This window comes from Uloborus diversus, chromosome 5 (assembly GCF_026930045.1).
Source record: "Uloborus diversus isolate 005 chromosome 5, Udiv.v.3.1, whole genome shotgun sequence".
Taxonomy (NCBI): domain Eukaryota; kingdom Metazoa; phylum Arthropoda; class Arachnida; order Araneae; family Uloboridae; genus Uloborus; species Uloborus diversus.
The window spans coordinates 178430006-178490953 of record NC_072735.1 but is presented as its reverse complement, the minus strand read 5'-3'; the positions used below and the strand labels follow the sequence as shown (position 1 = coordinate 178490953).

The 60948-nt window shown below is 36.5% G+C and overlaps 2 protein-coding genes across 2 annotated transcripts in view; both read left to right on the top strand.

Moving 5' to 3' along the window:
• Positions 1-2616: 2616 nt before the first annotated feature.
• LOC129223303 (WAG22 antigen-like) lies at positions 2617-56274 on the top strand. Its single transcript, XM_054857868.1, has 2 exons — positions 2617-3023; positions 52572-56274. The coding sequence occupies exons 1-2, from the start codon at positions 2617-2619 to the stop codon at positions 56272-56274; spliced, it is 4110 nt and encodes a 1369-aa protein (XP_054713843.1).
• Positions 56275-59414: 3140 nt separating this feature from the next.
• Positions 59415-60948, top strand: part of LOC129223301 (uncharacterized) — an 84902-nt gene continuing 83368 nt past the window's right edge. Inside the window, exon 1 of the mRNA XM_054857867.1 lies at positions 59415-59506. Coding sequence (XP_054713842.1) covers positions 59415-59506 — 92 coding nt within the window. The remainder of the gene's footprint in view (positions 59507-60948) is intronic.

Sequence of the window (60948 nt, the reverse complement as noted above, 5' to 3'; positions counted from 1 at the left end):
GAACTGGTCTACAAACCTCCCCAGTGCCAAAACGAACAAACGGTGAAAGTTTCAGCCAAATCTGCCGGGCAGTTTCTGAGATCTTAGGGAACAAATTTACCAAACTCCATTTTTATATATATAGATATAGCAAAAATACCCGGCGATGCCTGGGTCAGTAATAATTATGAGAAACAACCATTACTTGCCCTTGTTTTCTGTTTTAAGTAAAAGAATTTAAAACAAACTTTTTTGACTTGATTAAAAATCGAGCTTCTTTACTTACTCATTAAACTAAAATAGCAATAAGTATAAAGAACAAAATAGTATTCAATTAGAAAAGAAAGCACAACATTTAAGCATATACAAAATTTGAAGAATTTCCGAAACATGAAATTAAACTTTACATGTTGATAAAGATTTATCTGTTAGTACTTTTTTTTTTAAATCTAAAACCTTCTGTGTATGGCTATTGATGTACGAACTGTTTTAACAAATGTAGCCGCCCGTATTCCCTTTACACTTGCTTTAGTTATTTTGGAAAATTTCAATTTTTGTGAGCACTTGGTGCGGTTTAAAATCTTATCAAATTTGCGAGAATCATTTCGGGACACTTCCGATAATACTCCCCCTCCTTACCAATTTTTATTATAGAAATATTGTTGCCACATGCTGAGATACTTTTGGTCAAAAAAAAAAAAAAAAATGGCGCTAAAACGGTTTCATCCGAAATGTTTCCAAAATAAGTAGTAAAATTTGGCGATTGTTTGAAATCGTGCATCAGATACTGAAATCTCTCTGAAAAAATTCTGGCGATATTTCTGCTGGTTGGTTGGATATAGTGAGCAAGTGTCCAATCAGCATAAATAATAATAATAAACCATTGATTACATAAGTTCCGTTTAAAAGTAAAATGATCAGCCAAATCCATTTATTTTTGGCCAATCTTGTGGGAAAACGTAACTTTAAGATTTGACTTGAGAAATGCCTCAAAAAGTCAGATGAAACGCAAAAATATTCAACAGTACAACAATTCTTGGGAGTTGAGATGACACACGAAATAATGACTTGGGTTGATGAAAGCCTTCGAACAGGGAGCAAAAAAGCTCATAACTCGTTTTTTATACAACTTAGAAACTTCGAACAGATGCTATCTTCAGCAGAAAAATTGGCGCTTTTAATGGACATATAATGTTAATATGTGCACGTTTTTTTCCCACCCCCATATTGGGGCATTTGCGAAAATTGGGACTGAAATTGGAATAAAAAGGGAACTATCAATCGGATTTTTTTCGAACTCGTCTATAAACCTTCCCAGTACCAAACTGAACAAACGGTGAAAGTTTCAGCCAAATCTGCCGGGTAGTTTCTGAGATCTTAGGGAACAAATTTACCAAACTCCATTTTTATATATATAGATTGTGCATTTTCTTCATTCAATTTTAATAATTGTCTAAGCAATTAAAGATGCAAGCGACCAAAAAGAATCGGCAAACGGTAAGATTTTTACCTACAATTTCAATTTAAGATACCGATTAGTACATTTTTGCGTTAACGCAAAACGTTTACGCCATTACGTTTACGCCAACGCTGATGTAGTAGTTCCGAATGAAATTAAAGTTACTGAAAACTGCGATCAAAAACTAATTACTGATGTCAAAATAATGCATAACTAAAAGAAAAACAGTTCAATCATCTCTGCACCTGGGAAAAAATTATAATAAAAACACATTGTCTTAAAATACACGCCGAGTGCCAAACTATAGATAATCCTGCTAGCTGGCAACCATGCCGCCAAAGTTTTCGCCGAGCCTTCCACCAGTCACATGATGTATCCATGAACCAATTTTTTCATCAGCAAGTCTGGGGAAGCTCGGTCTACTCTTATTATTAGTCTATGCGCTATGTACTCGAGTTTAGTCTTCATCCATTGCAGTTAGGGTTAAAATTTCAAGCATCAAAATATCATCCAAAAAGTTATTGCTTTGTTCAAACGAAGAAGCAACTTTCCCCGTCATACCTAGACGGGCGATTTTCTAGTTCACAATAAATGGGTTTTTAATCCGTACCTCATTTAGATGTTTCTTTTGCTATTGAAACTGATTAAAAGCTTCACTCAAACCTTATTTGTTATCGGTTTTCGAAGATACTAATCTGAATTTAAAAAAAAAGAGCACATTTCGTGAAACCCTTGAGTGATCTCCGTGGAGCCCCGTGGTTCCGCGGAACACAATTTAAGAAACGCTGCTCCAACACTTACAGATATTGCACTCCAAAAAGACGCTCCGAGCTTTAAAGTGATGGATTTATTTTTTAATTGAGGATTCCAAAACTTGGAGGAAAAGGAAGTCTGTCCGAAAATGAAAGTTTGACTATGATAAGTTGAGCTATGACCTTGACGCCCAATGTTTACTTTTTTCTGAGGAGTTCAGTAAAAAAAGGGTATCTAAGTTTGAATACTTTTGCAAAACTATTGGAAAAGTGTCCCAATTCAACACAGCGCCAATTAAGCTTTCCTAATTAGTCCAAAGAGAGGTAAACATTGCCAAGGTCATGAAGGTCATGTCTCAAAATACTAAAGCCATCCAACATCGCCTCAAATGATAGTTTATTTGTTTTCCAGGTGGCCTGGTGGATATGGCCAGGGCGGCTTCGGCGGACCTGGTGGATATGGCCCGGGTGGTGGCGGTGGACCTGGTGGATATGGCCCGGGTGGTGGCGGTGGACCTGGTGGATATGGTCAGTTCGGTAATGGTGAATATGGCCAAGGTGGTGGCGGTGGGCCTGGTGGATATGGCCAGGGCGGCTTCGGCGGACCTGGTGGATATGGCCCGGGTGGTGGCGGTGGACCTGGTGGATATGGTCAGTTCGGTAATGGTGAATATGGCCAAGGTGGTGGCGGTGGGCCTGGTGGATATGGTCCAGGTGGTGGCGGTGGTCCTGGAGGCTATGGCCAGGGTGGTGGACAGGGAGGCTACATACAACCAGGATATGGTGAACCTGGAAGCTATGGTCCATACCGCTGGAAATATTTTGGCTAAGTGGTGACGTTTTCAGACAGAGGTCGAAACTTTAATATGGAAGAAAGGTAAGGCAAAAGCTTGTTTTTGAGCATATTGGCTTTGTTACCCAGATTGAACGGGCCAGATTCTACACAATTATCTGAAGAAGGCGTTGGCAGACTCCAAAAACCAGTCCCCAAAATTACACAAGAAACAAATTGTTTTAGTTAATTTCACCTGTAAATTAGTTATAATATACAGCAAGTGTGCAAAGTTTTGGAAAAAAAAAAAACAAAAAAATATCATCCATCACCGTATTGTCCATAATTTTGACCCTTTACAGTCAATTCGCGATAGCTCGAAGTTCAATAACTCGGATATTACTGTAACTCGAAGTTTTAATCAAGTCCCGATCCCTTTGTCTTTTATTCCATTCTAATTATTCTCAATATCTCGAAGTTAACTTCCTTTAACTCGAAGGTTTTTTTGTCTGTTATATGTACACATTAATTAAAATATTTGATGTTTTTTAATATTAAAATGTCGAAAACCGAAACTAGCGGTAAGTGGAACTTTCGTTAAGTCCCTTTGGATTCGAGTTATCGCGACTTCGTTATTTCTTTCATAAATGCAATTCACGAGTAAACAAAAAATCCCAGTCATCAGGAGCATATATTCCATTTAGTTATCAATCCAGTCGCAAACAAAGTCATTCTTTGTTTAGAGGAGCAGCAGCTGATGCGTAAAAAATCGCTATGATGCGTAAAAAATTGCTAAGTCGGAACTCTTTTCTGGCAGAAACTTTTCTGCGGCACAAAGGTATAGTGACTAAGGTAAGGTAAATCTTCCTTTTTTGTTGAAACTAGCATTATTGTTCCGATTCGCTGCGTTATATTTTTCCACAAGGTCCGGAGAAAAGCAATTTAATTCTATTTTATGCCTCTTGAAATAAAATATTGCTGCGTAAAAGGGATACTTTTTTTTAATCACAAGTATCACTAGCAACTTTACAACAGTTAAACGTTTGCAGAGCTGGTATTAGCTTAAATTGTCCAGTTCGTGAACACACTGCCAACCATTTCATAGTTTTTCAAATGAAACTTCAAACAGAAGTTACGTAAAGCCCTGGTTTCCTAGAAGCAAAATCACCGAGCTTTGGCGTCACTACTCGGCGTGACGCTGAAATCAAAGTCAAGTGATTCCGACGTGGCCACTCACGACGTCGATTTGGCTCGGGCGCACATGCGCAGAAGAATCAAGTTTTCCTCTAGGCGAGAAGCGATACCGAAGGTCGGCGATTCGCTCTTAGGAAACCAATGCTTAAGCTCTCCACGTGTTGATGCACGTCAAACTTGCCATTTGTGTGGGTGTTGGTGTGTGTGTTTGGGGGGGGGGAGTGCGGCTGTCTACACTGTAAAAAAAAACTAAATTTTGAAGAAGTTATCCGTATTTTTTACAGAAAAAAACTGTTCGTAATAAAATACAGGATTTCTCTGTTTTTTTGAATCTGTAACCGGTTATAAGCGTTAACTGTTACCATCGCCTCACCGCGTACTTTGTTTTTCTTCGAAATTTCGCCCGCCTGTTTGGATTTTGGTTCTCGTGCTCGAGTTTTTTGATCTCATATTTATTTAAAGCGAGTAAGTCTTAAATCGTTTGCAACTTCCATTTCATTGCATCCTAATCAATATTTTATTATTATGTTTTTTTGTCATCTGTTACAGAGGCATATTAGGAAATTTACCTTTGTATACATGTATTTCGTAGTAGTATAGTAAATATTGAAATGTATTTATAAAAGTATAGTTTCATTTTTTAATCTTCATAAAATAATAAATCAGCTTGAATAAATAATAAAAATACGGAAGATTTCTGTAAAATAAACGGAAGAAAACTGGCGTCCTGGCTGACAGTTTTTTTCCGTAAATTTTACACATTTTTTTACAGTGTAGCAGCACGGCTGTAAAACAATAACCAACAATGACACGAATAGAATCGTCTACATACGTGCTATCCTAACTAAGAGCAAAATAATAATCGAAATTTAATTCAATATTTTAAGAACTAGAAAATCATCTTCCAAGGTATGACGGGAGAGAATTGCTTCCACATTTGAACGAAGCACTGCAATCTCTTCATAGCATTTTGAGCTCAAAATAACGGCTTTGGAATAGCTACTCTGCCATGAATGAGCGCAGCATGCAACTCCCGTTGAATAGTTCTCATTAATGCGGGGCTCTGAAAGTGGGTATTCATTTCGGACTTAGTCTGCTGCAGAGTAGTCTTGCGTTTTTGAAAAAAAAAAAAAAAACCTCTTTAACACTCGTCTATCAATATCCTTTAACTTCGGCTTTCCTCCACTGTTGCCATGGTTACCAGATTTAAACACAGTAAGTACGGGACAGGTTTCTAGGAGTGAAATGGGGGGGGGGGGTATTTTTTGGTTGAGGGCATTTACTGGATTTGGTGTATTTTTAAGGGGTGCTTTCCGACGTAGAACGTCTCTTCATGATAAATCTGAAAAATTAAATCGTAACAAAGAATTAAACCATACAAAATGTCGCTGATCAAAGTGTAAAAATAGTTTTCATTGCGATTGAAGACGTATGCGCAGAGATATATTTCCAACATTTGTTAATGAGCAAAAAGAGGAAGCAATCATTCGGCTCCTCATAGTCTGCCGCTAAAATAAAAACCAAATTGAAACGAAAATAATTTTAAGGGGAGTTTGATTTTTTGATTTTTATATATTTTGAAACTCCATTTCAATACCTTTTTAATGATACAAATTTCTTGATCGTGCTGATATTAGAAGCAAGTTAAAAAGTGCTTCAAAAAAAGGTAAACATGTGTTGATAAGGTATGATTTTCCCCTTTAAATTGCAATATCTCGAAATGGTATTTTTGAAACTAAATGTTCCTTTTTCTCAGAAACTAAATTGTGTTAGGCTTTGAAATTTTTATCACCTATTCCATATATCTAGTTGCATATACTGAAGTAAAATTTTTCTCATATTCCAAAAATATTTTTTTATAGAGCTGATTTCGTGTTGCAAAATGGCATTTTTTGAACAAAATACAGTGTCTTACGCATTAGAATTTTTTAAATAAAAACTGAGCTTCCTTTCTGTAAAATTTTACTTTAGTATAGAGAAAAGAGTCTACTTAAGATACAGAAAAAATTTCATCATTGTATCTTCAATAGATTTTCAAAACTAGTATGTTGTGGCCATCACGAAACTTTCTTCTATATTTTTCTTTTTTTTTTCTGATCCCTCCCCATGCTTGACGAGGAAGCAATATTCCCAACAAAAACAAAATGACACATGCAAAAACTTGACGACCATTCCAATGTATGAATTATTGCAAAAGCAAAGCAAAGAGCGAAAATTGAAAGTTATTTTAAAAGCCTTGCTTGAATTAATTACAAATATTTTATTTGTTAACAAACATAAGATGGCAACAGTTAAAAATTTTAAATCATTGAGATAATATTTCCGATCATTTCCATACAATTAAAATCACGAGAAATACGCAGACGACAATCTATTACGATTTATCTTTCTTATTGTTGCATTAATAAAAATATTTTTATTCGCAAAAAAAAAAAAAAAAAAAAATCAACACCTCTTGGAGCGATCGGCGTCAAAATAGAACCAAAGCCTGTTTACATATGGATTCACATATATTCCAAATTTCAACCAGAACGTAGCATTACTTCTTGAGATAGGGCACTCAAAATGGAAAAAAAGAACGGGTGATTGCGCTACCCCCTTTTTAGCTGTTGACACAAAAATAAAATCAGTTCTTATACCCACTAAGGGCTACTTGCCGATAAATTTTTCTTTCATTCCGTTCATTATTTCTTGAGATACAGCAGTCACAATTGACGACAAAAAACGTTCTATAGCTCAACCCCCGTTTGAGTTATTGACACCAAAATTGAATCAGCACCTGTTCCTGTTAATACCAACATATGGACCAAATTTTGTTTGATTCCGCCAGTAACTTCCTGAGGAATAGCAAGCACGCGTAACTCGAAAAACGTCCCATTGCTCCACCCCCCTTGGAGGAATTCGCGCCAAAAACTAATGGGCACAAGTTCACATAGGGGCACATATGTGTACTAAATTTCGTTCGATTTCATGCGGTAGTTTTTGTTGTAGAGCGGCCACAAAAAACTGGTCACACACAGACGTGACACACATACATACACACACACACACATACATACACACACACACACAGACAGACAGACATTTTCCAAAAATGGTCGAAATGGACTCAGCACACCTCAAAACGTTCGAATCCGTCAAAATTCGAAATTCGAAAATTTGCACGAATCCAATACTTTCTTCTATATATTAGATATAGAAGAAAGTAAAAAGGTACATGAACCTTTGCAAATTAACATTAATGGTATAGGGGGTACTGACTCCCCTTAAGTTTGCTGTCACATGATTTTCTTATTGCTCTTTGTTTCACATTTTTTGTTTTACTCTATTTCTCCCCCTTAAAATAGTGTCTGGTATTGTAAAATATTGTTATTAGCTAGAATACGGGACTTTAGCCGTCCCTTATGGAAGTACCCCGGGACGCGGGACAATTTTTCAAAATACGGGACTATCCCTTGAAATCCGGGACGTCTGGCAACCCTGACTGTTGCGCTTCGCAGGTAAGATATCACCCAGATTTGTATAGGCTGCCATAACCCTTGACACAACGGTCCCTGAAACACGAGCTGATGTGTGCATCACATGACTTCCTTTTACACCAATTTAATGCTATTTCCCTATTATTGCAATTTTAATGGGATTCTCTCTCTAACTCTTTAAATATCACTAGCAATGGCCACATTGAAAGCAGATTTAAAAAAAAAAAAAAAAAATCGCCAAATTTTTCGCCAAGTTGGCGACAAAACTTGGCAACCAAAAGACTGGCGATATATCGCCAAGTGACCGCCAAATTATAACACCACTTGACTTTGCATCGAAATTAACAATGATTTCCCCCCAAAAAGGTGCAAAAGACCCCTTTAGAAACACCCGAATGCAACCAAAAGGGGAGGTGCACAACTAGACCCCACTACGAGTCTATGTACCAAATTTCAACTTTCTAGGACATACCATTTTTGAGTTATGCGAGATACATACGCACATACATACAGACGTCACGAGAAAAGTCGTTGTAATTACCTCGGTGATGGTCAAAATGGATATTTCGCGTGTCTATACATTCTTAGGCACTTTTCCGCATGTGGTCGAATCGAAAAAAAAACTCAACATTCATTTGGGGGTGAGCAAAATGGAAATTAAGGGCAATTTTTGAGTGAAAATTTTTTCGCGAATACAATACTTCCTTTTTTGTAAAAGGAAGTAACAAGATTGGCTGTTCTGGTCACTGATGCTCCAGCAAGACGAGCTTCAATAAACATGCCCTTTTCCACGTCGGAGAGATCGGACATAATCACGCTTTGCTACATACAAAATTTTTACTCACAACTCTCATGCTGCCAAATGCTTGATTGATACCTTCTCTACCACCGCCACTTGGTGGCAATCATTTTATTTTCCGAACAGTTTTTTTTTTATGGGGAGATAACATTTCCGGGCTTATTGGCAGTGGTCTAATTGGAGCAGAAATTCCAGACGTTTCGGCTTGCTTTGCTGCAGCCATCATCAGTGGTTTGAGTTTGGTGAGACTGATTCCTGGCTTCGGTGGCTCCGGTATTTAAGCAAACTGCTGCTGGGCTGCTAGTCCTGATTGGGAGGCGTTCTCAAGCCGCTGGTGGAATAAAGTTCCTAATTGGATGCGATTCAAGCCGCTGGGTGATCCCGGTACCTGATTGGATGGGATTCACAAGTCGTGGTGGCTACCGGTTTCTGATTGGATGGGACCACAGCATGTGTTCGGCTACGGCTGATTTATCATTACATACAGCCAACAAGATACAGCCAATAAGAAGGAGTTCACAACATCAAATTTAAAGACACAGAAATCTTGGCTACATCTCATTACTTTGCCCGTCTTCATCACGAAGCTATAGAAATTTTCAAACACCCCTTTAAGTTCAACAGAAAAGAGGAGAATTTCAATTTACCAAAAACATTGCACCCTACCCTTAGATCCGCTCGCCACAACAGTTTAAAACATACTATGGTCCCATCCAATCAGAAACCGGTAGCCACCACGGCTTGTGAATCCCATCCAATCAGGTACCGGGATCGCCCAGCGGCTTGAATCTCATCCAATTAGGAACTTTATTCCACCAGCGGCTTGAGAACGCCTCCCAATCAGGACCAGCAGCCCAGCATCAGTTTGCTTAAATACCGGAGCCACCGAAGACAGGAATCAGTCTCACCAAACTCAAACCACTGATGATGGCTGCAGCAAAGCAAGTCGAAACGCCTGGAATTTCTACTCCAATTAGACCACGGCCAATAAGCCCGGAAATGTTATCTCTCCATATTGACGCCGGCCGTGAAAGCCTTAAGCAGTTTTTTTTTTTAAATTTAATATTTTTAAATGTCCGATTTTGGAAATAAGGCGTGGTATTTATAACATCACAAGTGATGTACTTTTGCGCGCTAAATGTTTAATCTTCGTTGTAAACCGCGTTGCCAGATCATGATAATTTGCGCTATGCGCTTGCAGTGAATAGCATTTCATCACTTGTGACGTCATGAGCAGAAGCGTAAAACATGAATTCCAATCTGAGCACCGATTAAAATAATGGTAAGAAATGTTAAACTTTGTCAAATTTTTCAAAAAATGGTTAAATTCTATGTTTTTAAGCATGCTTTTTTAGAAAAAATACTTTTAACGGAAACAATCCAACTGCTCGTATTGAAAAATGACTAATTTGCGATACCTCGCCAGAAAAGACAACCACAAGCTCCAATTCAAGGCTTTCATCACTTGTAACGTTAAAGGATAAAACATTTTGTTTTAGAAATCTGGCATAAAAAATAAATAAAAAATAAAACTTTGGAAAATAAAAATATTTTCTGGTTCCATGTTATTATATGTTTTTGCTTATTATATCAATTTTAGAAACCAAAAGTAGTACTTTCGACTGAAGGAAACACCTATCCTATATCTTCGAATTTCCCAAATCGCTAGACTGACTCCATTTGCTGAAAAATGACTCATTTTGGAAGGTCACAATGACCTCCTTGATCTGTCATCCAGACGACCCCGAATTCACTGTGCCTCCGAAACACATGAATTATTTCCATTGCAAATTTGACTTGATTCAAGGTTACGTTTGTTACGGGGTCACTAGTACTTTTCAAGCAATTTTTTTCAATTTAAGTAAATTATATTTCTCGTTGAAACTATAACATGCTTACTTACTTTGTAATCAATAATTTATTTTTAAAATTTTAAAATATTGCTTACTTTTTTTAAAAATTCAATACATTTGGGAAAATTTCAATTTTTAAAAATTTTTAAGGTTTTTTTGTTTTTAAACTAATATAAAAAAAGCTTTTTGCTAAACGATCACAATCATCATCTCTAAAAATCTGTGCATTCATTTGCTTTTGTGTTTACTAGAAAATTTTCCGTGATCAATTACGTAAAAAATCGTAATTTTTTTGAAAAAAATTTGGTTTTTAAAGGTATAACATGCTCTAAACATTTGAGTAATTTATAAAATGCTTATCCAATGGACATTTGTGTTAAATATAGTATCCTAATTGCAAAGATTATTACTTTAAAGCTGTATCTTTATTAGAAAAAAATCCTTAGGGATTCTTATGACACGAAAACACACACACACACAAAAAAAAAAAAAAAAAAAAAAAACGATCATCGAGAAAAATCAAGTTAAAGTTTTCTTTTTGCATAAGAACACATAGCGAGCATGACCTAAAACCACTCATAACTTTTTCAATATTTGAACTAAAGCAATGAAACTTTTCCCCTGTGTTTAGACTAGTGTTTAGTTTAGAAATAAGCAATAAACATTTTTTTTGATCGTTTGGTCATTTTTGAGGTACTGTAACACCTTAATTGCACATTGCTAAGATTTATATATTCATGTTCATTGCTAAAACCGTGAAGATATCTTTTTACTTCCTTTTACAAAAAAGGAAGTATTGTATTCGCGAAAAAATTTTCACTCAAAAATCGGCCTTAATTTTCATTTTGCTCACCGCCGAATGAATGTTAAGTTTATTTTTCAACCCGACCACACGTGGATATATGCTTAGGAACGTACAGACACCCGAAATATCCATTTTGACGATCCCCGATTTAATTACAACGAGTTTTCTCGTGACGTCTGTATGTACGTATGTATGTGCCTATGTGTGTATGTATGTCGCATAACTCAAGAACGGAATGTCCTATAAAGTTGAAATTTGGTACGTAGACTCCTACTGGGGTCTAGTTGTGCACCTTCCCTTTTGGTTGCATTCGGGTGTTTTTAAAGGGGTCTTTTGCCCCTTTTTGGGGGGAAATCATTGTTAATTTCGATGTAAACACAAGTGGTGTTATTTGCGGACACTTGGCGATATATCGCCAGTCTTTTGGTCGCCAAGTTTTGTCGCCAACTTGGCGACAAATTTGGCGATTTTTTTTTTATTTTTATTTTTTTTTTTTTTTTTAAATCTGGTTTTAATTTGGCCACTGTTGGTGATATTTAAAGAGTAAACTATTGAATCACATTAAAACTGCCAAAAATGAGAAATGATATTAAATTGGTGTAAAAGGAAGTCATGTGATGCACACATCAGCTCGGTTGGAAAGCCTTCATGTGCTATTTTAATCCAATAGCCATTCATTAGAACAAGGTAAACTGAATTTAGAAATGTGCACGCAATTCATTCCCTAAAAAACATTCACTGATACTAGACCATTCATCTTTTACAGATTTCGAGGATTCTGTGACCTTCAAGAAAATCAACCATTGCTGCAAGCAAAGTTTTTCAAGGCACTTGCATTTATGTTACTAACAAGTTTTTGGCTTTTGTAAAAATAAATGTTTTATGTACTGGTGAATTGACTAATAAATTATAGTTTTTAATAACACGCTTTTATTAGCTTCACCTGTATGTATGTATGTATGTATCTTGTAAGGGAATCTTGCAGCTCAAATTTCGCCCACTTCCTGCGATCGGATTCTTTTGAAATTCGGCACGCGACCTCAGACCCGATGACAATGCAATATTCTATAATCAAATCAATTAATTAACTCTTTTAATTGTGAGTTTCCTCCAATTTTAATCAATATTTTGGCATAAATCCAACAATGTGAAAAAGGAAAAATGTAAAAAAATACGTTAAAAAATGCTCGCAAAAAGTATTTAAAAATACCTACAGAAACCTTTAATTTTTCTGTATCAGACAAAATTTGTTCCAATGTTCCAAGGTAATTAGAACATGAAATATAATTGTTTTTAACTAATTTCATGCCAAAATTTAGGTGAGCCTTCGATTGGAAATTCATTGCTGATCAGACCATTGTTGAACAAAACTTTTATTCAAATGCATCTCAAATTTTCAGAGTAATATAAATATGATTTCCGTAAACATACATCGATGACTCACAGTAGCTTCCCATCGGGGTGCCCTTGTCTTAACTTTAAGATATTACCTCGCACTCGTTTTATAAATAATTTCGTCACCTGATAATTCTCCAACATAAGACTAAAAAACAGAAAAATAAAATAATAGTTTAAAAAACTAAAAAAAAAAACACGCTTTCATAGCAAAATGAACTAAAAAGTGAAAAATAATCTTTGGATGATAGTAGTTGACCAATCACTTAATTTTAATGCAATACAAAAAAGCGTGGGGGGCTTCTTATCAGTTGTCTTGAATTTCTTCCATTTGTTGTCCAAGCAAAAATGTAAATAGACAGCACCCCACGCTTTTTTGTATTACATTAAAATTAAGTGATTGGTCAACTACTATCATCCAAAGATTATGTTTCACTTTTTAGTTCATTTTGCTACGAAAGCGTGTTTTTTTTTTAGTTTTTTAAACTATTATTTTATTAAGTATGTATCTGGTTTCTAAATCGTGAAACGACAATAACAGGCAATTAAAATAAACAAGTGTCTCTCAAAATCTAATTCCTAAAACTACACCCTTGTGGGAATTAATGGAATCAGGTTGGGAATTTTTAATTTTCTAATTTTTTAGGTTCTTCAATCTTTGTTTATAACAGCTACCAGTTGATTAGGCGCTATAACCTCACGCTTTCCCCCCCCCCCATAAATAGTGTGTTTTGTTTAAGTGTTATAAATTTCTACATGTTTTTGCTGTTTTTTCTCAATCCGGTCACTTTTTCTCTTTTTGTTAGCCTTGGATATTTCTATACGGAAGAGGCAGCCATTGTGACATTAAGTGAAAATCTGATTGCACAACAAAAGAAAATATGATTACTGCTTCGCTAAAAACAGGTTTAGAGATCAAGAATTCAAAGAAAAGTGCAAAACTCTATAGCCAGTAGAATAAAAATGGTGCAGGACAAAAAAAAAAAAAAAAAAAAAAGAGGGGGAAGGGCATACTCAGTGATGATTTTATAATTAAATGACGTAAATAAAGGTAATTTTGTAAAAAAATGACTTGATTCCACTAATTTTCACAGTGGTGTAGTTGCCTCGTGCGAAGCACTCGACGGAAGGATTTAAAAACCCGGTTATTAAGTAATTTTTAGGAACAGCAAAAATTTTATTTGTTCATTTGTTTTAGCTGATATCGGGAAAAAAACATCTTTAAAAGGATGTCTTATTTTCGAAATAAGATGAGGTACTAAAGAATTTATGGCGCACCCACAAAAAACACATTTAAGAAATAATGTATATGACACTGCAATTTATCGTGCTAAAGTACACCTTTTTTTTTTTTTGAGCAATCACGATTGCTCATTGTTCTCACTTGACTGTTTTTGGCGTCGTATAATTTTATTTTCGCACCGCCACCCTCCGCACCATCACCGTTGACCGGCTCCTCACGAAGCTGCTCCTATAGCGAAAGCCGTCTCCAGGCTGCATCCATGTCCTACACACACGCGCATACATACAAAACACACACACACGCACACATGCGCACACACACACGCATACATACAAAACACACACACACGCACACATGCGCACACACACACGCATACAGACACCTACACATACATGCCTGCACACATACACATACCCACATATCCCCCCCCACACACACATTCATTCACACAACTACCGACACACTTATGCCAGCACACAGACACAAACACACATGCCTACACACATACACATACCCCTACACACAAACACACATACTCCCTACACACAGACACACATACCCCCCCCCCACACACGCGTACATACACACACACTCGTGATTGCGAAAAACATAATTTGAATTCAAGATGTCAAAATTCAAATTAATTTATTTTTATCTCAATACAGAAACACAAAAGTGGTTTAAAATTCGGCCCCCAATGAGTAAAACGTGTTTCAGTTAAGTGTTTCAAAACTACTAAGAGGGGTAGGATGCAACCTGATTACTCGAAATCATATGGCAATGGGGTCAGGGTTCGTACTCGATTTCAGAAATAAAATGAATGAGTTTTGGAGGAGTTTGAAAGGAGTAAAATGAGTTTTTGAAGGAGTACTAATGGGCTGTCATTAAATAATGTCGCACTTATTTTCAACATATTTGACCCCTCCCCTTTTGTCACAAAGTGTCACACTTCACTAGTGGACACTCACATGTCACATTTTTTATAAACATATTGTTACAATAACTGTGTGATGTCAATTTTTGTCACCCTCTCTCTTCCCCTTGTCACAATTTCATGAGAACCTGACTTTTGCTCCAGAGAGTGTGGTGGAGGGGAAAACAATAATAATAAAACTTGAAAAATAGCCAAGCACGATTTAAGTACGTTTTACTTAACTTATGAAACGTCTTAGTCATCCAATAATATTTTCACCTTCAACTTTTATGACTTCTATCAATTTGTAAATCACATTTTTTTGAATATATATATATATATAAAAGAAATTACTACATTAAAATTGCCCTTGTGATGATGTTAAGTTGTCGATCGAAGTAAAGTTACTGTCATAAAGGAAGATTATGTAGTCTTGAACCAAAAGAGAAGGAGTTTTGAAGGAGTTAAAACCAAAATAAAGGAGTTTGAAGGGCCCTTCAAAAAAATTTCCTAAATGAAGGAGTATTGGAGGAGTTTTGAAGGAGAGGACGAACCCCGAGTATCGGAAATGATTTCAAAACCCGAGAAATTTTTGATATGCCGGTATTCCAGACTGTTCGGTGTCCCATGAGCCGAAAATGTGAGGTGTGCATTGAAGCCGGTGGAAAAAACCTCAAACACTTACTGTACCCATGTACCTTTTGCTGTTTTGAATGGAAGTTAAAACGATTTTTCACTTTCTTTCTTTCTTTATGATGCTTCTGTGTATACTGTTACGGATTCGCTGAGACTTCCACTTTCTTGAAAGGACGACACAGTTCTTGAGAAAAACACAGGAAATTTATTTACACTAATAACAGGAAAGATCGTTAACAACTGCTAAATTAATCATCAGCAATTAAGCAAATATCACTCAACACCGTAAACTCAACGGTTACACACGTATTTACGTCCAAATACGAAAAACAACACAGCGAAATGTCTCGCAATAAACAAAGCTAATACACTCTCAGTACAAATTCTCAATCGAAACTGACTTTTCATCATTCGTAACGGCTTTTTATACACACCGAAAGAGACCTCTCAACTATTTCAGAAAATGCTACACCGTTCTACACTTTCTTATTTCTTTCCACTCACAAATTTTATCATTCAGAAATGAGGGGACCGTATACTTCGGCCGAATGTACGGGGGCTGTATATTCATTACCAGAAACTTTTTACAGGTTACGTTGCTACAATAATTTAAGATGAAAGATAATTTAGTAAACGCCTAATTTAGCCAGATTACGACAAATTGATCACAAAAATAATTGCTATTTACAGAATTTGTAACAATACATTGTTAAGCCTTGCAAATAGTTTATATAAAGTTATATTTTGAGCCGCGTGTGTCGGCATCCCTGTTGTCAAGGCAACAATAGCTTTGGTTTAAAACTGGCTTGTTCGGAAGATTTGGAGAGCAGAGTTGGCAATGTTGAAAGAGCAAATAAAATTATTATCCTGTTAACCATATAACTATACTCGACGTTAAATCCCGGTTATCACAAATTTGCCATTTCAACTGCGCTTGCGCGTGGACTTTGCTGATTTCGAAACTCTTGCTCAAACTAATGAAAAACGTTTAAATTTGTTAATATGAGATGAGAACAGATAAAAATTAGAAATTACAAAGCTTTCTTTAATTTAGTTTTTACGCCTCGGTAAAAATTGAGTTTTGCGTCCTAATTATTAATGGATACGGAGTTTGATTTTTCTATCAAACAAAGGTCTTTTTCAGCGCCAAATTTTTAACCTCAGAAGAGTGTACTCGAACTGTAGCATCACTTCCAATACAAAGCCGAACCCTCAACCTAAATACAAATGTATAATATTAAGCTGTTTACGCCTAACGTAAAATATCCGCAAAAGACGGATATTTGTAATATTCAGATCATTTTTGAATTACATAACTTGTTTTACGTTTACGTTAAATAAATTTTTCCAAACCAATAAATATTGAAGTGTCATTTTTCTCTTTTCTTTATAAAGATTATATCAGTTATTCACATCCATAATTTCATATAATGTATCCCGAAATTGCTGTGAAAATACTCTAATCGCATTCATTAATTTGTTGGGACTCTAGCACAGCCTAAATATAAACAAGCAACACGAAATCTTAAAACAGAAAGCCCAAAAAGCAACACGAAATCTTAAAACAGAAAGCCCAAAAAGCAAAGTCCGTGCGCAAGCGCAGTTGAAATGGCAAATTTGTGATAACCGGGATTTAACGTCGAGTTATAACTATGGAGTCCAGTCTTTTGCGAGTGTTTTTAAGTATAGCTGTAAGTTTTTAGTATAATTTCAATAAGGTATGAGAATGCAACATACATTACCGCTTCAGGATGGCATTTCTAGCCCTACATTGCTACATGGTTTCGAACCGTCGGGATGCTCCCTACCCCTCTTAGAAGTTCTGAAACGTTCAACTGAAACACTCTGTATATTCATGGTAATTTGGATCAGGAATCAACTGGGAAACATTTTTCACTCACAAACTATATTTTTTGACACATATAATGTTCAATGTAATGTTGACACATATAATGGAACAATGCTTTCGCATTATTAACTGGAAGCTTTACTCGACGTTAAATCCCGGTTATCACAAGTTTGCCATTTCAACTGCGCTTGCGCGCGGACTTTGCCGATTTCAAAAATTTTGCTCAAACTAATTAAAAACGTTTTAAATTTGTTAATAAATATGAGATAACAACAGATAAAAATTAGAAATTACAAAGTTTTCTTTGATTTATTTTTTAGGTCTCGTAAAGATTGAGTTTTGCGTCTTAATTATGAATGGATTCGGAGTCTGATTTTTCTATCAAACAAATACCCTTTTCAGGGCCAAATTTTTAACCTCAGAAGAGCGTACTCGAATTGCAGCATCACTTCTAATACAAAGCCGAACCCTCAACCTAAATACAAATGTATAATACTAAGCTATTTACGCCTAACGTAAAATATCCGCAGAAGACGGATATCTGCACTCATATTCCAATCATTTTTGAAGTACATAACATGTTTTACGTTTACGTGAAGTAAGTATTTCCAAACCAATAAATATTGAAGTGTCATTTTTCTCTTTTCATTATAAAGATTATCAGTTATTCATATCCGTAGTTACATATAGTGTATCCCGAAATCGCTCTGAAAATATTCTAATCGCATTCATTAATTTGTTGGGACTCTAGCTCAATCTAAATATAAACAACACGAAATCTTAAAACAGAAAGTTCAAAAAGCTAAGTCCGTGCGCAAGCGCAGTTGAAATGGAAAATTTGTGATAACCAGGATTTAACGTCTAGTGGAAGCTCTTACCAATTGAGCTACTGTGTCGCCATCTTAGGATGCTGTACACTAAAGCAACGCATGATAAAGCAACACAACTGATTGAATTCTTCGCTTCAACTTAGTCGAAATAGTTTTAAAAGGTTGAGGGCCACAGTACCATTCAAACATTTTTTTTTAAATTTAAGTAAATTTTATATTTCTTTGAAACCATAACATACATACTTATTTCTTAATCAATAATTTATTTTCAAAATTTAAAAATATTGCCTACTTTTTTAAAAATTCAAAAAATTGAAGAAAATTTCAATTTTTTGAAATTTCCAAGGCTTTTATATTTTTGCACTAATTAAAAAATTTCTTTTTGCTAAACGATCACTATAATCATCTCTAAACATCTGTGCATTCATTTGCTTATGAGTTTATTAGAACATTTTCTGTGATTAATTATGTAAAAAATCAAAGTTTTTTTTTAAAATTACTTTTTAAAGGTTTAACATGTTCTAAACATTTGAGTAATTTATAAAATACTTATCCAATGCACAGTTTTGTCAAATATGTTATCCCAATTGCGAAAAGTATTACTTTAAAGCATCTTAAAAGTATCTTTAATAGAAAAAAATCCTTAGGGATTCTAATGACATGAAAACACAAAAATACCATCATCGAGAAAAAGCAGTTTTAAGTTTTTCTTTTGCCTAACCAGGAAACATCACGAGTTCAGTAATCATGAAAAAAGTTAAAAATGGTCGCATTCGAAAGAGTATCTTTAGAAAAAAATTTGACTCAAATATTGTGTGCCCTCGTCCTTTTGTTTTTGAGATATGGGGGGTCAAAGTCTGTCGAAATCTTACGAAAATTCGCCAAATTTAAAGACTTGGCAAAAAAGGAAAATACCACGTGATTTCATCGCCTGCGTCTAGCAAGACTCTCATTTCCATTCCTGGTCATCTGCAAAGCGTGTAAACGATGTTTTGAATTAACCCTTTACTTGTGTGGGTAAAATTAAAAAGTAACTATGAAGCCTGTGAAATGGAAACTAGAGAGCTTTATCCAGAGGAGCTACAACTTTGTAACGAAATTGAACGTAGGATTTAACTTTGTAATCGTGATAATAATGCATTTCAGAATTTAAGTGCATTTCAAGTGTGTTTTACTTAACTAATTTAAGTTTGTACTCTTGTAATGAAATGTGTTGTAAGTAATTAATAATTATGTACGAGAATTAATATGAATAAGTAAAAAAAAAACATGCTTATTAAAGCTTATATATTGAAAATAAAATGGATAGTTTTTGATGTTGAAAGAACATGATCATGGATTGTAGTATCCCAGCTCTTATTTATTTTTTCAAAAGTTATTATCATTCATGAAGTTTTATTGTCTGACCACTGCTAGCGAAAATGTTTAATTTTTAACTTAAAATCGAAAAAAATAATAATTAAAAAAAAGAAAACAACGGATAGTAAATGTCAAAAATTTGCACAGCAAAACTAACGATGTCAGAAATTACTTCATAACAGATTCTTATCAAAAATTTTATAGTCGACGTTCATTACAACAACCCCTGTAGTTCGAAAAAGTCTGTCACTGCAATTGAAAGTCGCTATAACGTAAATGCACATCATATTGCATGTTATTTAACCATTTTTAAAAATACTGAAGTCACTTTTACCAATCATGTTTCACGTTAAAAGGGAATTCAAATACAAGCAAAATAAAAATTAATACAGTTTTTTTTTTTTTTTATTTGACTTGTTAGAGGATTTACACATAACTTGAAAACGATACACATAACGAAAAACACACTGGAAATAACTGACAGAAATCGTTTTTTTTTTAATTTGAGAACATGGTTTGAAATCTTTAAAAATGTCGTTTTCTTCGTATTTAGATACTGTTGAAGACTTCAGATTTACGACTTTTCAAAAAAAAAAAAAAAAAAAAGACTTTAAAGTGTGTTTACCGTTTCTCTACGGTTATCATATTTTTTTAAACAGTTTCATCATCGAATAAACTCTTTCAGTGGAAATATTTCACTCGCAGAAGCATAAAAGTTTTAAACATCAGTTTTTTAACAGACAGTCTTAAGAATAACAAAAAATTCCATTGTTTTTACAATAAAATAAAACAAATATTTCGGGCTGTGGCGTTTTCCCCTATACAGTTGCACGTTAATATCCCGGAACACAAGCCCCTAAAAATTTCAATGCCGCAGTCTGTGCCACGACACCCCGCGCCATGGTAGTCACCCCGAGTAAAGAATTAATGCGATATTTCTCACGCGCTTTGGTGGTGACCAAATATGGAAGTGAAATGTCTTGTCAGATGCAGATGTTGAATTCGTGCCGTACCTTCCATTTCTGAACAAAACTCCCTAAATTTGGCGACTTTACTAAAAATTTCGGCAATTTTTAAGACATCATATTTCGATAACGTGGTCACGAGGGCACGTAGTTTCAGTGCCATAAACATGTTTTCCAATGCTCTTTCGAATGCCACCAATTTGGAATTTTTTTGAATTTCCTTGATCGTGATGTTTCCTGGTAAGAACACATAGCGAGCATGGCCTAAAACCACTCATAACTTTTTCAATATTTGAACTAAAGCAATGAAAGTTTTCCCTTGTGTTCAGAACAGTTTTTAGTTTCGAAATAAGCAATAATTTTTTTTTTTTTGATCGTTTCGTCATTTTTAAAGTATTGTAACCCCTTAATTGCACCATTGCTAAGATTTATATATTCATGTTCATTGATAAAACCGTGAAGATCTGTTTTTCGGAAAGCCTTCATGTGCTATATTAATCCAATAGCCATTCATTAGAACAAGGTAAACTGAATTTAGAAATGTGCACGCAATTCATTCCCTAAAAAACATTCACTGATACTAGACCATTCATCTTTTACAGATTTCGAGGATTCTGTGACCTTCAAGAAAATCAACCATTGCTGCAAGCAAAGTTTTTCAAGGCACTTGCATTTATGTTACTAACAAGTTTTTGGCTTTTGTAAAAATAAATGTTTTATGTACTGGTGAATTGACTAATAAATTATAGTTTTTAATAACACGCTTTTATTAGCTTCACCTGTATGTATGTATGTATCTTGTAACGGAATCTTGCAACTCAAATTTCGCCCACTTCCTGCGATCGGATTCTTTTGAAATTCGGCACGCGACCTCAGACCCGATGACAATGCAATATTCTATAATCAAATTAATTAATTATCTCTTTTAATTGTTAGTTTCCTCCAATTTTAATCAATATTTTGGCATAAATCCAACAATGTAAAAAAGGAAAAATTTTAAAAAATACATTAAAAAATGCTCGCAAAAAGTATTTAAAAATACCTACAGAAACCATTAATTTTTCTGTGTCAGACAAAATTTCTTCCAATGTTCCAAGGTAATTAGAACATGAAATATAATTGTTTTTAACTAATTTCATGCCAAAATTTAGGTGAGCCTTCAATTGGAAATTCATTGCTGATCAGACCATTGTTGAACAAAACTTTTATTCGCAACTCCAACGAACTATAGGGGGCACTGCAGTCACTGTCTAATGGCCGACTTAAAAACTAAAACAAACGCATGTGGTAAGAAGAAAATGCTAAAAGTGTTGTGATTTTTGTTCGTATGTATGATTTTTTCGCTTTATTCATTTGAAAAGATTTTTCAAAGTCTTTTGGTTATTCTGACCCATATAGAAAGAGATTAGAAACCAAAAAGTATTACGAAAGTAAACAATTAATGCAGAACACACAGTAAGTTGTTCTGAAGCAGCCATTTTCACGATGTTGAATTCGGAATTCATAAATTTTTGGTTCGCTTCGAACGGCATTCTCATTTTGTACCGTTTTTTCTATACATTAGTACATATTAAGTTCAGTTTCGTGACATTTCCAGCATTTGTTGACATTTTTGTCACATAGTGCACATACGTGGCAGACTGTCAAGAGTAACGTTTAACACTAGATAATTTATTTCTTTGACTATATGATTGGATATCCAAAGGAATCATGCATTTAATTCATAAGTCATGGAAATGATTTACCTGATATGCGAAATCTTGTCAAGATACATTATTCTTTCACACAATTTCAAAACCATAACCCTATAAACAGATTTTTGGCGAACTTTTATTTTTTATTGTTCAAATTCTTAACGTTCTTTCTGGATTTTTCAATCTGTTCTGCGATAAATATTTTCAAGAAAATTTATTTGCATACTGTCTATTTCAGTAGGATACTGTAGTAACAAAGGTTATTTAAATCATTTATGTGGAATTAGGTTAAGGAAAAGTGTCCAGTCAATGTTGTTAAGTTTTTTTTTTTTTTTTCATCGAATTGAAAAACTGATATTTATTCAAATTCACTTAGAACAAAATAAATAAAATGTGTACTCACAGTTTATATATGGTGGTAGTTTTCTTTTCAGTTGATTGACCATTATTTCTTTTTACTTATCGAATTCTGTAATCTTACTATCATTTTATTCCACTCATGATAAAAATTAAAAATGGTTTAACTAAAAACGCGAAATCTCGCCAAGGCTACTTTGCTCGCACTATACTAAAACTATAACCCTAAACAAATTTGGCGAAACCTTTCAGCTGAGAATAAAAGGAATAAAGTAAATTCTTTCTCGGTTAAACATTTTTCATTTTGTTCTACGATAATAAATTCAAGAAAATATTTTGCATACTGTCCATTCCAACTAAATGCTGCTGTAAAATATGATTAGTTAAATTAATTTAAGATTAAAAAAACTCATATTCTTACAAATTCATACAAAACAATAAAAATTTTACCTTCTATAACGTTATCCAATTTTGTTTATCCAGAGTTTTCTTGCTTACGCTTCCACCATTTAATACTTTTTTGAAAGAAATAAGGAAAACTAACATTATTTTGAGAAGCTCGAGAATACTACTAAGGGACGAATTAATTTCTGTAGCTGAAAGCAAACTAAGACTCATCGATTGCGTTAATAAATACTCAGAACAAACTGCCTGTGTTTACGTCAACAGACACACGTGGAACGCAACGTGGCAATGTTTTAGTTTCATTTGCAGTTTTGTAAATCACCGCAAGGTAGCGTATTCGAGCGCTCTAGTTCCGAATTCAAATGCATCTCAAATTTTCAAAGTAATATAAATATGATATCATTTCATCATTTTTGAGGTACTGTAAACCCTTAAACCGCGATTCTTACCATGCTCAAATCAAAATCTTGTTTCCTGATTTTAACAACAACAGAGTTGTAGTGTAGACTCCTGCAATGAGTGTAGATTACATTGTAATGGACATTCGGATTAGAATTCTGCTCAAGAAAATACTTCAGGAAAACGATATTTTTCGTCCCCCGGGGATTCAAACTCAAGCCCTGCGCATTATCAGCACGACGTGCTGACCTACTGAGTCACAGTGCATCCACTTCGGGATGCTATGTATTAAGTCCTTCGTAATAAAAAAAAAACTAAATAAATCGTTTTTTTCTTTTCTTTTTGGACAAAACAACCAAAATATGCAATTTCTGTTGTTTTTTTTTTCGTCGAAAGCGGTGAAAAACTCTTTTTAGATGACACCTTCGAGAAACTACATGATGACAGGGATTTTTCAATTGGTTTACTTTATTTTTCACCGACATTTAAATTTTTCCCCTCTTTATCAATGGGTAAGGTTGAAACTGAAAAACAGGAAGGAGGAAATTTTAAATGTCGGCGTAAAGTAGGAGAAACTTTTCAATGGACAGCTTTTGTTTTATTCAGCTTATGTGAACAATAGTTACCAATATACTTCTGAGTGAAATGAATTAACGAACATCAAAACCGTCACAACTCTGGTATGAAACATGAGTGTTCTGCAGTGTGCAGGTAAAAGGCAGTAACTGAAAATTTTTCATTTTTCAAATTTTTTTTTTTGCATTTTTGCCGTCTACTGTACTTTATCTTTACTGTACAAGCTCGCTTATTTGATTTCGTTGAAAAAAAGGCGCGAAAAAAAAAAACGTCTAATTCCAACATTTTCCTATTGTTAGTATTGTTGAATCCACCACACAATTCAACTATATCGAAAACTCATTTCTGCAGATACTGCCGTTTACCTGCACACGGCAGTATTATAGCGAGTATGCATGGAAATCTATCGGAGAATTTTTCATTGAATATGCATGTCAAAGGAGCTAGGCTGTTATAGCCCACCGTCCAATCCGAGTTAGCCGTCTGACAGATTCTTTAGCCGAAATCGGAACACATGCATTTATTTGAGAAAGCTCTTGCTATAATCCCTTATTTTCGTTATACAAATACAAATACAAAAGTGACGACCAGCAACAGGCTCTGGGCCCAGCTAGGCTGGTCCTAGTCAATTTACAATCCCCAGTGAAGATCAATGGCCCTCTTAAAACTATCTACTCCCCTGCTCATTACCACCTCTTCCGGTAAGCTGTTCCAAGGTTCCACTACCCTGCTATAATAATAATTTTTCCTAATATCCGTGTTAGCCTGAGATTTAAATAGCTTAAAACAATGACCCCTTGTCCTGTTTTCAGTGCTAAACTTCAGCCCCGTAACATCTTTCGTTTTAAGAAATTTAAACAGCTGAATCGTGTCCCCTCGGTCTCTTCTTTGCTCAAGACAATTTTTAACCTTCTAAGCCTGGAATCATAGTCTAAGTGAGAAAGTCCATTTATTAGTTTTGTAGCCCGCCTTTGAACCCTTTCCAATACATTAATGTCTTTCTTAAGATAAGGAGACCAAAACTGAACAGCATATTTCAAATGAGGTCTTACCAAACTATATAAGGGCAGAAGAACTTCTTTAAAAGTGTACTGTACCTGCCAGGGCGATGCTTATAGGTGATGCTTTTACGGTATCCAAGTGTACACAAGGTCAAGAGACCTAACGATTAAAATCCACTTCTCTGCTAAAGTCAAGTTATTATAGAAACTGGTACAGTCTGCCCACGGATGATATGAAATTTGCAAACGTCCAGTTAAGACGAGTCCATCACGATGAGAGGGAAAAGTACTAATTTGATCAGCTGTGTTCGTCAATTCAATTTGACTCCGCTTAGTTTAAAGGCTAATACACGTCTGCAAAAGCTGACACCCCTGAAAACGAATAGATGCGCCCATTTCCACCTGTAAACCGGATGTTAGCCTTTTCATCTCTTCGGTGGTCAGACTGTAGGCTGTTACTGTAATATCTTTTAAGTGAGAAAGATTGGAGTTTTAGAGTTAGAACAGTAAACATTTTGGGGTTAGCATGGAAAAGGTTGGAAACTTCAAGCTTAAAAAACCTAATAAAACAGTCATTTTTTGTGGGGTGAAGAAAGAACGCATTGTAAAAAAAAAAAAAAACTATAAACTTTAAGAGTAGCAGTAAAAAAGTTTTTCGCAATACAATCAGGATTTTTTTTTTTTTTTTTTTGCTTTTGCGGTGAAGATGACTGATTAGGAAAAGCTTTACATAAAAAATCCTCAAACATTTTATGAAATAACTATAGTTGGGGCAAACCTAACCTGGCAACGTCGTAATACTATAATTAGGATCTGCGTAGCCTTCATAATGCTGCCAAGTTAGGCTTGTCCCAAATGTAGGAGTTGCTTCGATACACTAAAACAAAACGCGGCAGCTGCTTGGAATCCCGCAAAACCTTTTGTAATTTGTTTTATAAAATAGACATGCAAAGGTTTTTATTTATTTTATTTACATGTGTACTTTTTTTACACGTACAAAACTTTTTAAAATGTATAACCATTATCTATCGTAATCTGAAAACATACGAACTTTATTCGGGAAAACTACTTCAAAATCGCTTTCGTCAATTGAATATACAGTAAAACTAAAATTATCCGAACTTCGAATATACGAGTTGCTTTTCATCCGAATTGCTTTCAGAATTTCAGAAGAAAATATTCAAGAAGGAAGCGTACTGTGATTTGAAAAATCTGTACCTCAAAGCCAAAAGGACGAATAATAATTTTACAGGAGAGAGAAAAAACTTTTTCTGGCTCAAGCAAAGGATGGTAGGCACGCTCTTTTAACCCTGTAAAAAATTGAAAAAAAAAAAAAAAACATTCACATGGCTCGATGCGGAATAGGCTTCTACATGAAAATCGCAACTTTTGGACTTACGTCCTTCTGGCTCTGAGGTACAGAAATAATGATTTCGTTTACACATTCTTTTGTTCAACCCGTCGCGAAGCTCACAGGGGGAACATTATTGGGACGATGAATAACGGTCTCATGGGGCAGTTCTATACTCCTGTTTGTGAAAATTGCAACACCACGAATGACTTACACGAGTGAGCTGAAAATTGCAAGAAATGTAAAGTAGGGCATGATATGCAAATGATTCGAATTGCAGACCGGTCACACATGCGTATGCTGAGCAGCGCCCTCTGAGCGGCGACCGAACCGAATATAAATAGACGGCTGTAGCGAGGCGTGTGTGATTATCGGTGGTTATACTCGTATGCTAGAGTAAACCTTAACTGAATCTTTACTATGCCCCTTCGACGAAAGAAAGCGAAAATTGAGCAAATTTCGGAGTTTGAAAGGGGCAGAATCGTCGGCCTTCGTGAAGCTGGATTGTCTTATCGTGCAGTAGCCACTCGTGTGCAGTGTAACAGCAGCACAATCATGCGTGTTTGAAAGCAGTGGACGGACGAGGGTCGGACAGCTCGGAAATCCGGGAGTGGACCCCGAAATGTGACGTCAGTTCGCGATGACAGACACCTGGTGCGTATAGCGCTAACGAACCGCACAGCTTCTTCTAGACAATTGGCAGCACAGTGGTCAACAGCTACAGGTTTTTCATTGTGTGCTTCATCAATTCGGATACGTCTGCTGAAGCGTAATCTGCGCGCAAAGATTCCTTTATACAGGATTCCTCTGACGCAAAATCATCGCCGCCTGTGGCTACAGTGGGCCAATGTGCATAGGAGCTGGCGTGCTGATTGGCAGCAGGTCGTCTTTTCTGACGAATCCGACTTCAATTTGTGGCAATATGATGGCCGAGTTTGCGTCAGGCGCTATGCCGGTGAACGGCACATTCCGGAGTGAATTATCGAACGCCACAGTGGACGAACACGCGGAGTTATGGTTTATTGTGCCATAGTATATCATAGACGATCACAATTGCTACGAATTGTGGGCAATTTGAACAGTACCCGATACATAAACGAAGTTTCACAGCCCCAAGCTATTCCTTTCCTGCAAGGATTGCCAGGAGCTGTATTCCAGCAGGATAATGCCCGTCCACGTGTCGCCAGGTCTGTCAAATCCTACCTTGATTCGCAGCAGGTACAGCTTCTTCCTTGGCCTGCATATTTCCCGGATACGTCACCGTTGAACATGTGTGGGATTTCGTTGGGCGGCGTTTCGCTCGTGATCCTTGTCCTGTTGCTTCGACAGACGAACTTTGGTTGCGCATACAAACAATATGGAATACTCTTCCGCAGGCAGATATTCAAACTTTGTTTCACTCCATGCCGAGTCGTGTAGCAGCTCTTATTGAGGCGTGTGGTGGCCACACAAAATACTAATTTCTATCTCTTTTTATTATTTGTTTGGTTTGAAAATGTAATCATTTATTTGTACCATTACCACTCAACTGTGTATTAAGTTTCATTCAACTATGATGCTTCCTTCAGGTGTTGCAATTTTCACAAACAGGAGTGTATTATTGACTTCTAAAGTAAAAATATACCACATAATTTATCTCAATCATGGGCTTAATAATGAGGCAAAATATTAAGTTTTATAAAACAGACAACACTATAATCTGTGTGTTATCCGATTCACGCCCAGAAAACAGAAGGTGCAAACTTCCACGAGAGCAAAATTTCGAAAGATTACTCGTAAATGTAAAATTTTGAGTAGCAATTTAACTTTTGTTGAACACACCTGAGAGCACAAGTTGCCTGTAAAGGCAGTTGTACTCGTATGAGAATCTGAAATTTCTATATTCCAATTGTTTCTCTCGGTCCACCTGTAACTACATTAATTATTTTAATTAATGTTTAATACGTACGTCATAAACAGTATACGTGTAATCAGAAAAGTATTAAAAACTCGCTTTAAACCTAAAAATACCGTTTTTGAGATTTTTTTCCTTACAAAACCTGCTTTTTGCTAACTCAGGATAGAAAAGAAATTTCAAATCTGTTCCTGTCAGAATCAGACAAACGTAAGTCACATAATCGCTACTTTAACTTTACGAGAGAGAGGGAAAGGTTTGTTTGGCGCGTGTAAAGGATGGGACGTGTGGTCTTTTAACACTGGCAAATTATTGCGGAAGGTTTTTCTTTTTAGAATAACGTTCACATGGCTAGGTGCGGAGTAGGATTCTATATACGAGGGCAGTTCGGAAAGTAATCGCCGTTTGGGCTGTGTTGCCAGATGGTCAAATCCAGATTTCCCCAATTCCCTTTCAACTTTCCCCCCAAAAGCGATGTTTTCTATCAAAATTCCCCAAATTAAAAAATTATTTTTCCCCTAATATTTTCAATATTTTTTCCTAATATTTTCCTAATATATTCCTAATATTTTCAATTATTTTCAATATTTTTCATAAAATGAATCGACTCCCTCTAATATTTTTGTCTCTTGGAATTTCCCCCCCCCCCCTCCCGAATAGCCGAATTTTCTTATAAAATTCCCCAACTTTTTTTTTCTTCCCATTTTCTCTTTTTTTTTTTGTCTTCTTTATCTTTATCTTTACTAATAATAAAGCTGAAGGTCTCTCTGTCTGGATATCGTTAGGATCTCTGCATAGGCGGATTTAGGACTGAGTTCCTGGGGGGGGCAGGATTGTTTTTTTTTTTTTTTTTGGAGCAACATTTTTAATTGCCCCCCCCCCCCCATGTTTTTGTCTGTTTTCTGTGATGCGTAAAGCCATTCTTTACTTTCTTATGTGTCGTTTTCATTAGTGTGTAAGCATGCTGTCCTTTTTAAATTGACCTTAAAAGAGAGGGGGCTGATATTAAGAGAGTAATGCAGTGCTCCCTTTTAAGTGGGATATAGAATATCTCCAGTTTTGGGGGGTCCGAGGGTTACACCCCGGAGGAAATTATCTAAAATGGATATAAAATTCTGCATTTTGAAGTCTTATAAGGGTTAATTGGAGATAATAGGCAAATATTTTTTTTTTTTAAGTTTTACGCTTTAAAAGTGCTTTGTGATGCAAGTTAATACTTTAAAAGAAATGGTGCACAGATTTAGAGAATAGGTATCAAGAGAGTAACATACTACCCATTTGAACAATTCTTAATTTATACACTTGATAAGAAATAAAATTGAAGCACACTTTGCTTAGGAGTTTCAAAGACTTGTCTAATTATTTTCAAGGTTTCGTTGGTTAGATTGGGTTTTTGGTTCAAGAGCCCTTGTAGGCTATCTACGCCAATTCTTTGCAGGGATTTTAGAACCTATCAATAATTTGCACTTTCTAGTCTCTGAAATTGAGTAGTAGATTATACACTTGTACAGTATTGTTCAAACTTTGTAAGAAACGGTTATTTTAAGTTTAAAAGAAAAAATAAACTTGAATTTCCTATTCAAAAAAGAAAAAAAATCATGATTTTTTTGTTAAGATTTTGAGAGATAAGTTGTTACTATATAAACTCCTCCCAAAACTGGGGGGCATTGTCCCCTCCCCCCTATAAATCCACCCATGCTCTTTTGAACTATTCAAAAACGAAAAAATAATGATTTTTTTTTTAATTTTTGGAAGATGTGTGTTACTACATAAAGTCCTTCCAAAACTGGGGGGGGGGGCATTGCCCCCCTCTGACCCCCCATAAATCCGCCCATGGATCTCTGTGACGCGCATAGCGCCTAGACCGTTCGGCCGATTTTCATAAAATTTGGCAAAGAATTAGTTTGTAGCATAGGGATGTGCACCTTTAAGCAATTTTTCGAAAATTCGATTTTGTTCTTTTTCTATTCCAATTTTGAGAACATTTTCCCGAGCAAAATTATCATAAGATGGACGAGTAAATTACCAAGTTATCATAACGTGGAACCGTAACGTGGGCAAGCCATTTGGCGAGAAATTCATCATGCATTTTTTGTAAATATACAGGGGAACCAATAGACCTTTTAATTTTCTACTACGGGCAAAGCAGTGCGGGTGCCACAAGTCATAAATACAAGCGCCTGACCGAAAGATAAGAAATAACCAAACATTGTTTTCCTACTTGCATTTACTACTCTGCTTCTGTACGTACATTTAAACTATGATTTTTGCATATATTTATCCAAGAACATTCTTCATCACACTTATTTTTACCTTTTTCACCTATCAACTAGTTACTCAAGCAGAACAATAATGCGAATTCCGTAGCATAATATTCCACATAATGTGAATTCCATAAAGTTGGACAAAGCTAAAACAACTCTGTTTGACACAAACAATGTAACTTCTACTTCTTGACGTGAATTTAAATACGGAAAAAAAAATCTTTTTCCCCCGAGGTTTTTTTCCCCCAGGATTTCCCCAAGAAAAAAAAATTTCCCCATAGAATTCCCCTCAAAACACATTTCTTCAAAATTTCCCCAGAGAGCACCAGATTTCCCCAAAATGGGGAAATTTCCCCCAATCTGGCAACACTGCGTTTGGGCGTGGCGCTGGAAGTACTGTTCGGAGCGCCCTCAATCGAATGCACGAGCAATCTGTGATTCAGTAAGCTTCCAGTGGGAGAGTGAGAGTGTTGTAGGACCAAGCGTTTGCTAGTTATAGCGTAACAAAATGAGTGTCGCCATAGAAAGTCCCGCGAAATGTGAAACGCAAGGAGTGATAAGATTTCTTTCCGAAACAAACGTCGCGGCCTATTGAGTTCTGGGGTTGTGCTTCTGCACGATAACGCGCGCCTCACACTGCTGTAAGAACGCAAGAGCTGTTGAGAAATGTTCAAAAGGGATATGCTTCCCAATCCTCCCTACAGCCCAGACTTGGCTCCTTCTGATTGCCATCTGTTCACTGCAATGAAGAAGTGACTTGGGGGACAACATTTCGCTGACGACGAGAAACTTAAAAGCGCAGTGACACGTTGGCTTAAATCGCAGGCGGCCGCTTTTTATGCAGATGGAATTTAAAAATTGGTAAAACGGTACGACAAGTGCCTAAATAAATGGCGGCGACTACGTTGAAAAATAGAGGAGAGTTGTACCTTTGATATGTAAATAAATGTTTTTCCTCTGTTCTGGTTTGTCTTATTCGGAGGTTACTTTCTGAATCGCCCTCGTACAATGCACTAATAAACAGAAAATCGCAATTTTTGGACTTATTTTAGTCTGGCTCTGAGGTACAGAAATGTAAAAATATGGTACGCAGATTGCACATAAAGCAGTCCACTATTGCAATAATCTTTCATCAAAATTTGCTTTGAACTGTACCCAATAACAGATTTTTATTAAACAACACGCTCTCATATTGAGAAAATTATTTTCTACGATTAGGTCATCCACAATTCACGCAGAAGGTACGCAGACAAAATCGTTAAGGAAACTTAAAAGCACACTCCAGAAAAATTATTTCATTATGATAGCTGATGATAAAAATAGCAGGGTTCATACACCTGTGGTTTAAAAAAATATTCTGACTTTTCCAGTTTTTTTTAATGAAAATTTCAGGTTACTTGCTTCATTTAAAATTAAGCTCAAATAAAAATGTTCTTTAAAATGTAATAAAAATTGGTTAAAGTAACTTTTCCTCTTAGATTTTAAATTAAAAAAAAAAAAAATCCTGGGATTTTTTTTCTGTCGCAAAAATTTACGTTTTTTTAAGTTTTAAATTATTAAAATTGTCGACATTCGTTTATTACGTGTTGAAAATAAAATACTTTATTAAACCATGTTTAATGTATCTTTGATGTCATCTGTCATGCGTAATTAGGGTTTCCAATCCCGAAATCCCGATCCCGCGGGATATTTAGCGGGATTTTGCGCTCAATCTCGCGGGATTCTCAATCCCGCAAATTTCTACTTATTCAAGTGTTTTTCAGCATTTGCCGCTTGTAAAACGAGTATTTTCACAAGCATTATCTGAAGTTCGAATCTTCTTCCTCGTATATCTGCAAGAATAGCAAGAAAAACTGTGATATGACACTCATATGACAAACGATGGATTTACCATTTAAGAACACAATAAAAGTACAGTATAATTTTTTAGAATGAATTGGTACTCTCATTCGAAGTTTCAGTTTTCATACGTTCAGCAATAGAATAAATGCATAAAACGTATAAGCATTTTAGAAAATCATGACTAAAATTTAAAATCCAGTAAATTACGCTTTAGATAAAATGGAGAAAGTGTATATTATATTCCAAAACCGCTGGAGTAGCCTGAATGCAATGTTGCAGCACTTCCGTAAGCTTTAGTAATAGCACTCAAAACCTTTAAGTTACAAGAAGTGCACTCCAAAAAAAGAAAAAGACGACTTTAAAAGGGGCGACAGAAAGCTGTTTAAAACCCAGGATGACTCGCATGACAGTGCAGTAAGTTAAACTGCTCATGTTTTTGAAATTCTCTTTAAAGTGAGAGGTAAAATTAGCGAAAGTATCCATACACTTTAACTGAGACTGCGACTTGGTGAAATGGTGAAATCGAGCATTATTCACCCCTTGCTGTAATGATGCAAATTCACTCATACAATGACTAATGTTAATGAAGCAACAAGGGTATTTCCAATTCAAGTTAAATTGGATACAGTAAAACACATATCCCAGTAGGGTGCGCCTTATTTTTGAAGATGTTATTTTTTCATGAGGCACCCTCTCATTTTGTTCCTTTGGATGAAAAAAAAATTCACATACCTTAAAAGTAAAAATTGAATAATATTTAAAGATTGCTACCATTGCTGCAAAACTTGAAATCTTAACTTTTTTTTTTTGCATCGATTATTATAGTATTTATTTATGTTATCTTTTTGTCATTAACTTTAATTAGTAATAAATTAGATTGTTACTGACTTTGAAATTATTTCAAATTTTATTAAATCATGTTGATTAACTGTAGCTACAATCAACTCTCAACCTCTTAACGAACTGTTAGTTAGCAACTCAAAGAGACACAAGTTATCAGTTAAGAACTGAAAAAGAAAATTAAAAGAGTTCTATTTCAATAATCAAAAACAAAATTATTGGAATCCATCATTAGATTATTTGCTTGACCTTGCTCAAGCTGATGATACTTTCCGAAAGATTTCCCTTCCAGGCTAGAAATTATTTCTAACTGAAAGAAAACTAGGAGGACAAGGCGAAAATGGTAACAAATAAATCTCTATTTAAAAAGGCAGCAGAACTTGTGTGAAAAGAAGAAATTTTGAAAGAAAGAAAATCATGAAGAATCTGAATCAACTGAAGTGAAAGTATTTTTTTTTTTTTTTTTTAAATTTTTTTAGCCTCTGTTGTGACTGAATGTACAGTAAAACCCCTGTAATGCGGACACGAACAGGATAATTTTTTTTTGTCCACAATAGAGGGGTGTCCGCAGGACAGGGGTTTAATAATATTATTCGCATTGGAATCGGGGAAGTAAAAAATGCTCGTATATGTAGGGTGTCCGCCCTTGAGAGGTGTTTTTTAGGAAGAGTTTTACTGTACTTTGACTGATTCTGAAGAACAAGAATTTGCAATAAAGTTTATCTAGATTTGGTGTTTTGTTGTTGAAAAGCATTTTTACTTACAAGAAGGAAACTGTTGCTTCAAGTAATTTTATTTGACATCTACGTGTCATTTCTGAAGAAACAAACTCCAAATTGGTCTCTTTCTTAAAGAAACCTAAAAGAACAACTCCTCCAATGAAACACTGTACAGCAGATGTTGTAGAACTAAATCCAAAGGGAAAAAAATAGAGGATTTCATTACTAACATTCAGATTTTTCGCCATAAAGATCGCTTCATCAAGTTTTTTTGAAGATATATTATCAAATAGTTTGGATGATGAGTAGCAATCAGAAAAAGGCTTGTATATTTCACATTACTAAAAAGAAAGGGGAAAAAATTACAATATTGGTGAATGTACAAGACTGAAATTGTAAACCAATGATATGAATGGCGTTAGTGGAACTTTTGCATGATTTTTGTTTGACATTATTACACAGCATAGCAACCATGAAATGCTTATTATTTTTTTGTATGTATAGGAAATAAGTATTAGGGTTATGTTTCTACCTGAACCAACCCAATTTCATGTTGATGTCAAATATTGCGATAGAAAATTGGGAATATATTTATTTTTTCACAATGAACGTAATTTTAATCGCTAGTAGCAACCTCTAAATTTTGTTCAAATTCTATGAAACTTTTAAGTGGGTGTTTTTTTTATCAAAAGGAAGCAATTAAAGGGGTGCCCCATAAGAAATTCAAAAATTTTTCAGAAAGTGCATTATAAGACGCACCCTAATATCCCAGTCATTGTCCGAAATTTGCAGTTCTTGAGCAAAAAAACCCAGCGTAAGAAAAGAAAAATCTATTTCAGAAGGTGATGAAGTGCATGCGGATCTTTTTCTAAATATCCTCAATCAATTAATTTTAGTAAAACCAATTGCAGTGGAGCCACAGCACATGTTTTCATCAAATGCATCATTTTTAGAGCGAAAATCCTTTACCATCTCATACAATTTTGCTTACCAAACGATGACTGCTAATTGGGATTTGACTTTGTCGTGCTTTAAAATTGCTGTAAGAAACTCAAGAAGACTATTATAATTCCAATAATAAAAGCAGTCCTTTCTAAAAAGCACAAGTTTTTCTATTTGACATAAAAATTTAATTTTTAGAGCAATAAAGCAATCCCGCGGGATCCCACGGGATTGGCCCCGTACAATCCCGAAATCCGGCGGGATTAATTTCGGTGCGGGATTGGAAACCCTATGCGTAATATTAACTTTTTGCTGTAATCTTTTTGCATCCGCTCTCGATTTATAATACTTCTCTTTATTTTCGTTTTTGTATAGAACACAAAACATACTAAACAAAATAGAAAACTATTTTTTAGTATAATTATGATTGACTTATTGTATCGATTGGCATAACGTATAATAAGAAAAATCAACATCCGCCGATCATAGGCCAATGCCAATTATCACCTGTTTTTTTTAGCTTAATAAAGGATGCTTTAATTTAAATTAAAAGGGAAAAAAAGAAAGTCGGTGTGAACGTTTTAGCGAAATTTAGAACAACGTATCAAATGTATCGTGGTACGTCGCGGCAACCCATATCAGACCTGCCAACCTTAGCAAAAGAAAAAACTGGAGATGGGGTCAAATTTTCAAGAGAGAAAAAGGGGGAACTTAAAAAAGACCTAATTTGTATGAAAAAATTGTTTTCATTAAGTACTTCAAGCCTTAAATAGGCTGATTGAGGCAGTGAGAAGCAAAGGAATGTAAATTGACTATTTAAAGTTTTGAGAAAAATGCGTTTGAAGTTCAGATCTTAGGCTTTCATTGGAAAACTTTTCTAAATCATGATGTATAGCAGGATCTACCGGGACTACTAGAACCATCTCTTGCCCCAAGACAGAGGAGAGGTTCACCTACCATTTGTACTGGTTATCTACAAATTTTTAATTTTGCCACTTATATCCCTTTTGCTTCTCACTACGTCAAATGAATACGTAAGTTTAATATCCTCTCATACTTCTAAAAATTCTTTTAAAACAGTATACAAGTGGCATTTTATAAAAGGTTTTGACATTTATTTACTAAAAAAATGCCGCCCCCCCACCACCAATGCAATTTATATTAGTGTTATCAACACTATGAAAATACATTATTGTCACCTTAACTAAAGTTTTAATTTGGTAAATAAATAGAAAATTAAGTAGTTCGAGTTGTAAAAAAAAAAGGTCCAATTACATCCAGAAATATTCTGCAGGAGAAAATTTCAAGTAGAACAATAAGTTTCTACATCACACGCTTTTTTTTTGGAAGGAAGGGGAGGTCGGAAGTAAGGGATGCGAAGAATATCGTAGTTAAATTAATTTTTTAAAATGTCCGATTTTTCAAACAAGGCGTGGTCTTTATGACGTCACAAATGATGCAATTTGGCGCATCTTTCTACTACGTTTCCACGTTATCATAACACAGGGCAACAGTGATTTTGGTGCTGGGGTTTTTGGAACTGAATTCGTACGAATTTGGTACCCTGAGTTCAAATATGACATCAGTTTTTGCCCAGAAGCTCAAATTTCTAAGATATAACATTTAAATATACATAAAACAGAGGTTGAAGTTAGATCCATAGATCAAATAAAACACAAAACAGGAATTTTTTTATTCCTATTGTATTGTACAAATAATAAGAGATTGATTACCAAACAGTCAAATTAGGCTCTTGGACATGGGCCCCTAATTTTTAAGAGCATCAAAATGACGAAAATAGTAGTAGTCTTACTTAAGAAAACTTTACCTTAATTTTCTTTCATTTTCTTAAGTTTTCTCCTTTATTTATTTACCTTTTTTACGTGTACTTAAGTGTGGGATACTCTGCCTTCCGACAAATATTTTGAACGAGTGGTAAAACAACTCAACACCCCTGAAATGGCGATTCCCCATTAATGTTTATGGAAGGTTTTAACGGTTTAATGTTATGTCCTCTGAAGGTTTGACTTCAGAGGACTCCACGAAAAATGTTTATTTCGGGTCACCCGCTACATTAATCAGGCTCTGAAAAACATTGTATACTAAGATCCAGCTCATCACACATCGCAAGAAGAGAATATATGCAAGCCAAGAACTTAAAAATTGACCTTACATTGTTGAAGCGTTATTACTAAACTTGTCAAACTTTTACTGCGTCCGGTGAATTTTCTTTTGAGTTACTAGACTGCAGGCTGACAATAGGGTAAATATACCAGAAGCAATCCTTGTTTAAGAAGCCTACACTTGTTTTACAAGTGCGCAAAATGGAGCTAAAACTGCACATTTTGGGTAAAACAGCAGCATTTATCTAAAAAAGTAGAGCTGCCAGAGAAAAACTAATTTCTTATTTCTATTCAGAGCCCTAAACATATCTAAAATCAGTTCTCAAACTCTGGGCACCAAAGAAAAATATATTTTTTGTTGCCCTGTGTAATCAAGAAGCGAATTACAATTGCGCTCTACGCTTGCTATCAACCATATCGTTGCCAAGACACGTGAGTAAAGACGCGAATTAAAATATTTTGGTACGTGAATGGCAACACTGAATGGCATTTTATCATTTGTGATGTCATCGGCAAAAGCGTTAAACGATAAAAGAGCACTGATTTAAGTAATTTTTTAAAAATATTAAACTTAAAGAACTTATTAAAAAAATGGTCAGATTCTATGTTTTTAAACATGCTCTTTCAGAAATAAATACTTTTAAAATTTTGGAAACGACCCCATTGTTTGATGGATAATTCTAACCTATATCCAGACTTGAGCTCAACAACTTTTACCTTCTGATAACAATGTAAATCAATAATAAAATGTGCATGTCGCGACACGGTCTTCTCTGCACAGTAGTTAATGGATATATGCGGAGAAAATTATGTAAAAACACGAGAGACGGTGTTGATTTAGATAGAGATGACATTTGACGTTGATTCAATAACTATGCATTTTCTTTATTACTAATAATAAAGCTGAAAGTCTCTCTGTCTGGATGTCTGGAGGATACCAGGATCTCTGTGAAGCGCATAGCGCCTAGTCCATTCGGCCGATTTTCATGAAATTTGGCACAAAGTTAGTTTGTAGCATGGAGGCGTGCACCTCGAAGCGATTTTTCGAAAATTCGATGTGGTTCTTTTTCTTTTACAATTTTATGAACAAAACTATCATAAGATGGACGAGTAAATTACAAAATTATCACAACGTGGAACTGTAACATGGGCACAAGCCAATTGGCGAGATACGAAATTATCATAGCGTGAACTGTAACATGGGTAAAAGCCAATTGGCGAGAAAATTCACTATACATTATTTGTAAATATACAGGCGAACCAAAAGACCATTTAATTTTTCTATTACGGGCAAAGCCGTGCGGGTACCACTAGTCATTTTATAAAAATTTCTTGTTTTGCGAATTTTTTTAGAATTCTATATTTTGCTTATTGTTATTGATTCATTTTCTATTTTTATGTTGAAATATAAAAACAAAACAAAGTTTTCTTCCCCCCTTAAACCGTTTAGACTCCTTAAAGCAGGGACGGATACAGGTTACCATTTAAGGGTAGGGGACATGCTGAAGAATGCCCCCCCCCCCTTCAGCTACAAACGAACCTACGGTTTTGGGACCGAAACCTTTCTGAGACTGCTTGGGTTTCAATAAAAAGCGCCAAATCTACCAGGAATAATGCACCTAATAGGGCATAACTGTCCGTAAGTAATTTCGTAAGCAATAAAATGATTTTTAAAAGTAAATATTTGAAATACAATATTTGAAATATTATATCAAATACACTGTAAAAAAAATCCGTAAAATTTACGGAAAAAAACTGTCAGCCAGGACGCCAGTTTTCTTCCGTTTATTTTACAGAAATCTTCCGTATTTTTATTATTTATTCAAGCTGATTTATTATTTTATGAAGATTAAAAAATGAAACTATACTTTCATAAATCCATTTCAATATTTACTATACTACTACGAAATACATGTATACAAAGGTAAATTTCCGAATATGCCTCTGTAACAGATGACAAAAAAACATAATAATAAAATATTGATTAGGATGCAATGAAATGGAAGTTGCAAACGATTTAAGACTTACTCGCTTTAAATAAATATAAGATCAAAAACTCGAGCACGAGAACCAAAATCCAAACACGCGGGCGAAATTTCGAAGATTCGAAGAAAAACAAAGTATAACCGGTTACAGATTCAAAAAAACAGAGAAATCCTGTATTTTATTACGAACAGTTTTTTTCTGTAAAAAATACGGATAACTTCTTCAAAATTTACAGTTTTTTTTTTTTACAGTGTATCTACTTTTAGAAATACTTAATGAGTTGAAAAGCTTTATGCAACTGTTTGCATTGAATTCATAAAGTGCTTAAACACAGTGTGGATGGATAAAATTGTTGACAGTTTAGAGGGGGAGGAGGTCAGGACCTCCCTGGCCTACCCTTTGTATCCGCCCTCGATTAAACGGCTTCTTTACCGCTTCAAATGATTTGTCTGTAAAACATGATTTCCTGACGTCATTTTGTTTACAAGAAAATATTGTTTTCAGCAACCGTTTTATTTTCTGTTACCAGGTATTTTTATTATAATTATTATTTAAATTTATATTTACAGTGGATCCCAAAAGTGTTCGTACGCCTACGACTTTCAATGAAATAGGCCATTATCCATTGGTTAGAACTAATATTTCGGAATAGGTATTTTATTATAAGATATATGATCTATTTTTAACAAAAGTACATGAAAATTTTTAATAAAACAATAAAACATAATTTTTAAAAAATCAAAAACCAAAAATTGCCGGAAATTTTATTTTACAAAAGTCTTCGTACACTTTGAAAAAATGTCAAAAAATTATTAAATAATCTAACTTTTTACAAAGTCTACGATGACTTTTGTGGCGTATTTTTTCTCTGTCTCATGGTTTTTTGACAGATTTCAAAAATAAAATCTGGCAATATTTAAAAAAAAAAACTACTGGGTTTTATTCAGAATAGCATAAGAATGGTGTGATAAAAAATTGGACTTCATATTCGAATTCAGTTTTGCGTTATTTTGGTTTTAAAAATTTCAAGGTGTACGAACACTTTTAGGAGCCACTGTATATATATATATATATATATATATTTTTAAACTTAACAGACTAAGTCATCATCTCTCATTTTGAGTGACAGTTCAGATTGACAGAGCAAGTTTGCTTAGGATCGAGTTACTTTTAATAACAAGAATCCCTTACGTTCAAATTCGTTCCGCCCCGAGGTATTTTTTCACCCAATTTTACTGCAGTATAATATTTAAATCCATGCTAATCATGAGTCGATTCCTATTAAAACCTTCGACGAGATGAGATTTAGGGATCTCACACATTTTGCAACATCAAAACAATATTTTAATTCAATCTTAGAGAATTGCGTAACGTTCGTCCTCTCCAGTTACTTGGGGTAAATGAATAACTATACATTAAAATAACTATGTATGTATATATAGATTGGGAAAGAGTGCCACGCGGGCACGCCAGGTAAATCCGTACCAAATGAAGATGGTTTTTCTTCTCATTTACCTGTTCGTCTGCAGTACCACGTGAGTTATCTATATATATATATAAATGAATGTTTGTCTGTATGTCATCCATGAACTCAAAAACTACCCGGCAGATTTGGGTGAAACTTTTACCGTTTGTTATTTTTGGTACTGGGAATGTTTATAAACCAGTTCGAAAAAAATCCGATCGATCGTTCCTTTTTTATTCCAATTTAAGTCACAATCCATTGGATAAATACGAATAAAATTATCGGCTGCAGAAATTAATTCGCGTGAAAGGTCTCATTGATAAGAAGTTAGCTGTTGCCATTTTTCTTGAGTTTGAACAAATAAATTCTTTCTTTATTGTTTTATGGCTTTTCATGCAACGGGGGATTTAAAACTTTTTCTATTTGATATTTTTAGCGATTGATTGATCTTGCAAACTGCGTGAGTACAAAATTTGAGTATAGTCACGGCTTCACTTGATACCTGGACCGATTGTTATGAAAATTGCTATATATATATATATATATATGTATTTTCCCACGAAGAAGGTGCATAATATGCTCATTGAAGCCACTCGCCAATAGGTGGCACTGTAGAGTAGCAACTTCTGCCCCGTTCAACCGATTGTCATGAAAATCAGTATAATGATGTATTTTCTTGTTGGCGTAGCAACGCGCGTCGGGTACAGCTAGTTTGCTTATATATGTCTTCATATAGAAGTTTAGTCAGATCTCATTTGGAGTATGCTGTTCAGTTTTGGTCACCTTATCTGAGGAAAGATACGTACTTCTGTATTGGAAAGGGTTCAAGGAAGGGTAACTAGACTAGCAAGGGGACTTTCAGATTTAGATTATGATACTTAACAGGCTTAAGCCGGGAGCAAAGGAGGGTCAGAGGGACATGCATCAGTTGTTTAAATTTATCAGAATGAAAGATGTTAATGGGTTAAATTTTTGCACGGAAACCAGGGCGAGGGGTCATTGTTTTAAGCAATGCAAATCTCGGGCTACCTGGAAGTTAGAGTAGGGTCGTAGGTACTTGAAACAGCTTATCGGAAGAGGCGGTAATGAGCAAGGGAGTAAATAGCTTTAAAAGGGCCATTGATCTTCATTGGGGACTAATCAATTGACTAGGACCAGCGTAGCTGGGCACAGAGCCTGTTACTGGTCGTCACTTTTGTATCTGTATTTTTTATCCGACATTGCAGCTCTAAAACTTGACCACGGAGAGATGACGTATGACTGTAAAGTGGAAACATCATTTGTATTATTTGTAATGGCAGTTTCACCCAGAAAGCGCCTGTAGTAAGAGGCGCATTCTCGCTGTTCCTACCTATTACAAAATAATAGCAAACAGCAACAAATAATGATGTTTCCGCTTCAAGGTCATCCGCCATCTCTTCGCGGTCAAGCTTTAGTGTGGTCAGAAAAAATCAATTTTCGAATTTCAACCGGGGCACCCCCCCCCCCCGCCCCCAAAAATTTGTTAATAGTCTACAAATGTGATTTGCAGTGTTTTAGCTCAGTTGTATAATATTAACCCATGCAGGGACGCCCCGGGTATGGAAATTCTTGATTGCCAAATAGAACTCCAAATTTCGCCGAATGATGATAATTTTGCCGGTTGGAACTCCCAAAATTCACCGAATGATGATAATTTTGCCGAATGGAGCTCCGAATTTTTGCCGAATGATGAAACTTTGCTGAATCGTCAGACAAAATTTGTCGAATGAGGAATTTTTTGGGATGTTACAGTGACCGTCCATCGCAGCTCCCTCTACTAGCGCCTCAAAGAGACTTGAGAAAAAAAAATTTGAAAAAAAAAAAAAATAGAACCGACTTCAAAATTGCTCTAAAAAGTGAAAAATAATTTTATTCTTTAGACACCATCGATAACACTTTTAAACATAATTCTTGAAGTTGGCGCAAAAACAAAAAGTAAAATCCAGTGTAACCATGCTCGTTCAGTGAAGAAATTGGGCTTGGTTAAATTTATAGTTGTAGTTGAGTTATGGCTGTAAATGATTTTATCTATCGTTTTTGCGCCAACTTCAAAAATTATGTTTAAAAGTATTATCGATGGTGTCTAAAGAATAAAATTATTTTTCACTTTTTAGAGCAATTTTGAAGTCGGTTCTATTTTTTTTCAAAATTTTTTTATTTAGTTCTTTTTAGTGCAAATGTATTTCAGAAATGTTAAATGTTAAGAATTTATCATAACGGTACTTCACCTTATTTTTTTCATAAAAATGCTCCATACTTAAAAAAAAAAAAAAAAAAAAAAAAAAAGCCTTTAACTTGGAGCGATTGACACTAAAAATTTATCTTTGTTCCACCCTGGAATTCATTTGTGTGTTAATTTAATTATGACCATTTAAATTTTACGTTTTCCCTAACTAATTTACACTTTACAGAAAATAAGTTGCTTGTGATGCAATCCTGTATTTCCTTACTTAGCCCAGATCATCTGCTATTGGCATAGATGATAACGATAAAAATACTACTATAGTTGAGGCAAACTTCAACTAGTAGCATTATGAAGGCTAAGCAAATCCTAATCACTGCATTACCTCGCTTCCGCGTTAGATTTACCCCCGCCCCCTATAGAACAATGACACTGAAGAAACTTGATGTTTACTTCAGAGAAGCCTTCATTCAAAATTATCATTACAATTACTATTAATGTTACTGTTGCATGGCATCAAACTTTTGAAACAATGGGTTTTATATTTAATCATTTAATTGAAAAATTGCATGAAAATTACTGTTTTTTTGACCATAACTTTTTTTCTAAAGAACAAATATGGCCAAACAAAGTAATGGGACCCAAGTTGAGCCATCCCCTATCCATTAAAAAAAGAATCACCAAAATCGGTTCACTAGGTGAGACGCTGTGAGTGGACGAACAAAAAAAAAAAAAAAACATACATACGGTATGAACTGATAACCGCCTCCTTTTTGAAGTCAGTTAAAAAAAGAATCATCAAAATCGGTTCACTAGGTGAGACGCTGTGAGTGGACAAAAAAAAAAAAAAAAAAAAAAATATACATACGGTATGAACTGATAACCGCCTCCTTTTTGAAGTCGGTTAAAAAAAGAATCATCAAAATCGGTTCACTAGGTGAGACGCTGTGAGTGGACAAAAAAAAAAAAAAAAACATACATACGGTATGAACTGATAACTGCCTCCTTTTTGAAGTCGGTTAAAAAAAGAATCATCAAAATCGGTTCACTAGGTGAGACGCTGTGAGTGGACAAAAAAAAAAAAAAAAAAAACATACATACGGTATGAACTGATAACCGCCTCCTTTTTGAAGTCGAGTTTTTTTAGAATAAAATTCGTCCTAATAAAACTTGTTCTTGTACCTTTTACATTAAATTTGATTCTCTTTAATTTGCAATCCATATATTTTTTGCATTTACAGAGTAGGGGAGACTGGGGATACTTAATATCCCCCAGCAGATTTGTTCTCTCAAATCTTGAAACATCAATAATACAAAATTTTAATCATGACAGCATTACCGAGCAGCCATGGTAGGCTTACATCCTCTTGTTGCTCATCAAGCAACCACTTCACTTTGAAAAGCTACCCGCCAAACAGAATACACAATTTAAAGAATCTATCCATATTTCTGAGGAGTTGCAGGTGGGAGGAGGTTCTAATGGAAGTAGGTGGGATGAAAGAGGAAAAGAGGGAGAATGATAGTTTGGCAGATACTTGGCGCGCCAACTAGATATCATAACTTTTTATGGCTGAGGGCTTTTGGTTTTAGGATGAAGACTTTCTTTTTTGTGTGGAAAAGTTAAAGGTTTTCTTGGCGGGGAAATTTTTACAACAAGGTTGTTTTTGATGAGATTAGATTTACTAGTCGCAGTTCTCAACAACCGCTTGAAGATAGCACTGGTGATTTGTTGGTCAAGCGCCTGATTTGTTCATGCTGCGTTCACACTGAATAGGCTTAGAGCGATCAATGATAGTTATGACTGCGATAATTGCCATAAAATTGTCAAACAGCTTTTTGACTAGCAGGGCCGAATTGAATCGTTAAAGCGGCCCAGGCATAACAAAAAATCGGCCCTTTGTACCCATGTACACAATCTTGCACGTTTAAGGGTTCTCAAAAATGGAAGGAGAGAAAAAATTTTGAAAAAAAAAAAAAAAAAAAAAATGGAATCGACATCAAAATTGCTCTAAAAAGGGAAAAATAATTTTATTCTTTAAACACCATCGATAATACTTTTAAACATGATTTTTAAAGTTGGAGCAAAAACAAAAAGTAAAATCCAGTGAAAATATGCTTTGTTCAGATTTTTTTTCAGAAAATCATCCAAAGTTAGGAACGAAACATTTATATCGTTACTCAAATATGCTGTTATCAATGCTTAATGTATGTGGTAGTAAAGAAACTAAGCCTGGTTAAATTTATAGTTGTAGTTGAGTTATGGCTGTGAATGATCTTATCTATCGTTTTTGCGCCAACTTCAAAAATCATGTTTAAAAGTATTATCGATGGTGTTTAAAGAATAAAATTATTTTTCACTTTTTAGAGCAATTTTGAAGTCGGTTCCTTTTTTTTTTTTTTTTTTCAAAATTTTTTTATTTCATTCTTTTTAGTGAAAATGTAGATATTTCAGTAAAAGTAAGAAGTTACCGAGGAAGAAGTTCGGCTCTATATCACTGTATTGCTTCAGAGAAGCCTTTATTCAAAATTATCATTACAATTACTATTAATGTTATTGTTATATGGCACCAAACTTTTATAACAATGGGTTTCAAATCATTTTAATCATTTAATAGGGAAATTGCAGAAAATTTACTGCTTTCTGCCCATAATTTTTTTTCTAAAAAACAAATATGGTCAAACAAAGTAATGGACCTAAGTTGAACCATCCCCTATCCATTAAAAAAAGAATCATCAGAATCGGTTCTTCACAATGTAAAAAGCTGTGAGTGGACAAAAAAAAAAAAAAAAAAAAACATACATACGGTATGAATTGATAACCGCCTCCTTTTTGAAGTCGGTTAAAAAGAACAATAAAACGAATGTAGAGCCGTTGCAAGGTCCAATTTCTGGGAGTATGAGTTTGGGGACTCTCAATTTTTAACGCATTTTAGCGAGAGGGAGAGAAAGAGAGAGGGAGAAAGATTTTAGCTTCTGGTTTAAGAGGGTGTCATTACAAGAGTGAAGTGTTAGCAATGTAAACCTAATCATAAGTTTAATATTCTTTCAGATATAAGAATTTCGGTGGTTTCTCCCCCGAAAAGTCTCCGAAATTTTACTTCTAAAAACGGCGTTTAAAACAAACAATCTTCAGTAGTGTTGGGGGGGGGGGGGGGAGCGAGGAGTTCCGAGGCATTAGCCCGCTAAATTTTCGAAATTGAACTTTTAAAAACACGCGTGCAGATTATCTTCAATTATGATCGGGGGAGGGTTAGGGGATCTCCATCGGAAAGTTTTTCAACTTGTAGTTCTGAAAACGCATAATCAGACGATCTTTGGTGGTGTTGGGGGAGAAGAAATTTGGAGGCCCTTCTTCGGAAGTGTTTCGAAATGAAATTCTTAAAGGATCTCAAAAATGAATGGACGAGTTTTCTGAGAGTCTCTTCCCAGAAATTTGCCGAAATTGTAATTTTAAAAGCGCAGTTTTAGACCATTTTTGGCACTGATCGTGAGAGGAGAAGTTTGGGGGTCCGACAGTTTTTCGAACCACAAATACTAGAAACGCAGTTGTAAATGATCTCTAATGTTGCTATGAGAAGAAGTGGTTTAAGGGCTCTAGGGTCAGAAATTGTTTAGAACTGACGCCCGCAAACGAAAGTTTAGACAATCTACGATCTTTAATGATGGGGAGGGAGCGTTTCTAAGGGTTATGGGTGTGTGCTCTCCTGGGAGTTTTTTCAAATTATAGTCCCCTAAGTAAGCAAATGTAGGTTGAGATTGAGGGATTCGGGACTCTAACCTGGAGTTCTTTCTAAGTCAAAGTTTCAAATAATGATGGAGAGGGGGAGTTTCTAGTCTTCTTTATTTAAATTGTATTCCTTCATAGTTGTTGATTGAAATTGTGAGGTCTGGAAACCCTCCCCCGGAATGCTTCCAAAATTCAAATTTCAAAAGCACACTTCTACCTTTGGTGACGTAAAAAGAAGGAATAAGGTTTGATGAACTCCTTCTTGGCTGTCCTCTCTTATTTACTTTATAGTGGTTAAAACTGTTGAGGAAAACTCAGTTCCTCAGTTTTTCCTCTCCAAATCTATTGAACTGCTTTGGTTGGTTTGTTCAACATAGTACTTTTATATTTTTGCAATACAAAGCCGTCTACAGCTCCAATAAAATGAACTTGTAAAATTTTGGACTGACGAGGTGTACTTTGCAGCGATAACATAGGTTTTTTTTTTCTTCACATTTTTCTATTCTAAATATCATTCCTCCTGAATATCTTAATTAAGGTTTATTTTATTTTATTTACTTTTTTTTATTCAAAGACTTAGAACAACTGGTGTGCATATTCATTGCACTATTTTAAAACTCCCACACTGTATTTTAATTTTTTTTCTTTTTCTATCGAAAACATATTTAGGAGGCTCCTGTGTTTTTTTCCATTTAGCTGTGATTTTCGTGATGATATTTCATGAAACAATTAAAGATGTAAATATGTCGGTGGTCCCCCTATGAAGCTGTCAATTTTATTTATCTATTCATTTTTTTTTTTTTTTAACTGAAGCTTGCCACGAGTTTACACTATAAACTTTTTTTTTGTTGAAAATAGTTTGAAACGTGTATTTGGTGACTTTTAACTAGATAATCTCAATATTAGAATTTTGAATGATTCTATTTTAAGATTACACTATCTTTTTAAAATTTTGGAGGATAATTTTTTTTTTTTTTTTTTTTTGTTATTTTTACTCAATTTGTGCATTTACTATCACTGTTTTAATTTTGTAAGATTTCGAAGGCCTTCTTTTTTGTGCATCGCTAAAATATAATTGGAATGAAATTCTAAAAAAGGACGGGGGGAGGGGGGGGTACTCCCCCCTCCGTCCCCTACAGTGTACCTCAAAAAACCCCTACAGTGTACCTCAAAAAAGTATACTACCCTCTATACTTTTTTGAGGTACACTGCCAGAAGTACAACTCAGGGCCGACGAAAGCCCGTGTCAGACTAGCCGGAAACTAGAGGCCCACCTTGCGGAATCGCAGTCATATTAGTTTTTTAAGATTTAACGAGGAATGGGAGCCCGAAAAGCAACAAACTGCCCCCCTCCTCCCGCCTTGGCTCTCGGCGATCCTGAGTACACTTAAAAAAATGCCTCGTGGGCACACCAGTGAACCTATATTCAGTTTTTCATTGCCTCCTATGCCTCTATTAAACATAGACCTGGTCCAGGCGCAACCAAATTTGAGTCCTTCAAACTTGCATTCATTAAGAGAGGTTGCGAGTAAAAAAAAAGGGGGGGAGCTCAACCACAAATCGCAACTGGCCCCGCGACCCTTATGCTCTTCAGGCGAACGTCCGACCGGCTGAGTGCTCAGTCCGGCCCTGGTGAATAGAGAGCTGTAGTGGTTCCTATTAAGCAATTTATTAGGCCTTCCGGTAATCTGAACGGATATGGACCTAATGTGATGGCAAACTTGGTCCGTTTCGCGACAAACTTTAAAGTGTGGCTCCGATATGTTTAGGATGGGCTGAAAATACTCATTTTTTTTTTTAAATTTCAAAGTAGTAATAGAGCGGAAAAGTTGCAAATTACATAGACAAAAAAATATATCGAAATTAACAACAACTTACTTTTATAAAACACTCACACACAGTTCTGAATAATCAGTCTTTGTTAGTGGATCCTGTCCATTAGTACTGTTCTCTATTCTGTAGCCGAAGGTACTTTGAAGACTGATTTGTTGGTGGAGTAAGGCATGGATGATTCGGACAGGGTAGCGTGGTTCTCATAAATCTATCTCGAGATTCAGCTCCGCATACTTTTTCCTGGGGCTTCCGTGACGAGTTATACACAACGTTCAACAGCTTGCGTGTGCACTTGGAATTGATTCAAAGAAATGACCCAGACAGGGATTGAGTCACTGTCGATGTATGATTTGATGTCTTCTTTACTGATTTCTGCCAACAGTAGGGGGAGAAAATTATTCACAGTCCTTGTTCAATTCAGAGTATTCTTGCGCATTGAAGTTGATTTTTAGTAGCTTGAATGTGTTTACTGTTTTCCTTCTTGCATCTATCTGCCTTGCCATCAGAATTCTTCGAAGTCCGAGCTCTCTTATACGTTTACTCTAATCTTGAGTCACGGCTAACAGTAGGTGTTCTAAGCTTGCGAAAATACCATTCCGTTCTATCACAGGGTCGACAACATTAAGCAAAGGTTTTGGCTAATGCCTGGTAGATTTTTATGCTTGGTGAACAAGTTTCGGGCGGTCTGTTAAGTGTTTACTTGCTTTAAAAGTAAACGACGCTGGCATGTATGATTTCAACATACACAAAAATAATTGATAAAGATCAGATGAGGGGCTTTCTTAAATTATGTACAACCTTAGAGCTCTATTTGCTTTCGTCAACCACATCGAATGGGATAATCGCTCAGGATCTCGTACAACCAGATTTCCTTTACAGTTTCCTAATTCAATTGCATTTGTGGGATCTGGCAATCAATTCTCCAAAAGTCAACCGTCTGGAGTTTTTGACAGCCAACAAACTTTTTTCCGAATGGTCTTTAGAGATATTAAGCCCCGCTGTCTTGCCATCTAGGTGCTCAAAAATGTGGCGGAATGGCAACTCATTTAAATGGAGAAGACAAGCTGCCCATAGACTCGCAACTTTTATCCCTGGATTCTGTTCCGTCGGTGATGTCCTCGTTTTTTGTGTGATTTTAGTCTCTCTTGTATTTTATCTCCTCCGTCACTCCACTACTCCACCCTTTGACGCAAATTAAAACTTAGAAATATAAAGGTTAGGCGCATGAGTTCGCAGTCCTCTTTTGATACGTGAGCTGAATGGCTCATCGGATAGATAGATAGACAAGCTGCCCACTGCGCAGATTTCTTCACATAAAGAACCAGATCATTTTTCCCACCTATATTGACATTGACAGCAGTACCATCACATCCGGTATATGAGGTTTTTGAGTGATATACCATGAGACATGTAAGAAAACGTTGACTTGACAATATCATCCGAGCTTCCAGATTTTGGAGTAACGTAGCAATGTAAAGTGAACCGGGTTCCTGAATTAGCGAGTAATGTTCATCTTCGATGACTCTACAACCCCTTTTTTTTTCAAGAGCTTCCTCTATTACCATCGTCCTTTCTTCCATCTAAATAGGGATCTAACAGTAGACCCCCGACAGTGACTCAATCCCTGACTATAACACTATTTTCAATCAATTCCCAGCGCGCACGCAAACTGTTGAATGTCGTGTAAAGCTCGTCACGGAAGTCTCAGGATAAAGATTGTGGACTTTGAATGTGGAGGTCGATTTATAAGAACCACCCTCCAGTCCAGATCATCCACGCCTTAGTTCACCAGCAAGTCAGTCTTCAATGTACCTTTGGCTACAAAATAGGGAACAGGAGGGGAGAAGTGGGTACCGTGAGACAGGGAGAACAGTAAGACAACAGCTATATATTTTCAGTTTGGAATTCTGTATTTCCAGTCTGGTAAAACTTTTTAAAAGTCAAGTCGACATAAATCACAAAAAAGTAGCTTTCAAGTATCATGTAAAAAAAATAACTATGTAATCATAGTTTGAGTCCATCGAAGTAAAATTTTTCCACACTTTGTTGCGCTGTTTCTAAATTGTAAGATAAACTTTACAGATCAGTACTATTAATCTTCCAATAGCCTATTAACTAACGTTCATTTTAGCAGTAGAATCATGATATTAATTCTCTTTATCTTTGAATGACAGCTATTGAGTTTATTATTGTGCAATAAGGGAACAGTGAGACACCATTCATTGGTTGCTCACTGCATCCATGGCACTTTTATATAAACAGTGGAGAAATTATACAAAGAATTAAATTTACTAACAAATGAAAAAGATTTTAAATACATAGCGCAAATGTACGTATACGATTAGTCACTTTTAATTAATGTTGAAGACGTTTTTGATAAAAAATAAATAAATAATAATAATAATAATAAAGTTTTCATGTTCCATTTTAGACCTTGACTTTGCATTAATGCAGGTCAAACACGTGACAGATACATTTTTATGTACTGAAAAAAAAAGGGTTTGTTTTGAGGGGAAGCTTTTGGCTGCGCGCCGGAGAGCCAATGCGGAAATTTGAGGAGGGTTGTGTAGCGGACTAGCATACGCTCACGTAAAACTCTCATCTTTTACGGAAGTTTGATCAGATTTGTATCTGTCCAGGTGCTATTAAGGTGAGAAAGTGAGTAGACTTTAGGCGTCATCGGACCAGATCTTATACCTGAATTTACGGTGTCTAAAGTCGTAAGTGGTCATAAACAGTTCCTTTGGGGACTAATGCAACATTCAAACAGCGTCCGCACATCACGTTCGCCACGTCAAGCGGACACACTCACGTTTTCCGAACAGGGGGAAGCATTCGTACATTCGAACGCGCGTAAAGCACATTTCGATACTCTCTCCCAATAGCGAGAAAGCGCTCATTTCGTGGAGACCAATGACATGCGACTCCCAACTCTACGGACGTCAGAGCCGTCAGATATCTGCATTCTAGGCACTTTGACGGGTCCCGCACAATACGGCTTGCTGTCATGGCAACACCGGCTGAAAATTGGTTTTAGGGAGAAAAGTATACGTCGGTGACGGATGTGCGGACGCTACTGTCATCCAGTAAATCGGGGGGTAGTAGCGTTGAAACCCTAGATGATAACTACCATGGTTGCAGCATTGAGTACCACCTGAAGGAAAATTAAAGTGACTGAAACCAAGAGTTGCAGATGCAGTTACATATAGAGCAAACGCCTGATTACTCCACTGGCATCATCATATGCAAATTAGTTTCTTGCTTTTGACCAATCAGGTGTTGGCTATAGTAAAGAAACTGAATATCTAATTTTAAATCAGAAAATAATAATTCTATTTTTAACCGACTTCAAAAAGGAGGCGGTTATCAGTTTATACCGTATGTATGTTTTTTTTTTTTTGTTCGTCCACTCATAGCGTCTCACCTAGTGAACCGATTTTGATGATTCTTTTTTTTAATGGATAGAGGATGGCTCAACTTAGGTCCCTTTACTTTGTTTGACCATATTTGTTCTTTAGAAAAAAAGTTATGGGCAAAAAACAGTAAATTTCCCTATTAAATGATTAAAATGATATTGTAGCGAAGCTCGCACTTTTCATCCGTGGATAACGGTGGCCCACTGGTAGAATTCTCGTCTCCCACACGAGCGACCCGGGTTCAAATCCCGACTAGGACAAAGTGAATTTTACTAAAATTTCGTTTATACTGTTTCCCGTATTTTCTTGAATGTTCTATTAATTTCTGTATCTTTTTCAAAACTGGAAAGTTCCAGCACTTTTTCAAGTTGTATATAAGGAGATGTAACGTTCATTCGTGGTTCTGAATAAAGATCTCGAGTTGAGACTAACGAGTATTCGCTTCATTTGGCTTTCACATTTGTCTTCGCTATCTTCTTCCACGCGACAATATGAAACTCATTGTTATAAAAGTTTGGTGCCATATAACTGTAACATTAATAGTAATTGTAATGATAATTTTGAATAAAGGCTTTTCTAAAGAAATACAGTGATATAGAGTCGCACTTCTTACTAGGTAACTTCTTACTTTTACTGAAATATCTACATTTACAATAAAAAGAATGAAATAAAAAAATTTTGAAAAAAAAAATAGAACCGACTTCAAAACTGCTCTAAAAAGTGAAAATTAATTTTATTCTTTTAACACCATCGATAATACTTTTAAACATTATTTTTGAAGTTGGCGCAAAAACAAAAAGTAAAATCCATTGTAACCATGCTTCGTTCATATTTTTATCAAAAAATCATCCAAAGTTAGGAACGAAACATTTATATCGTTACTCAAATATGCTGTCATCAATGCGTACTGCATGTGGTGGTGAAGAAACTGGACGTGGTTAAATTTATACTTGTAGTTGAGTTATGGCTGTGAATGATTCTATCGATCGTTTTTGCGCCAAATTCAAAAATTATGTTTAAAAGTATTATCGATGGTGTTAAAAGAATAAAATTATTTTTCACTTTTTAGAGCAATTTTGAAGTCGGTTCTATTTTTTTTTTTTTCAAAATTTTTTTATTATGCTTACCTTCAATAGATAATTATATATTATCACTATTTATTCACATGAAACGCAGTGTCACACACAGTGGTGTGAATCACATGTGACTCTACATAACATTATTTGACAACATATGTTAATTAATTTTACAGGTTCCCGCGAATAACGGAATCAGGAAGAATATATACAGAGGAAGCAGCTGGCGGTGGTCCAGGAGGACCAGGAGGTTATTCTGGACACTACAGTGGTTTTCATGGTATTACTAGCCACCGCAATACAATCCCAGGTACTCAAAGCGCTGGCGGCCTCCTAGGAGCTATAGCGAGACAAAATGGGGGGTTCATGGCAGGTTCATACCAGGGAGCAGCTGGTGGTTTTCCTGGGGCCTATGCAAGTGCATCTGAAAGAGCAGGCAGCTACTCTAGATACTACATCCCTAGTTTCGGAAACCCATATGGATCTGGCGGCCCTGGTGGAGCTATTGCTACATTTAATATCGCAGGCTTTGGTGTTCGCTCTACCATCAGCTACCCTGGAGGCTCTAGACAAATCGTTGGAGTCACTCATGGGGCTGGTGGCCCTGGAGGAGCTATAGCTGTGTATAATCCTGGAAGCTACGGTGCTAGCCCTGCTGGTACTAGGAATGGAGCCGGGGTTTATTGTTGCGGAGGAGTACCTGGTTTTTGGAGGGCATGGAACATGGCCGGAGGATCTGGAGGTTACCATGCAGGATATATGGGAGGACCTGGAGGAGCAGGTTATTATCCTGGAGCTTATGCTGGAGGACCTGGAAGTTTTCCTGGAGGCTATGGCGGAGGACCTGCAGGCGCTGGCGGTTACCCCGGAGCCTATGCTGGTGGACCGGGAGGTTATCCTGGAGGCTATGGCGTCGGACCTGCAAATGCTGGTGGTTATCCTGCAGAAGCTAGTGGTTATCCTGGAGGCTATGGCAGAGGACATGCCGGCATTAGCGGTTATCCTGGAGCCTACGCCGGTGGTACTGGAGGTTCCAGCAGCTATCCTGTATCATATGCTGACTTACCTGGTCGCCCTGGGGGTAATCCAGGCTCAAATGCCGGTGGACCTGGACCAATTGGTGGTTACCCTCCTTCAGCTTATTCCAGTGCACCTGGGGTTGCAGGTGGCTACCCTGGAATGTATGCAAATATTTATGGAGGTTATGTCGGTAGCCCTGCAGGCCCTAGCGGTTACCCTGGAGGCTATGCTACAGGACCTGGAGTCGCTGGCAGTTATACTGGAGCCTACGCCGGTGGCGGACATTCAGTGGTGTATGGCGCAGGACCTGGAGGCGCCTCTGGCTACCCCGGAGCCTATGCTGGTGGACCGGGAGGTTATCCTGGAGGCAATGGCGTAGGACCTGCAAATGCTGGTGGTTATCCTGCAGAAACTAGTGGTTATCCTGGAGGCTATGGCAGAGGACATGCCGGCATTAGCGGTTATCCTGGAGCCTACGCCGGTGGTACTGGAGGTTCCAGCAGCTCTCCTGTATCATATGCTGACTTACCTGGTCGCCCTGGGGGTAATCCAGGCTCAAATGCCGGTGGACCTGGACCAATTGGTGGTTACCCTCCTTCAGCTTATTCCAGTGCACCAGGGGTTGCAGGTGGCTACCCTGGAATGTATGCAAATATTTATGGAGGTTATGTCGGTAGCCCTGCAGGCCCTAGCGGTTACCCCGGAGGCTATGCTACAGGACCTGGAGTCGCTGGCAGTTATACTGGAGCCTACGCCGGTGGCGGACATTCAGTGGTGTATGGCGCAGGACCTGGAGGCGCCTCTGGCTACCCCGGAACCTATGCTGGTGGACCTGGAGGCGCCGGCGGTTACCCCGGTGCCTATGCTGGTGCTCCTGGAGGTGCTGGCCTCTACCCTGGAGCCTATGCTGGTGGACTTGGAGGAGCTGATAATTTTCCTGGAGCCTATGCCGGTGGACCTGGAGGAGCCACCAGTTACTTAGGTGGATATGTAGGTGGAGCTGCTGGTTACCCCGGAGCCTATGCTGGTGGACCTGGAAGCAATAGTGGTTATCCTGGAGCCTATGCTGGTGGACCTGGAGGAGCTAATGGTTTTCCTGGCGCTTATGCCAGTGGACCTGGAGGAGCCATCGGTTACCTAGGTGGATATGTAGGTGGCGCTGCTGGTTACCCCGGAGCCTATGCTGGTAGACCTGGAAGCGCTAGTGGTTATCCTGGAGCTTATGCTGGTGGACCTGGAAGCGCCAGTGGATTCTATGCTGGTGGACCTGGAGGTGCCGGTAATTACCCCGGAGCCTATGCTGGTGCGTCTGGAGTCTATGCTGGTGGACCCGGAGGTGCCGGTTATTACCCCGGAGCCTATGCTGGTGCGTCTGGAGTCTATGCTGGTGGACCCGGAGACGTCAGCGGTTACCATGGAGCCTATGCTGGTGGACCTGGAAGCACCAGTGGTTATCCTGGAGCCTATGCTGGTGGACCTGAAGCAGCTAACGGTTATCTAGGTGGATATGTAGGTGGCGCTGCTGGTTACCCTGGAAGCTATGCTGGTGGACCTGAAAGCGATAGTGGTTATCCAGGAGCCTATGCTGGTGGACCTGAAAGCGCCGGATTATATCACGGATTCTATGCTGGTGGACCCGGAGGTGCCAGTGGTTACCGCGGAGCCTATGCTGGTGGACCCGGAGGCGCCAGCGGTTACCCCGGAGCCAATGTTGGTGGACCTGGAAGCGCCGGCGGATATCCCGGATTCTATGCTGGTGGACCTGGAGGTGCCGGTGGTTACCCCGGAGCCTATGCTGGTGAACCTGGAAGCGCCGGCGTATATCCCGGATTCTATGCTGGTGGACCTGGAGGTGCCGTTGGTTACCCCGGAGCCTATGCTGGTACACCTGGAGTCTATGCTGGTGAACCCGGAGGCGCCAGAGGCTACCCTGGAGCCTATGTTGGTGGACCTGGAAGCACTAGTGGTTATCCTGGAGCCTATGCTGGTGGACTTGGAGGAGCTAATGGTTTTCCTGGCGCTTATGCTGGTGGACCTGGAGGAGCCACCGGTTACCTAGGTGGATATGTAGGTGGCGCTGCTGGTTACCCCGGAGCCTATGCTGGTGGACCTGGTAGCGCTAGTGGTTATCCTGGAGCCTATGCTGGTGGAAACGGAGGTGCCAGTAGTTACCCCGGAGCTCATGTTAGTAGACCTGGAAGCATTAGTGGTTATCCTGGAGCCTATGCTGGTGGACCTGGAGGTGCCAATGGTTACTCCGGAGCCTATGATGGCGCGCCGGAAGTCTATGCTGGTGGACCCGGAGGCGCCAGCGGTTACCCCGGAATCTATGCTGGTGGACCTGGAAGTGCCGGCGGATATCCCGGATTATCTGCTGGTGGTCCTGGAGGTACCGGTGGTTACCCCGGAACCTATGCAGGTGCCCCTGAAGGTGTAGGTGGCTCCTCCGGAGCCTATGCTAATGGACCTGGAGGTTACGCAACTGGATATGTTGGGTATTATCCTCGAATGGTCAATTATGATAGCTCTGGAGGCTTTGCAGGCGGGTCTGGAGGAACGGGTGGTTACCCTGTAGGTTATAACGGTGGTCCTGGAGCGACCGGAGGTGTCTTAAACCAGAGATTACTTATTGTTTGCCATGGAGGGTATAGCGGCAGCCCAAGCGGCATTGGTGGTGCTGTTGAAGGAGCTGGAAACTATGCTGGTGTTGGCAGAGAAGCAGTTGCATATGCACCAGGCTTTCATCTGGGAGAAGCTGGTGCTTATTTTGGAGGATATGGAGCAAGCGCAGAAGCTGGGCCAGGAGACTACCAAATTGTGCGTCCTCAAGACCGCCCCCGTGGCCAATGTCGCCTCTAAGTGGTATTGGTTTTAGACACAAATTGAAACTTGTCTACGCAACAGATGTAAGGCAAAAGCTTGTTTTTAAGCGAACTAACTTGCCAGATCGAATGTTACAGATTCTGTGTCAGTATCTGAGGTAGGGACTGAAATTATTTGACCTGTTAATTCCTCGTGAAACCAAACATGTTTAAAATATTTTTCAAACGTTCCTCAATAGCACTAGATCTGAGGCAAATACTAAATTAGCGAGAGAAAAGCAAAACCACGAAGAAAAGTGTTGGATGGGTTAAATATCCCAACAATTTCATGAAAGATAGATAAAATGACTGAAAATTGTAAAACAAATGTAATAGAAAATCGGAAAGTGGGTAGTATGCTAATTCATGTGTTCATTGCAAATGAGGAAAGAAATATCTTTCTTTGTCACTTCTCTTTCAACATTAGTTTAATTTCTGTTCATAAAAGCAAGAAAAATTCCTTTTGAAAGGACTATAATTAAATCTTAAATATTTATTTATAGTTTTCTATTCATCTTTACAGCTATCAGGAAAACCGAGGCCTCCAGGAAAACCAACAGGCGTTTGAAGCAACGTTTCACAATGACCGGCTTCTGTGTTCCTTTACTGACTAATAAATTGATGTTACAGAGGATGTATTTGTTACTAACAAGTGAAACAAAAACCCAAAATGCATAAAATCACTTAAAATGTAATTCCAAGGAGTATGGAACTTTCAATTTATTCTCTCTTTCCCTTTTCATCACTCGGTAGCTCTGCCTTTTGCTCTCCCACGAACTTTCGAAAATTGTTTCGCCTTCTAATTTGGATCGCGAAGCGTTACATCGTGTGCTTAGAAGAATAAATAAGCGTTACGATTTCAAGATCTGATGCTAAATATTAAAAAATATATATATTAAATAAAAACAAAAACCCGACTGAGTAAAAACCAAAAAAAAAAAAAAAAAAAAAAAACTAAAAAGACAAAATATAAAAGCCTAGTAGTTTAGAATGTTATTAAGTACTACTGAATAACGACACCATTGAAACAGTTTTATAATCGATACACAGGTAAGACAAATCACAAATTCGAAATCAGAATAGAAGATCAACAGTTGGGGCCCATTCTTTTTTGACAAATCAAGGAACCCCGTAAAATTTCAATGGGCCCCGACAGTTGATCTTCTATTCTGCTTTTGAATTTATAATTTGTCTTATGTGCATATATCTATAAAACTATTTAACTATTTCAATGGTGTAGTTATTCAGTAGTACTTAATAACATTCTAAACTACTGGGCTTATATATATATATATATATATATATATATATATATATATATATATATATATATATATATATATATATATATATATATAGATTTTTACGCAGTCGGGTTTTTGTTTTTATTTAATAGTTATTTTTCAATTTACACTTTTTTGTTAATTTTCATTTAATTAGTTATAAGACAGTATATTTCGCAATTATGTCATATCAGTGAGAGAGTTTATATTGTCAGGATTATTAAGTAACTTGCGATGGTCTAAACTATTAATTATATCCCTCTAGGGACCTAACTCGGCTTAAAGATACATATGCCTGACATTTAGCAAAAATGCACGAACTAAGTCAACCATAGTTATATAAATAGTCAGTATAATACATGATTACGCGAACTTGGAAACGTCCCGTCAGTCAACTCTTTTTCGCAAAACTAAAAAAGCTCGTCAAGAAAGTACACGTAGCGAAACTCAGTCCCCTGAGTCACGACAAAAACGAATACAACGTGTTAGAGATGAAAATCGAATTAATAGATTTAGTAACAAAAAAATCAGGCAGCGAAAACGCTACCTGTATTTGTCGCACGCTGTGTGGCACGCAGGTAGCGTGCAAAACGGTCTCGAACTAACAACATGGCGACTGGTTGTGGTTATGGTAAATTTTGATTACTGTCATGTGTTAAGTGACTCTCCCAAAGTTAAGACAAATCGATTGACGGAAGAATCAATCAAAATTGGCCTCCAGAACGCTACATAGGAACATACATACATACATAGACTGATTAACACATTACCCTCCTTTGCGTTGAGCACGCTCAGTCGGGTAAAAAAAAAAAAAGTCAAAACACATATGCAATTTAAATTTTTTCTAGATGACATTGGAAACAGGAGAAGGAAAGATTATTACTGGTAAAATTTGCTAGTCGCAAAAGTAGAATCATCTTATGTATTAAAATGCATTACTAACAGTTACGTTCCCATAGGGTATACTCCATATACGCCGTATACTCTCAAATATTTTTATACATGTAGCGTATACCCTCAAGCTTAAAAATTTTTCATATTATGACATATTATGTATATGATCGAATACACAATTATGCATTTGTGCAGAACTGGTTACTGGGAGTATACCCTCATAAAATTTGATGGGAACATCACTGATTACTAAAAGCTTGTTTTGAACAAAAATGTGTGAAGTAAAATAAGAATATGATGTCTTGATAATAACTTTCAAAACTTGCAGTTAATCTTAATATCTCTATACTTAGGTTAATTCAAAAGCAGAGACAAATGTATATAAAAATTAGGTAAAAGAAATAATGGGAAGCGGCTTGAAACGAATAGCTTTTACAAAACCTTCTTACATTTCTTCTTCCAACGTTTAACTTATTTTTTTTCTGTAGTAATCAAGAAATCATGTAGGGTCAAAATGTCATCACCATCAAAAGTTCATCAATGCAGGGTCATCGGAGAAAAGGGAAACATGGGGTACATGGAAATGTCGGGTAGATGGAAACTTAGAATAAATGGAAACGTGGATGGAATACATAGAAACAAGACGTAAGTGAAAACGTGGGACAAATAGAAGCATGGGGTTGATGGAAACAAGGGGTAAATCGAAACATGTAAAAGTGAACATGGGGTAAATCGAAATATGTAAACGGGAAGATTGGATAAATGGAAACATGGGTTAAAAGGAAACATGAGGTAGATGGAAACATAGAATAAATGGAAACCTGAAATACGTAGAAACAAAGCATAAAAAGAAACATGGGATGGATGGAAAATGGAAACATGGGGTACATGGAAGCAATGGATGAATAGAAACATGGAGTAAATCGAAATATGTAAAAGGGAACATGGGATAAATGGAAACATGGGGTACATGAAAGCATGGGATAAATGGAAACATGGGGTTTATGGAAGCATGGCGTACATGGAAACATGGGGTGAAAGGAAAGACATGGGGTACATGGAAATAAACTCTAATCACTACTCTTTTGCTAATATTTGAAACTGAACTGTTTCTGGATACTACATAACATAAAGATAAGAGTCTGAGAATTCTGCGTGTTCCCAAACAATTGTGTCATCATGGTTTAAATACGACATAGTGAAGCAAGTTTTATTTATTTATTTTTTTTCAGTTTAGTGATTTTACTTTTACCTCTCCAGCAGGTCTACAAATGCAAAGTAACTCGTTTCAACTGCATGCAATATACCGACAGCTCGATTATGAAATCCAGCGATTGCGGTTTCATACTTGCTATGGTCTCATCAGGCTAAAATAGTCAGTGATCGAGCTCGAAGCAGATGCTGTTTCATTGAGGCTGATAATATGACCTTGAAACTGGTAGCTTAATCTAATCACCACTCACACCAGCGAGAGTCCGCAAGCAATGGCGCGGCTCAACTCGTAAAATGAAGGTAAAAGCTTAGGTAACAAGCAGAAAGTGAAGATGAAAGCTTAGGTAACAAGCAGAAAGTGAAGGTAAAAGCTTAGGTAATAAGCACTTACTGCTTGTTGCCTAAACTTATACTTTCATTGGTGTGCTAAATTAATTTTAGTTTTCCAGTTTAAATCCAGCTTCAGTGAGAGAACAACTGCCGCCCGCTCGGTTATTCACTATTTCAGACTGATATCAGCTAAAACATTTCGGCAAAAAATTTGCAAAAATATTTTGGGCATATTTGACACATGGCACAGCAAATTGGAACACGACAACAAAACTTGATTAAGGGGAATCAGTATCCTAAATACTTTCAAAAATTCGATATTTTTATTTTTATATATTTTGAAACTCCATTTCAAAACTTTTTTAATGATACAAAGTTCTTGATCGCACTCATATGACTGTGCTCGACCCATATAAATGTAGTACTAACTGGATACACAACGAAGAAACCGGTTCCATGCCCAACCGAGACCAGCATTAGACAGGCGAGTGTCCGAAACATGCATACGCGACGCTTAGCACATGAGCGCAAGCAAGTTTTGTTGTTCGCCTGGTATCCTGAGGAGGTAAAAAGCGTGCTTCCTCTCAAGATTCGCGCATTCAATGGTGACCAATGCTTTCCGCTACGGTGTGCATCTAGTTATACTACATCTATGGCTCGACTATTCAATATATATAAATATATATATATATATATTTTTTTTTTTTTTGACACTCACCCCTTAAAGTTGCATATGAAAGATAATTAAAACCTTTTTTTGTTTGTTCTCGTATCTTTATCGTTGATTTTTAGAGGTCATCAAAAGTCGTTTTCGTAGTAAAAAATAGATTTTAGACTTTTACGTTTTCGTTTTAGTCCAAATCTATATAAATTACATTTATGGCAGTCAACTTAACTGTTAAATCAACAATCAAATAACTGTAAACATAAGATACAGTGGAATCCGCTTAATT

Coding starts and splice junctions, on each gene's coding strand:
- LOC129223303 (XM_054857868.1), top strand. CDS start 2,617: ATGGCCAGGGCGGCTTCGGCGGACCTGGTGGATATGGCCCGGGTGGTG. Junction 3,024..52,571: donor GGAAATATTTTGGCTAAGTG/GTGACGTTTTCA, acceptor TTAATTTTACAG/GTTCCCGCGAATAACGGAAT.